The sequence below is a fragment of the Peromyscus maniculatus genome, chromosome 10, assembly GCF_049852395.1.
Source record: "Peromyscus maniculatus bairdii isolate BWxNUB_F1_BW_parent chromosome 10, HU_Pman_BW_mat_3.1, whole genome shotgun sequence".
Taxonomy (NCBI): Eukaryota; Metazoa; Chordata; class Mammalia; order Rodentia; family Cricetidae; genus Peromyscus; species Peromyscus maniculatus.
Window position 1 is genome coordinate 52946564 of NC_134861.1, and position 72089 is coordinate 53018652.

The 72089-nt window shown below is 36.2% G+C and overlaps 1 long non-coding RNA gene across 1 annotated transcript; it reads right to left on the reverse strand.

Moving 5' to 3' along the window:
• Positions 1-22750: 22750 nt before the first annotated feature.
• LOC143267520 (uncharacterized) lies at positions 22751-51853 on the reverse strand. The gene is made up of 3 exons (XR_013042657.1): positions 51773-51853; positions 25851-25916; positions 22751-22868 (listed from the first exon to the last, which is right to left on the reverse strand). It is a non-coding gene; the product is annotated as an uncharacterized LOC143267520 (long non-coding RNA).
• Positions 51854-72089: the final 20236 nt, after the last annotated feature.

Consider the following 72089-nt stretch of genomic DNA (forward strand, 5'->3'; position numbering starts at 1 on the left):
TCTTGGGGTCCCATTTTCCATGTAGTCTCACTAGTGATGTGAGTAGCAGTCCAGTCATCCTTGTTCCACATCTAGCATCTTCCTATGAGTGAGTCACACTTACCCTGCCAACTCTGGGGTCCATGCTGCCATCAGGTAGTGTGCAGCTGGCCCATAAATTCTTTTTGTCTGTATGAGTAAAGGCTAAATCCACCACGCAGCATGCTGTGCAGTTTGGAGAAACCTCTGTTTACCAAGGTAGGAATTCACTATGCCGTGCTCAAGCCTAAATGCTGTGGTGTCTCTGTACCTTGTCATCTCTATACCCTGGCCCTCATGAGAAATGAAGTCGGAAGCTGCTCTTAGCTTAATTTTAGAATTTCTTTTTAAGCTCTCAGGTTTTAGGTGGACACTTGAGCCAACATGTTGGGCATCCAAATGTGGGCATAAGTTTTCTATGGTCCTTATTTTAATTATAACTGCTTGGCCATTTGCTCAAGCTTATTTCTGAATAGCTCTTATGCCGTGAATATTGCTCTGTATAAATAAAATATTGATTGCCCAGTAGCCAGGCAGGAAGTACAGGCAGGATAAGCAGAGAAGAGATTTCTGGGAACAGGAAGGCTGAGTCAGGAGACACAGCCAGCCACAGACATGAGTACCAACATATAAGATATCGGTAAGCCACAAGCCATGTGGCAAGGTATCTTTTCTCAGTTCTGCCTTGTCATCTTGCTGCCTCTGGGTCTGGCTGGCAACTCCAGACTCTGTCTTTCTCTTTCCTATCTTTCTCATTGGATCTCCCACCTACCTCAAAGTGGCCTTGCCATAGGCCAAAGCAGCCTATTTATTAACCAACCATAGTAACACATATTCACAGCATACAGAAAGATATCCCATAGCATATGTACACAGTTTACATTACAGAGACTGAATATGTTACACGTTCACATAGATATATACATAATGTTATATGCATATATACATGCACATATATATGCATGTGTATATACCTTTTGATTATATTGTGTGTGCATCTATACCTATAATATATATGGATGTGTATATATAAACATATATACACATCTAACAACAACTAGTGGAAAGTAAGGCCATGGATATGAGAGCAAACAAGGAAGCATATATAGGATGATCTAGAGGGAGGAAAGAGAACAGATAAATTATATAATTATATTATAGTTTCAAAAATAAAAGAAATAATCAAAGCATTAAAAAATTATTCTTCTCTCTGTGGAAGAAAATCCTTTCCATGTGGAGGTTGTCATATCAAAACATATGAATAATTTGAGAAAGACATGGAGAGAGATGGGATAAAAAAGGAACTAAAAAAGCATTTAAAACATTATATTTACTGTAATAGACATTTGCATAAAATTTCTTCCAAATATTTGAAGGACTTTGAAAGGAGAAACTAGATTTTATTTTATCTACAATATGAACATAGCTTTGAATTTGAAATATATTGCAGAGGAAGGAACAAAATCAATACAAACCTGGGTTTCCAAATACATTTAAACCTTAAAGAGAAAGTCTTGCTTGAGTATTACATGCTAAACACTAAAGATGAATCTATTTATATGCTTTCTTCATGACAAAGTTATTATATATAGATAACAATTAAGCCTATTAATTTAAGCTATATTTAATATCCACACTTGATAAATTTGAGATGAATGACATCTTAGCAACTACAAAGAAGAAATAAAGCCTTTAAAATCATAGCAAGTATATGTCTTATTTAATTAGTTTGATTCATGAGAACATCAGCAAACCATCCCACTACTATTATTTCAGTACTACCATTTAAAGCAAGGATTTTATTGAAGTTGTTTGTCTTAGTTACTGTTTGGTTGCTAAGAAGAGGCACCATGATAAAAGCAGCTTTTATAAAATAAAGCATTTAGTTAGGGGCTTAATCACAGTTTCAGAAGGTAAGTCCAGGATCATTATGGAAAGAAATATAGTAGAAGGGAAGCATGCAGGCATGCAAAGGCTGTAGAACTTACATCACAGGCCCAGGCTGTGAGTCAGAGAGTAGAAACAGGGCCTGACACGTACTTTTGAAAGGCTTGAAGCCTACCTGCAGTGATACACGTACTCCAAATGTGTCACATATGCTTCAACAAGGCCACACCTCCTAGTCTTTCCTAAACAGTTCCAATAACTGGGGACAAAGCATTCAAAATTATTGTGCAACCTTGTCAATATTTTTATCTAATTTGGAAAATTAAAATCTAGTACAAATAATACACAAATTAAAACCAAAGTGCCTATGTTGTTGTATGTTCAAATGACTTAAGATCATGACTAACTCTTTCTTTCTTTACACTATTTTCATGGTTTAATTTATATATGTGGGTTTTTGTTTATCTGCATAGGCTATTTTATAATTACTAAAATTATAATTATTCAAAGGTATATTTATGTTTAGAAATATGATTGATCTGAGTAGATGAATGCTTGCCTGGACAATAGCAAGAAAATATGCATTGCTCATAAATTCATGGGTAAAAGTCCCTAAATGCAAAGCACATAAACTGTAGAAAGTACAGTAAAGTAAGTTCGCCTTAGAGGTTTCCAGTGAATGACAAGGGATGATGTAACATGAAACAGTTGAATGAACATATTCACTAGAAATGGATACAGCAAATGATTTATGACAACACTGTGTATGTAAATAAAATAAACAAAAATTTTATGTCAGGGTGTAACTGTCATAATCCCTGATCACTGTCCTGTAGGCTGTTATTACTAAGCATATATGTATGACTTCTAACAGTGAGGGATAGTATATTTAACCAGGGTTGTTTGTGACAGAGCATTGGGTACTTGATTCATTTCTGGAATGCTCCATTACCACCTCTGACAGTCTTATAGCTCTCTTAGGAAATGAAGTAAAGCATCAGGTTACTAGGCAGTTCTGCAGCACTTTAAAAGCATGTCTGGGAACTCACTTTGTTTCTCCTAATTGATTCCATCCACATCATTTTTGAGTGTAAATAGGACATCATGTTTAGAAATGTGCTGGAGTGTTACTTTCAACTAGCAAGTCTTGCTATGCCTGCATCTCTAAATCAAATGCTGTCATATAAATGTCATATTGTAAGCATATATATATATATATATATATATATATATATATATATATATATATATTTGAATATATATGTGTGTATGAAAAAATATGCATATACTTTTGGCAGTTCAGACTACTATCTGAATTTGTCAGCATACTGTCAAAAAAAAGCATTAAAGAGTGAAGAGGGATTTTTTTTTTATTCTACCATATATATACTAAACCTTAATCAGCCTCCTAAAATTACCTCACATTTTATCCCAACAATATAATATATCAAAATTAATATCAAATCTATCTCACAGCTCTGTAGCCAAGTTGACATGTTCACAGTAACTAAACCATTGAACAAGATAGTATCACATCCTATCTTGAAATATTAGTAAAAAGTGCATCTATACATCATGTTTTATAAGGAATAAAGAAGGTGTTTTATCTAATTTGGCAACCTTGTACATTATAACAGAAGTGAATAGTAAACAATAAAATGTTGTGCATGTTTTGTATTTAGGACACATTCTCCAGGAACTTTTTGTTCTTTACTCTACATTTTACAATAGAGTGTTATGCACTTCCTTACTCTGTATATAGAGAATATATTTTCCAATATGATGAGGGTCAAAGTTATAGGAGAGACTGGTAATTTTGGTAATATATATTTGGATATATATATATATATATATATATATATATATATATATATGCTCAAGATTTGATTTAGGATTATTGAATTACTTTTTATTTTTACTTATGACTTGGCCAGAACAGAAACTCCCACAGCCAGACACTTTTAATCATCTGATGATTTTAAAGCAAGCAAACAAACAAAACAACAAAACAAAACCACTTTGTTTCTGGTAAATCAGCAACAGTGATAGGCTATCCTTTTCAAATGTGTGAATATCATTATTACCTACTTGTAAATTTTGTTATAAAATTTAACTGCCTCCAAAATAAAACAAAAAATTCAGCCAAAATCAGTCTGTTCATGTACTCTTCTACCCTCTTGAGATACATGAGAAATCACATTGGCAGCAAAAACTGCAAACAAAGCAAAAAATCACTTTCAAGTCTCAGTAGTGATTAGCCAATTAGCTGAATATATAATGCTGTTCCGGAACTAACCATCACAGTAAAGGTAAATCTGAATTAGTACTCCAGAAAGCTTTGGTGTTGTCCAATATTTCATAGTGTGAATAGTAAGAAGAGAGAATTTAGATTTAGAGTTATGGAGAAGAGGGTGTAAGGAAGATGCCTAACACATAATAGTACTCTTATTACAAAGTGTTGTAGAAACAAGTATTAGATGATCCATGACTGATGTGTAATTTACAAAAAAAAAATTATATTATACACTTTAATTAAGATATGAAAGAACGTGTATTTTTCCATAAATAACTCTGTACAATAATGGGTAAAATTGGCAGAAGTCAATGATAATCCTGTTATAAATGAAGGAATATTAAACCACTCAGTAAAGAAAGTGATTTAGTCAATAATTTATTCTTAGTGAAAAATAGCCCACTTGTGGTTGGAACTGTTCATTTTGGGGGTTGGTTAAGGGAACTTCACAAATATATCAGGACATTTGGCTTAATTTTCTGAGAAACTGATGAAAATTAAACTTCAAAACTATTACCAAAAGATTACAAAATGAGAACTTCTTCTATCAGTGCCATCACAAGTGACAAGTCCAAACAGACTTTTATATTTTCTTTGAGCAGGATAAAACAAATAAAAAAACTCCTGAAAAATGCATCTTACAATCTGAAATAAGCAAAGCTTTCTTGCAATGTGATTATTCCCAACACATATGGCTGCCTGGAGTGTCCAATATCTTAATGGAAGTCAAGTCCCTTGAAAGATAGGAGACTACTATATCAAGACTGCAGCATAGACTGGGGCAGTTTGAGAAGAGTTCTAATTCTGATTGGTTCATTGAGGAAAACCTTATATTCACAAGTTAGACAGAAAAAAAATGAATTTTCAGCATATTCATGATCAATTAATGTTGAGAAAGTAATTTTCAAAGTATATATTTGAAGAAAGTAATTCTAAATGATGATATATAATACACCATGAAAAGTAAGCAGGCATAGAAAACAAAGTACATGTTTTAAAGTATAGTATTATTAAGGAATTAAAGTTGTTAGTTAATAGAAATATCTATTTTTCAAAGATATAATATTAATGATATTATTTTGAGACTCTGTTTTGACCCTTAAGACTTGTGTATTTCTGTGAGTTAGTCTAGCCACATCTACACAGTGAATTAGAGAACAGGCAGGAATACATAGAGAGACATAGTCTCAAAAAATATTTTTCTTGAGTATCCCTGTTACCCCAGACTCAATACTTAGGGGTGTTCCTAAACAGAACAGCAGCTTCAGACTCCCCTCCCTATGTCCACATCTCTTGTGGATCTTACAGACCATTCTCTGGCCTCTCATCACATTTCTGTTCCCCAGCACCCAGCTCAGGTGGATACCCCCTGCTCAACCACAGGTCATGTCTGCCACAATGAGGTAGGCAGCCCACAGACCTTCTCCACACTCTCTCTTCCACCAAACCCAATCTCCAGGGTCATTCCTAGCAGTGCAACAGAACACCAGCTGCAGCCTCCTGTCCCCTTTGTTCACTGCCCCCTGGGGATCCCACAGATCATACCTCCTGGCCTCTCCTTCCTCCAGCCTTCAACACAAGCAAATACTACAGTTGAACACACCTGATGAGCAGGTCAGGAAAACAGCCAACTCACTCTCAGAAAATCCAGAGAGGAAAGAGAAACAAAGGAACAACCACCCACCCAACAAAGACAAACTCAGAAATAAACACCTAGACGCATAATCACTTTAAATCCAAATGCCAAACATCAGTGTCAGAACCCAGTCAATAACAGCCAGGGCAATATGTCTCAACCCGAGCCCAGCTACCCTATCTCTGAATCAGGCTCTAAATATCCTAACCTAGCTGGAACACAAGTAAAAGACCTAAAAACAAACTATATGAAGATGATGGAGATCCTTAAAAAGGAAACGAATTCATCCTTTAAATAATCCAGGAGAACATAAACAACTGGAGTAAACTCAAAGAAAGCCAAGAAAACACAAACAATTAGAGGGGGGAAAACAGATAAAAGAAACAAATAAAACTGTTCAAGATCCAAAAATGGAAATAGAAGCAATAATGAAAACAAAATTGATGGAATTCTGAACATGAATGAAAAACTTAGGAATTTGAACAGAAATTACAGGGGCAAGTTTCAACAACAGAGTATAAAAGATGTAAGAAATAATCTCAGCATTGAAGGTATGATGGAATAAATGGATACATGTGTCAAGGAAAATGTTAAATCTAAAAAAGCCCTTTATGAAATATCCAGGAAATTTGGGACAATATGAAAAGACCAAACCTAAGAATATTAGGAAAAGAGAACAGAGAAGAATCCCACTTCTAAGGCCTGGAAAATACTTGCAACAAAATAGGTCCTCAGTGTATGCATTGTGGTTGTGTAACTAGGTGTTATTTTGGGACAACAAACAGTAGAAATGGGAAGTGTCTCTGACACTGCCTGCTTTGGGGAACCTTTTCTCCTTACTGGATTGACTTGTCTAGCCTTGATAAAAGGGTTGGTTCCAACATTTAATGTAACTTGTTATGACATGTTCAATTGATATCCCTGGGAGACCCGCTCTTTTTATAAATGGAAACAGAGTAGGAGTAGATGTAGGGGAAAGAGGATGTGGGAGGGACTGGGTGAAATGGGGGGAGGGGAAACAGGTTGGAATGTAATGTATGAGAGAAGAATAAAAATAAAATGAATGAATCATAGAAGAAACTGTTCCTAACCTAAAGAAGGAAATGCCTCTAAAGGTAAAAGAAGCATATAAAACACCAAAGAGATTATACTAGAAAAGGTAATCCCCTTCCACATAATATGAGAACACTAAAGACAAAGAATACTGAACAGAATACCAAAAGCTACAAGATTAAAATAAAAAAAGAAAGAAAATAACATATAAAGGTAGAACTGTCAGAATTACACCTGACTTCCTAATGGAGACTCTAAAAGTCGGAAGGGCCTGGACAGATATCCTGCATGCTCTAAAAGATCACAGATGACAGCCTAGACTACTATACCCAGCAAACTTTCAATCACCATAGATGGAAAAAATAAGTCATTCCATGAGAAACTCAAATGTAAACAATATCATTCTCCAAATACAGTCCTAGAGAAGGTGCTAGGATGAAAACTCCAACATTAGGTCATGAACTACACCCATGATAAGCCGGGCGGTGGTGGCATGCACCTTTAATCCCAGCACTCGGGAGGCAGAGCCAGGCAGATCTCTGTGAGTTTGAGGCCAGCCTGGGCTACCAAGTGAGTTCCAGGAAAGGCGCAAAGCTACACAGAGAAACCCTGTCTCAAAAAAAAAAAAAAACAAAAAAACAAAAAAAAAAACAAACAAAAAAAAAAACATTGCATAGGACAACATCCACGTAGCTCATGGAATGTAGAGATCAAGCTAATGCTGCAGAGAGCATTCACCCCTATGTTTTTGTCTCTTTGGTAAGGGAAGGTATTGTGAAGGCTACCAGGAAAGGAACCTGGACAACAACACAGCCAGAAAACTCTCAACCTATAGTCTGCCCTGTATTGGTGAAATTATTAAGGCCCCTCCATGTAGTTAAAAGGGAGATTTATTTAGTGGTGTAACTTACAAATGAAGGGATGGGTATGTTGCAGGGCCTGGGAATGATGCAGCACAGTCCGGCAGTGTTCTCTGGAGAACTCTGCTCCGTCTACCTCCAGTGACCAGGGTCCAAGAACCAAGATCGACTGCACATCTGGATCTCAGGTCTTTAAGTTCCTCTCCTGGCCCTGCCTTGTAGGTGTGACAGTTACCAAAGCCTCAATGGGACTTGGAACTTCCAGATCAAGGTGGGGATGGCTACCCACTGCAGCCCTGACTGCAAGATCTGCTGGGAGAACCAAAATTCCTAACAACACTCATTTCCCAGCAAATGCAGACTTCTGTGAACTTCAGCCAAGAAGAAATGCTGCAACAAATATAATCAAAGTTGATGGCACCTATGAAACACCATGCAATGTTTTCCACTATCCTTCACATGCATGTGCACACATGTACACAGGTGTATACAAACATTCTACATATAAAGTTTGAAAAATATACATTTAGGGATCTAAATTTATTGAAAATTGTTTATCCTCTCATACAATATATCCAAACCAGAGATCCCTTTCCCCCAGCTCCACTTAGTCCCAGCTCCCTTGCACATGCCCTTTTTGTCGTATCCACACCCCTCTGTTTCTCTTCAGAAGGGAGAAGGCTTCCAAGAGACAGCAAGTAAACATAGCAAAACCAGATACAATAAGACAAGAAAAAAAAAAAAAGCCCTCATATCAAGGTTTTACAGGGCAACCCCACGACAGGAGAAGAGTCTCAACAACAGGCAAAAGAGTCAGAGACACACTCAGTTCCACAGTTCCACTGTTAGGAGTCTCACCAAAACACCAAGCTAACAACTGTAACACATATGCAGAGGACTTTGTGCAGACCCACGCAGGCCCTGTGCTTGCTGCTTCAGTCTCTGTGCACCCACACGAAGCCTGCTTCTCTGATTCCGTGGGCTGTGTTATCCCCTCTGACTCATGCTATACTCCCCTCTTCTGGGGTTCACCAATCTCCAATTTACACTTTCTGTGGGTCTCTGCACCTGCTCCCATCTGCTTCTGGAGGAAGCCTTATTCTTACTCTGTGGTTTATTTTGTAGATGGGTGGCTGTCCCCTGGTTTCTCCTCCTTCTCTGGCTACTTCTCTTTTTTTCTTCCCACATGTCTCCTTCTATATATTCTCTCTGCTCACCAGCTACACCTATCTTTTCTCTTGCCTTGCCATTAGGCATTCCGCTCTTTATTAGACCATTAGGTGTTTTAGACAAGCACAGTAACACAGCTTCACAGAGTTAAACAAATGCAAAATAAACATACCTTAAAATAATATTCCACAACAAATGAGTCCCAGGGATCTTACTATTTCTGTTTCCCAAAAGTCAAATAAACAATGTTGAGCCTTTGGTACTCATCTCATTCTATGTTTTGATATATTTACCATTTCAATTGCTCTAAACAGGCATAGATACAACACTTTATTGTGCTGATGATGTTTAATATTATTATAATTATTTTATCTTTTTAACAAAAGATTTCATTTGGTTTCCCATGCTTAATTCAAAACTAAGACATAGTTCAGTCTATATTATATCTGATAATACTTTAACTTCTCTCTACTGAATGCTCTAATAAATGGACCAATTTCAGTATCATTTTTTAATTAATAGCTAAATGAATATAATTTCCTAAGCTATTACACTTTACTGAAGCATAATATTAAGTATCACTTTTACCAGATTAAAAGTGATGCATTTACTCCATTGCATGAATTTGATCTTAAATAATTTCTAGTTGTTCATTTAGTGAGGAAACTATTTCACTGGGTATTTTTATATACCCTGAGTTTATAAAAACATTAAAAATTCCTAGAATTTCTCTGTTTATTCTGCACTACATGATCTTGAACCTTAGCCAGATAAAAGTATCTTTGGCACAAAACCATTTTAGAAATAAATCCTGAATCAGAAATCCAAAGAGGACAAGAAGAAACAGTTTACATCTGCTTGTCAGAATAGTTAATAGGAAAAGCAACTTCATGAAAAATTTACAAGTTGAAGCATCAATCTTGCAAAGAAATAGAATGAAGTTCAAGAAGAAAAGTACAAGATGGGATGATGGCTCAGTTGTTAAGAATACTTACTGTATAAGTATATAGGTCTGGGGTTGAATCCCTATCACCCACATATAATTTGAGCATGGTTACACATGCCTGTGACTCTGAATCTGGGAGAGTGGAGACAGGTGAATGATAGGGCTCTGATGAGCCAGTACAGCCAAAAAGTGAACTTCTAGTAAGGAGGGGTATTGTAAAAGAAAGTATCTAATGTTCTCTTCTTCCATTTTCATTAATAGGCAAATGCACACACACACACACACACATTAAACTGAACCTAAAATATGAAAATGCTATACAAATATACAGACACATGCATGCACTCATAAAACAAAAGAGGAATACTAAGGTTAATATATTTTAAATGTATAACATAATATCGGTACCTTTTATTGAATTATTATTACATAATAATCATAATAAGACAATCAATTTTCAGAGAAATCCAACACAAATTTGATTTCATTGATAATGTGGTATTGGGAATCAAAATAAATGAAAAATAAAACTTTATGGGTAAAATGTAAATATAGTGTAAGAAGTTTAATGGGTATGAAGTGGCATCAAAAAGCAGATGTGGAAAGCTTTGAAATAAAAATAGTACAAAATTGATGGTGAGAAATGTTGATTTTGGATGGCACTTAGATCTAATACTTTGAGTGAAGTGGACCTCATTGTGTATCATAATTATACTTTGTTCCAGCCATCACAATGAAATATTTTTCTTCATAGAAATTATAGGATGTCTGTAGAGAACAAAAATTAAAAATGAAAATGTTTGAAACATGATTAGGAAGGCATTAAGAAACTCCATAAGAAAAGTGATATCCTTTCCTTAGCAATCTATTTGCAAAAATGCTCACATAATAAAGCATCAGGTTCTTATATAAAGTTTATTCCCTTAATAAAAGATTCTGAGGGAGAGAAAATTCATGAAGCTTCATTTATTATATCTATTGAAAGGGATGTTAACAGAAGTTCTAGAAATTCAGTGATAATTAATCAGCAAGAGAAACAAGCACAGAAGTTTGCTTCCTTAACTTTTTTTTGAAGTTTTCTTGTAAATAGTAAAAGTAGTGGATACAAGTCATGTCCTCTGGATTACAGCATAATCCAGTTTTAGTTAATAAAGGCTTTGGGGTCTTAAGCCTCTGAATGTTGAAAGAGGGCAGTGATGCTATGATTAATCATCAGTATGGTGATAAAGAAAGGCAAATGCTCCTTGTTATGTGGTAGTATAAATGTTGCAGTCACTAATAACTTGATATATCAGATTTACCTATTATACCCTTACATTCACATTAAACACCTTATAATTGATCTAATAATAATATAACACCCATAATTTTATTTAAGCATAAGCATGACAAGAACCCCAGAAGCATTGTCTTACCCTGTGCACTAACATCTGGAAAGCTGCAAAGATTCCATAACTCATAGGAAATGATAATAAGTACAAGCATATAAATCCAGAAGTGTGTGCTCTTTGTAATCAGGCCTGCAATATTCATTTATGTATAATTCTGAGGTCTTTTGAGTACTAGTTCCTGGATGTTTCCATGCCATTAGGAAAGCAATGAGTTAAAGACTTGCACTTTCTTTTTAACCCTCACAATAGCTCCAAAGCCAAAATCCCTGTCTGTATTAGGTAAACCTAGAAGTAACTCACAACCACACAGGCATTTTTTTTCTCACATCTGGAGGAAGACTTATTAAGGTTGAGCTGTCAGACTGACAGTATCAGCAGATACCCACAAATCCAACTTTTTTTTTTTTTTAACTCTGTCACTATTGGCCAGCTGCTCTTTCAGTTTATGCTTGAAATTCCCCTAGCTAACTACACTGAGGTGATCTAAACTTCACAGTCTACAGTCTTGTGATGTCATCTGTAAAGAGAGCATCTCAGAGACAGGCACTGAAGACTTCTGAATTGTGTGCTTTCTCAAGGCCCAGTGTCCCTTTCTTAAATTAGCCCGCGTAGCTCTGTAATGTTAGCATGGGTATAAATTTCACACCACTGCTAGTCCTCTGAGTGCAGAACTGTTGCCAGCCTCCACTGTCGTTTTCTTTCTCCCACTGATGCCATCGAGAAAACCTGTCTGCCAGCACTGTGTGAATACATACCCATGAGAGCCTTTAGCACTCTGAGGAAAGGTAGATTTTATTCCATCAAGAGTCTCCACTGACCTGATCCATAATAAGTGTTCTATTTGCTTTGCTCAAGGGGTCCTACCTTAAGGGTTCTTTACAGAATAATAAAGCAACTCTTGGCTAATTCCCCACAGTGGCAGATAGAGTTTTTAAAAATTTGAAAATTCAAGCTGGGTGCACACCTTTAATCCCAGTACTTGGGAGGCAGAGCAGGCAGATCTCTGTGAGTTTGAGGCCAGCCTGGTCAACAGAGTGAGATCCAGGACAGACACCAAAACTACACAGAGAAACCCTGTCCCAAAAAAACAAAATAAAAAAAAAATTGAAAATTCTGTGATTCATATGTTTTAAGTCAGAAGATTTAAAAATAAAATATCTTCTTTATTGTTTAGAAGTATATTCCATACTTACACTGTTTATGATAACATACTATGATATTTAGTGAAGAAAATAATTAATAATAAGGTAAATAAGCAATAGATCATTAAATTTAATAACATAATTATTACTTCAAAACCATAATGAATTGTAGCATATATGCAACTCACAATATAAGATAAAAAAAATCTTTAAACAAAAAAAATGACCTAACAGAAAAGAGACATACACAGGTCTACTATTAAGATTATGGAGAATTCTATTTCCCTCTTTTAATAATTGACATAACTCAATGAAATAATATGTCATAGTACATCTGAAGAATACAAAATTTGATATATTTTCTCTACGATTAGTAACAAATTAAACACATCCTTACTAATTGATTCCATTCAAGGTGATATTGAAAATCCTTGGTAGCTTATTAAAGAAAATAAACAAAACAAATGAGAATGAAAAATCTTTAATGAAAAAGTTTAAAAATTAGCTTATTTAGTTGTTCTCAAGAAATATAATTATCTATTTATACAAAGAACAAGTAATTGAGAGATTCACTTATGTAATAATAGAGAATAGCAGTTTATACATCCAAGGCAAATGTAAGAAATTTCAATATTTTCTATTAAAGGTATAGATTTTTAAAAACTTTCAAAATGCATTGGGGAAAATAATTAAATATACATCTAATAATCAGTATGACTTTCTATAAAACCACAGATCACCCATGAAAATGAAAACAAGTATTCTGATACTGTCAAGTTGCCTCAATGCTTTGTAATTTATTTTTAAAAACGTGCATGGTGTTTTGTATAAAATGGAAATGATTAAAAAATGTAGAAGAGAAGGTGAAAGCCATAGAATATATCATATAATAATAAACAGTGAAATGTTAGAAGACTCACAGATTTACACACACATAATCCAGTTCAAAATAAAACAGGCGAAATATACCGAGAAATGTAATGATATAACATAGGGTAAAATAAATTGCATACTCAGATTTATACTGATTTTCTATAAACACTCCAAAATTGCGTTGATTGGTGATAATTTTTAACAAAAGTGGATTTATAACAGTCTAATATCTATTAGTTAAAATTTAATCTCAGCACAGACTTCTCTCAATAAATTTCCCAAAAATGATTTAAAATTGATCATAGGTAGAAATTTAAAATGTAGATATATAAAAAATTCAGAAGAGACACCATGAGATTGTTCATATGACCTTTTGCTTGTACATTAATTTTTAAATATAAAGCCAAAATCCTGACCCATGAATAACATAATTGAAATGTTGGACTTCATTAAAATTAAAATAATCTTCTTTATGAAAAACATGATTAAGTGACTAAAAGGGCAATATAGAGTCAGAGATAAAATCTTTGCAAAACTCACCTTATAAAGGCTTTCTTTGAAAATTACTAAAGGAAATTACTACTCAAAACAGAAAATCCACATAAAAATAAGCATTAATTTTACCAAACTCATCCTCACAAATAGCAGAAATATGATAAATAAAATAAGGCTATGTGATTAAAATACTTATTATAAAAAGTAAAGTGAAGAGAATAATAATATTACATATAGATGACAAAAATTTAAAATATTGAACATGTCTATTGAAGAAAATGATGTGAAATCACTTCATCATTACTGGTTTAAATGTGTGATATTAATGACTCTTTGGAAGAAATAATGGCAGATCGTTTAAAGTTAGACATATATTTGCTACATATTCCAGGTATTTTCCTAAGTGAATTTGAAAAAGTATGTTTTAAAACCTACATCCAGGAAACCCACTGCAATCTCCCTTTCCAAATTCACCCCTCTCCAAAAGGAACACAAAGATCTTGTTCCCCAATCCTCTTAATTCCAACTCATTGCACTATTCCAGCCTCCAACAACAACAGGTATTCACTGGGAACACACCAGTCCAGCAAAACGAAGAAAAAATCCCCAACTACAGCAGACAATCTCAAGCTAACCCATAGGCCACATCTGCCAGAATACCAGGTAGGCTGCCAGCAGACCATTTCCTTTCTCTCTGTTGCCCCAGTTCAAATTTCCCTGTTTCATCCTCTGCTCTGTAACAGAACACCCTTCCCTGTCTCCCTGCTCCCATCTCCTGTGGACACCACAGATGATCCCTTCTAACCTCCTTACACCTAAATTGGTTGATCTTTCTGAGCCCCACACTCTAGCAGGCAACTCTTGCTAACAGACAAGGAAACCTGCTAGGAAACCAGGTAAGCTGCACACAGACATTCTCCTCTTTCTCTATTCCCCCAGATTCAATCCATGAGTCTCATCCCAAGCTCTGCATCAGAACACCTTTGGCAGTCTTCCCTGCCATTCCCTCCTCTGATTTCTATGAATCCCATAGACCTTCCTCCTTCTAACTTTCCTCCACAGACTCCTTGCTTTGTCTAAGACCCCAACCCCAGCATAGACGCCCTGCTAACCCAGTTTCATCCCAAACTCTGTACCAGGAAATCTGCTGTGGTCTCCTTTTTCCTCCCTAACCCCATTACCAAGGGATATAAAGACCTCTTCCAACTTTCCTTCCCTCAACTCATCCCAGTATCTCAGCTTCCAATATCAGCAGCCATTCCCTGTGAACACACTACCTGAGCTGACCAATAAAACAGACAACACAAAGGCAAAATACTCTCAAAAAATCCAGGGAAGAAACTGAAACCAAGGAACAAAACACTTACCCAACAAGTACAAATCCAGACAGCAGCACGACAAACTGTACTTTTCCCAAGCCCAGACGTCTCGATGTCACCTTAAAAACACAATAACAGCCAGGGCATTATTTCTTCACTAGATCCCAGCTCCCGTACCACAGCAGGCCTTAAGTACTTAAACACAGCTGAAACACATGTAAAAGAGCTTAAAATAAACAATATGAAGATGATAGAGCTCCTTAGAGAGGAAATGAACAAATCCTTTAAAGCAGTGGTTCGCAACCATTCTTAATGCTGTTACCCTCAAATACAGTTTCACATGTTGTGGTGACTCCAAAAAATGAATTATTTTATTGCTACTCCATAATGTAATTTTGCTAATGTTATGAATCATAATGGAAATTATGGTGATATTTTATTTGTACTTAAATGTGATTTTATTTGTATGTTAATAAATAAAGTTGCCTGGGGGTCAGAGCTAATAGCAAGCCACAGCAGAGCCTGGCGTTGGTGGCACATGCCTTTAATCCCAGCTCTTGGGAGACAGAGCTAGGCGGATCTCTGTGTGTTCAAGGATACAGCTAGCATGGAGACACACACCTTTAATCTCAATACCAACCATAGAAGACCTGGAGGTCTGCACAGATGGGCAGTGATGAGGAGGTCATGTGGTTGGGTTCACAACCAATGAGAAGGCAGACTAGAAAGTCAATAAAAAGCACAAACACACAGGAAGTAGGTCTCTTTCAGAGAGGTGGGACAACAGCAACAGTGAAGGGTAAGGTTTTTAGCTCTTAGCTATTGCTCTGACCTCTTGGCTTTCATCTCTGTATTGGCTCTGTGTTTTTTATTTAATAAGATGGTTACATCTACAGGAAATATCTGATATATGTGGGATATCTGAAATGCCACCTCCAAAAGGGCTGGGACACACATGTTGATAACAACTGCCTTAGAGAAATACAAGAAAACAAAAAGAAAAATGTGACAAAAATGAATGAATCCCTTAAAGAAATCCAGCAAAACAAAAACAGAAAAAAGCCATCCTTTAAGCAGACTCCATGGAAACCTCACATTATCCGGCAACCACGTGGATCTGAGCCCCATGGCCCACAGCCTCCATGGCTGCTGGCGATTCCTATGCTCTGAGCTCCAAGCGAGCCCTGAGGAACTGCTGAATCCCTTCTGACAGCATTTGCCCCCAGGCACTTCCAAAGAACAGTCTGTGTTGTGCATTTGCACCATGTGCTGCTACCAGCCAGCCTACATGTAGCCACTCTGCCATCCACCTGAGTGGAGCCCAGCTAGGCTCCACTCTTAGTCCAGGCACTTGCGCATGCCCATATGCCATCTTTTGAAATAGCTGCCCAGTGGCCAGCGCCACTGCCACCATTTCCTGCACAGCTGCTGAGAACTGCTGCAACCTACTGTGAACCGAGCATTGCCAGTCTACAGACAGTGTAAATAATGTGTGCACAATTTCTATAATCTATAATTTAGTATTATATGGATGATACCTTATTAGCTGATCTGAAGCTAGATACTTTAGAAAGCAAGTTTGAAGAAGTAAAGGAAGTTTTCCCTCTCTGGGGATTACACATTGCTCCTGAAAAAAGAAAAAAGATTCTATTAATTACTTAGGTTATAAGATATATCTACAAAAACGACTCCAAAAGGTACACCTCCAAAAGGGATTGACTGTAGACTCTTGGAGACTTTCATAAATTGTTAGGAAACATTTCCAACTTACAGACTACCATTGAAATACCTAAAGATGGACTAGTAAGTTTGGCCAATACCATAAAAGGGAACAAGGACTTAAGTAGCCCAAGAGAATTGCCAGCTGAAGCTGAGAAGGAATTGCCTCTAGTAGAAAAGAAAATTTGAGAGACACATGTGGATCCTGTGAATACAGAACTTATCTATGTTCTGGTCATATTGTTCTCTAGACATTCCCCCACAGGGATTTTGATGCAGAGGGAAAATATTATATTGGAATGAATATTTCTACCATGTAAACCAAGTAAAAAATTAAATACAGATGTGGAAAAGATCTCTGATTTGATTCTAAAAGGAAAATTAAGAATTCATCAATTGAGAGGAATGGACCCAGCAGAAATTGTAGTATCTCTAAATAATAAGGAAATTTCCTCTTTATGGAAAGATACTGAACACTGGCAAAGAGCCTGCAATAATTTTTGGGAGAGATTAACATCTGTTAATTGCCTTGATGGTTGTATTTCTATTTTTGTTTATGTTATTACCTTTCTGCTCTCCTGAACAATACTTGATAATCTTTCCTATTGGATATACTTTTGTATCAGGTTAGAACTTTCTTATTTGGACAAAAGGTGGAGCTGTAGTGAATAGCTGTTCTCTCTATTACCTTGAAACACTGGCCCTAGAGATGTAGCAGGTAACTGTCCTATCTACCTATGACCTTGAAGTACTTGCCCCTGGCACATGGCTTGGGGCTACCCTTAAGGCCTGAGATACACTTAAGTGGCTCTCTTCTCTTGCTTGTGGACTTGATGGTGTGGACTATCTCAGTAGAAAACAGTGTTGGACTGTACCTCTGCATTTTAGGACCCTATGATAAATCTCCCATACTGTAGTGAGTTTTCCTCCCTAAAAAATACTTCACAATTTAAGCAGACTCAGTAGATTTTTCACATTTCCTGTGACCTATAATATGTCCAGCCTGCAAAATATAATAGGGTAATGGTGGCACAGGACTTGTGGGAATAGCTAAACAATGTCTGACTTCACTTAATTACAACTCTATGAGAAGGAACTCATACCCTACACTGCTAGTGTAACCAAGAACCACAAACTAGAAAACACAGAGTTCTAGGGTAAAACCAAACACTATTGATTTAAAAACTGTCATAATCAAATTGACCCCTAATGATAATCTGTTATACACAAATACCAGTGCTTTATGCAATTATCCCCGTCATAATCAGAGAGGCTTCCTTTGGGAGCACATAGGAGCAGATTCAGAGACCTACAGCCATATGTTATGTGGAGAGAGAATCTAAATGGGAGAACTCTATCACATCCTACCCATTAGAGAACAGAGAATCCTACATAGATAGGAAGAGCCAGAAGGACTATAGGACACCAGGAGAATACAGAGTTTTGAATGAACTAAACAAGGTACATATGAACTCACAGAGAGTAAAATAGCAAGGACAAGGCCTACATAAATCTGTACCAAGTCCTTTTTGCATGTATTATAGCTATTATCTTAGTAATTTTAATGAGACACCTAATTATGAGAACAATTGGGTCTCTAGCTTTTTTGCCTGCTCTTGAGATTCTTTTCCTCCTGTTGGGTTTCCATGTTCAACTTCAACATGATACTTTTTGCTTCATCTTATTACATTTTATTTCTTCATGTTCGGTTATTATCTCTTGGAAGCTTTTACTTTTCTAATGAGAGCCAAAAAGAAAGTGCATCTATAAGGGATGGGAGAAGGGGAGGAAATAGAAAGATAAATGGATGGGAAACTGTAATACAGATATATATATATATATATATATATATATTAAATAATCTATTATATATAATAAATAATAAAATAATCTATTTTTCCATAAAAGGAAAATAATATTCATATGGTTCAAAATCAGAACAATATAATGTTATGAACATGTGTATAATTTACTTTCACCTTCGTTCCCATCTACTCTGATTCTAAATTAATAAACTTTTCTGTTAGTTTCTCAAAATATAAATTTTAAAGTCATGAAAAGGAAGGATGGATAGTTAGTGAATATGTAGGATGCCTTTCTCACGATGCTACAAATCGTCTGATTCCATATATAATGACAGACTATCAGAGAAAAGTAAGACATACAGACATAAATAAAAGAGGGACATTTCAGAAGGTGAGTGGCAGGGTTTTATTTTACATCAGAAATTTGTTATGGCAATAAAGGCAAAATGATGCTGTACATTTGTCCAACGAAAGGATATAATTAAAATGAGATTATTTCTGCAGTTACTACTAATCGCTCAGGGAGGATGGGAATGTAGGTTGAAATGTTGTCTTGAAGAAAGCTTTTTTATTCAAATCAAATGGAGACAATCTATGTAGCCTTCAGGAAAATGAGTTAAAGAGAGTATACAATATATTTATATTTATATTTATATTTATATTTATATATTTGGAAAGAAGTGAAGTTCCTTCAGTGGAAGGCAGGAGTTAAGGAAATATGCATGTGATGTAGGCACTTGATATCAATGTTTCTCTTATTGGTTCAGGCTGTCAGCTCTCTAGAAAATAACTGAGGTATAAGTAGTTTGAATATTTTTGTTATTGTCGCTCTTTTTCAAATAGACTGTAAACCTCAACACAAATGGCGTACAAGTAGGGTCCTGTTCCTAGTGAGTAGGGTGGCAGAGAGCAGTAAGATGACGAAGGCTAAACTGGATCAGAGCAATGGCAGAGGAGGGGAGGGGAGGATTTCCTCATTGCAAGTCTCAAGGTTAAGTTCACTGTCAGATTCGCCAGACCTGAGGAAAAGTAGCAAACCTTCCCAGCTACAGCTGAACAAGGCAAGAAAGGCTGATATGTTTAGCTTTTCTTAGGCATGGCAGGGTGAAATGGCACTGTCTTCACCCTGAGTGCATGCAGGGTAATGGGAGATAGGGGTGTGCATGCTGTGTGTGATCACACAAGTAGCAAACGGATGCTTCCACAGGATGGATAGTTGACCCAACATATTCATGTTCGCTGAATTATTCAGTTTGCTCAGTTCTGTGAATGCTGTGGATCATTTGAAATCCTCATCAGGGTAGACACAAAGTGATTGTCCAGATAGCTCATTACACATTCTTTTTCTCTGAGGAAAATCTTCCTTTCACAGATTCTGAATCACTATAATTAAATAGCATTTCCCCATAATGAACCACATTATGGTCTGTTAAGTGACTTTCCACCTTAGAAATGAATTTATGAGAGGAAGCACTTATTTGAAATGTAATAATAATGTCCCTCTGATATTTAATTGGTAATTTATCTTTTTACCTCATAATAAAAGCAGTTGCTTTAAGAAGATCATGTACATTTGAAGATAGATCATTACCTTTTTACCTAAAATTATTCATGTTAAGTCAACAATACTTATATAGTATTTTTACTGGATTGATATTAAATACCTTGTGATATTTAGCTTTTAATTTATACTGTTTGATTTAGAATATATTGCCATATTCCTAGATGATTTCATTCTTAGTTGATATCATTTTATTGGTGTCTTGAATTTGTACTTATATTTTCATTAAAGTGATGGTGACTACTTGCTTCCAGTGTTATTACTCAGAACTGAAAAAACAAAGGTCTGAAATAAAAATTCCACATAAACAAGAGTCAGGTTTAATGCAGAGAAAATGGAAAGGTAATGGTCAACTTTTGAATAAGCAACACTGAAAATTCTCTCTTGATCACACAAATGAAATATTTTCAAAATTCCATTTTCTAAATGTAAAGAGAGCAATGTCATAATTTGCACAACTTGTGGAACAGTCCTGAAGTTCAAACAGTTGGTTGTTCACCTAACAGTCACAGCATAGCTGAGCAATTGGACCTTTTTTTCTGACATCACGGTATATTTTTCCATAGAGTTTATAGCTTCCACCAACTAGACGCAGAACCCTCTGCCATTATGTAATCCAGCAAACAGAGAGGAAGCTTTGGTTTCAGTTTCAGCACCGTTTCTTAATATCTTGGAATCGATGTGTGAGCTATCTTTAAAAAGTCTTATCATCTAATTCTGGTGGTCAGCTAAAAAATAATGGCAGAGGCCTGTATTATTTATTCTTAGGTTTATTTTTCTTTACAGGAAAAAAACTATATTTGTGGTTATCTTGATATTTCCCCCATTATTTGTTTAAGATTATGCTGTGTATGTACTTTTTGAAGGTTTTAGATTATCAGGGTTTCCATCAGGTATTCTGAAATATTTTTAGTGTTAGGTATCCCTTACTACATGCCATACCCTACTATGACCTCCTGTTCCTCAACTAATTGAACTATTTTTCATTATTCACATTTACCCATTCACATAACCTGCCTTCTTTCATACTTCTTTTGAAAGGCATCCTCCCCCACAATGGCCTCTAACTGGTACCTGACTTCTGTGAATATTAAAACTTACGAATGCATGTATAAGGATACAAAGCTGATATTCAAAATATGAGATAGAATATGCAGTGATGGTCATTGTGAGCCTGGACTTCCTCACCCAGAATGGTTGTTTTCACCAGCATCATATATTTACATGTTGATTTCATATTTATTCATACCTGAGTAATTTTCCATTCCATATATGTTCCACATTTCACTATATTCCTAAATTAATAACACATAGGTTGTTTTTTCTTTTGTTGATATTGTACATATAGTAATAATAGACATGGATCAGCAGGTTTTTCTGTAGAAAAATACAGTGTTCTTTAGGAATATCCTCAGATGTGGTATAGCTGATCATAGGAGAGATGTATTTATAGGTTCTTGAGGAATTTCCATGCTGATTTCTAAAATGGCTGCACCAGTTTTCAATTCCATGAACAGTGAAGAACTGCCTTCCTTTACCCAATCCACACCAGTTTTTACAGACATTTAATTGTTTTCATATGAGCTATTAGGACTGGGATAAAATGTATACATATATTTAAAGAAATTTAATAGAGTTACACTACAACAGGCAGAGAATTACCACCCTAGACTCATAAGCTATCAAATGCTTTGTAATGATCATGAATTTTCAAAAAATTCATAGATAATGATTTAAGCTTCTCAGCTATTGTGTCAAATATTCTATATATATATATCTCTTAAATCCATTTTGTCTGTAATATTATTCACATCTGTTTTTCCTTTGTTGTTATAATTGGGTGTCTTGTCCAGTATTAAGAGTGAGATAGGACATTTGCTATCATTGCACTGCTTATTCTGTCTTATTTTAGGTATATTTTTTATGTAAATAGTTGTCCATATATATACATAACTAGTTGTTTATATGTACACATATATATGTATATATATGCTGCAAATAAAAGTATTTATAACTGTTATGTCTTCCTTCTTGATGAATTGGCCTTTATTTTTATATGACATATTCTGTCTAGATTTTTTCTTTTAAATTATAATTTTTCTGGCATAATCACTGTAAATATCATTTTGTTTTGCTTGACATTTCCTTGGGATACAGTTTATTCTTTTTGTATTTGGGCTAATGTGCTCTCAAATTTAACATGGGTTTCCTTTAGACTGTATATACTAGGATCTTGTTGTTTCATACTTAGCCATATACTGTTCTTTGATGAATTTCTTGCAACATGAATATTGATATGTCAAGATTATATTTATTTTGGCATTGTAATATTTCCTTTTGATGATTCCTCTCCCCTACTTTTCTTATTTTGCTGTTTCTTTTTTATTTTATGATAATATTCAGGATACAGCACATTGGGGTATGATGCAAACCATATATTTCACTAACTGTAGGAAGACAGCTTTATTCAAATTCTCTTTCTTAATACTTGTAAGGGATAGGGTTCCTTGAAGATATTATAATGTATCTAAAGCATTGAAGTAGATGTAAAATTACAATAGACAAATCCCCAGGAATATACTTGCCATTTCTCACTCTCTTCTTTATGGAGTATCTAGTGTGCTACTTGCACATTTTTAGGTTACAGGCATTATTCAACACTTTAGGTAACATTTTTGATAGCAGAATTTGAACTGTATACTGAAAACACAGAAAAAAAATCTGAGAACTTGATGCAATAAAAATGAATGATGAAGAAGTCATCTGAGGAGGACTCAGTTGTACTAAGCAACACAGAACTTCTCTGCTGTCGTATATAGGAAGAGGAGTTTATATACAGAATCCTTCCACCCATAAAAATTACATAACTGCTTGCCACCCACTTCATCCTACAATTCCAGGCAAATATTTATGAAACTATATCAATAAAGAGAATGGGAGGTAACAGGGGAAAAACACAGAATTGAACAAGTGAAATTGTTTTGAGCTCACAAAAAAAAAAAGAGGTTAAAGGCGGTACTGGATCAAGTCACTGAAAACATGGGCATGAATGAGACAAGAGGATATGAAAGGAAGCGTTGCATAAGGATGTCTGCTAAGATGCAGGTCACAACCTTGATCTCACATAATAAAGATACTTACTACAAACTATTGATAACTCTTAGATTGCTTTTATGATCTTTGATTTACTTCATATAAAATTGTCTCCATTTTTGGTGTTTTTTAAAATATTTTTATATTTCTGTTATTTTAATTCTACTTAAAGAACTGCAGACAACTTAGCAATGATAAGAGCAGGAGATTATTTTTTAATGAAATGATTAATCAGCCATACTTTGGGTACTAAGTTTTCAAATAATTCTCTAATGAATTTCAGTTAATTACAATGTGTTTTCACTGTGAAGTCCATGTGTAGCCTGTACTGTCAGAAAATCTGATCATAAGTATCATCTTTTCACTGTGTTTATAAAAGTTCACAAGATATAAATAAAAGCTTGGATGACGGTCCAATTGCTCAATGCCTGCTAGCCTAAATACACAAGTCTCTGTGGCTTTCAGTCTACCTTCCAAAATCTTTGTATTTATTTTTTTTGTGTGATTTCAACTAATGTTAACTGTTCTTTGTCTTATTTAAGATTTTTGATAAAAAAATAATTGAATGAAACATCTATTTGTATGACAGGAGAACAATGTCTTTTCATTAGAAATAATTATGAGTAAAACCCTATGATTAATGGTTACTTTTAGAGTTAAAAATTTCTGCAAGTTTAAATTATAAAAAGCTTCATTTCAAAGTTGAAGATTTCACTCTTTGCACCAGCATTTTCACATTGAAATATTTTAGTTTGATGTCAGTAGAAGAATATTTTAGCAAAAATCATCCACTCCATAGCCTTTTATTTCTTTGTTTGTTTTGAGATTGCATTTTAATTACTACATTTCTACCTTTCCGTAACTTCCTTCAAACCTTCCCCTATACCACTAGCCACTCTCAATTATTATTACATGCATATATGTATTTATATATAAATCATTAAATATTCCTAAATATAACCTGTGGAGTCCATGTAGTTACTAATATGTATATTTTCAGGACTGACAAAGCAATTGGTGTGCTCTTCCCTGAGAAGGGTCACCTCCTCTGCTCCCAGCATTACCCAGTTGCCAGTAATGCTTTGTGAAGAGTTGAGACCTTACTGCTTTTTTTCCACCCAGTTTGGCATATCCACTGATATTTTGCTTATATAACTCTGAAATTATATACATAAAAGTAACACCAAAAGACATAATCAGGTTGTATTTATATATTTGTACATGTATATGTTATGTTAATAGTTAACTAAAAAAAAAAAAAAAAAGACCTGATTTTGCGAATAGCAAGGTGTGTATGTTGGGGGCAGGGAGCAGGAATTAGTAGGGAAAAAAGTCAATAGGCTATGTGCTACAGCTGTTTTTCAAAATTGAACAATGAATGTATTGGGAAATATTTGTAATCTTCTAGGCTCAAATTTAGCTAACGTGAAACATGAAAAATTTCTATATTTCCCTTCCCTTTATATGTAAATCAACTTTGCCAGAGATGAAACAAAAGTTTTTCCATAATGGAAGGTCAGGGAGTTGGGAATAAGTTTGTGAATATAGGGAAATTTGGGGGAAAAATGGTGTGAAAGATTTAACAAAACAGTCTGGATATTAAGGTTCCCTGGAACAGTGCTCCACAGAAAATATTCTGATTGCCTCCAATTTCCAAGCTAAATGTTTCCTTACTAGTGTATTGTATACAAATGTGGAATCCTCCTTGAGACTTCTGTTTTCATTTTTGTGCTTCCTAACATTTACAAACTGCATTTCTTTTCTTGAACACCATGCCATGATTTTTAAATAACTAATTACTGACATATTTAACTTCAATTAAACTTAGAAGTAAAAGGTTGTAGTAACTGACACAAATATGGTGGTCTCAGCTCTAAATCCAATTTCTTGCAAATTTTATGAAGTTCCTGAATTTCTTTTTCTAATTTTCCTACATTACCTTGTAGATTAAGTTTTTTTTATCCTTTCAAATTTGCACAGACATATAATAATAGTGCTGTATCTGTAAAATTCCAAACAAGATAACCCAATCTACCCCAACATTTGTATTTTTAAATTCCCTTCTGTGATTCTAGATAATTGGACTATGTTTAGCCTTAGTATTTTCTATGTAATGTTTACTCTTTTATTATGTTTCTCTAATAACATGTTTTAGACATCATGACTGATTTTTTCCTAATTCTCAGTGTTCAACATAATTGACTTCCATATTTTGATAAGACTTGGTTCCATCAACCATGATGTGTTCAAACATGGGATATAGAAAATTGCTAGGGATAAGAATGCTCTTGGAATGATCAGGGTATACTTTGGAATTTCTGACCCAGTAACTTAAAGTATTCATAACTCTGTTTAACACATTAGACATTACAGTTTACCATACCCTTATTTATGTCCTGATATTTTATAGGTAGTAAAGTGAAGCCACATTTTATACACAGGACAGTTTAATATTAGTGAATACTAATGATCATGAGGACTTCATCAGTACAACATTCCACACCCTTCTTGTCTTTCTGAAACTCAAGCATACTATCTTGCCTAAATAATATGGTCATTACCTTGTGAGGACAATTTGCAAGTCCTTACCTGCCGGTTATTCTTGTTAAATTCTCATAAACTGTCAACACTGCTTCATGAATTCTTCATTTTTCCCTTTAGAATAACAAAAATGTTTTATAGTAAGTGTTCGTCATGAATCTATTCACTTATTCAAATACAAATCTAGAGTGAGTGTGGATAATATACCTACTCAATATTACATGGAAAGACATTTTAAATGCCAAGTAGATACTGCCTGGTGTCATATTTATAGTAGTAGCCAGGACAACACATAGCTTTTTCTAGAAAAACAAAAAACAAAAATAGCAGTTTGTACATCAAGACCATGAGCAAATCCTTTATAGACATGTTGTTTAAATGATTTAACAACAAAGTAATGGACAGGTTGCTCGGTAGTTAGGACCATTTGTTGTGGTAATATATTGTGTCCCCCAATTTATTGCGTACCCTGATTTGAGGATCAGAAGGAAAAGCCAGCCACTATATTAAACATAGAAGTATGGCAATGGTAGCACACGCCTTTAATCCTAGCATTCAGATCTCTGTGTTCAAGGCCACATTGGGAACAGAGGCAGATGTGTTGGCACGTGCCTTAAATTTCAACACTAGTTAACCATAAAGGTCTAGAGGTATGTACAGACAAACAGGAAGTGATAGAGCTGGGCTGAAAGAGGAAGTGATGTAGCTGGGCAGAGAGGGGAAGTAAGATGGCAAGGACAGAAAGGCATATAGGCATGGGTATATGGGAGGTAGGTCTCTTTGGAAAATAAGGAGTTGGTGAGGTAAGGTTGGCTGTGGCTTGTCCTGTTCCCTGATCTCTCAGCTTTCACCCCAATATCTGGCTTTTGTTTTTTTATTAATAAGACCGTTTAGCAGTTTGTCTTACAATTTGTTGTCTCACAAAGGACCCAGTTCCAGTTCTCAGCACTTAAATGGTGGCCAGCAATCATCTGCATCACCAGTTCCATTGTATTAAATACCCACTTCTGACCTCCAGAGATTCCAAACTATATGTGGCACACATGTATACATGGAGGAAAAACACTCACACACATTATACAAAAATATATATGATTTTTTAACTGTATAAAAATGTGTATCTGTGAAAAATAGCATTAAATTAAGTAAAGCTGTTTTAACCTTTATTTCTCAGGATTATAATAAGACTTACTAGAGAAACACAATTTAGATGCATTGTTAATATGAAAGTAAAATAATATGAAATATCAGCCAAATATGTTTTCACAAGGTACAATATTTGAGTTATTTTGAAGCTTTTATTCAGAGGCTGAAGAGACATCAAAATATAGTTTTTATTTTCAATTATTCTTGTTTCTAAACCATTGTTCACTTAACAATAAAAATGAATGCAACATAGTTGGGTTTCATTGCACTTTACTTTGTCTAGAATAGATCATACTTGAGTTCTCCAAATAATTTTTTATCCATTTCAATTTCTCAACCACTTTGTGGAAGAAATATTTGAATTCATCAACTTTAGAGAGACATTGAATCATCCTTCAAGTAATATATGATGACATTTTGAGCACAAATATCAAGATTATTATTTTTAATATTAAATATTACCTGAGTGTTTAAAGTGGCTGAGAAGCATATTAATATTAAATATTATTTCTGACATTTTAAAAGGTCAAATATGCTGCGCTTATACAAAAACTATTAGTAGAAACATCAAATTATTATAATTAGCTGAACACTAATTTGGTTCAAAAGTTAGCATTTAGGGAGTTTGGAGTCAATATTTCTTCTCAACAGAGGTCAAGATAATTTCATTGTTCAAGTTTAGCCAATTTTTTTTACCTTTACCTAAAAACACTAATTTAGTATTTAAATGAACTTTCTGGCTAACCAAAATGAGCATTTTAATATTTTCTGGCTTACCACAGTGACCAATGTAAGAATCTACTCTAAATTTCTATCAAAGCCTCCAATAAAAAATTATTATTATTGAGCCAAACTGCACAGAAAAATTCTGTGCGACATTTATTCTTTCTAAGTGAAAGAAAAATTATACTTTGCTGTTCACTGGTGGTGGAATAGACAGAAAGATGCAGAAGTAAGTCCTTGCCTTGGCTTCAAAAATCAGCTGCCTGGTGGCATTTCAAATTTAGTTGACCTATGAGTCTTAGTTGACCTATGAATCTTAACAAATAAAGTATCTTTTATATAAAGCAACAACTGCTAAAATTTTGATGGGCCTTTTATGTGTATTGGTTTTCTTTCAAATATTCCATTTACATTAATATCTTTGTTAGCCCATTTGCCTTTTTTCAATTGTCTTTTTTAAATGTAATCTCTAACTTATCTTTTTTCTCAGTATTGTTCTATGCATGTATGTGGGTTTTTTTGCTGTTTTTGTTTGTTTATTTTTCAGTTGGAGTATAGTGTATTTTCTAGAGGACACCATAAATCTACAAACTTTCAGACTTTAGAAGTGACCAACTACATTCCACCTTAGATGATTCAATGATGGATAAATCTAACATGTAACTGACAATAACATTTTCACCATGTCTTTCTCTTTGTTGTTACTTTTCCATTCTATTTTATATCTTAAATTGGTATCATGGTTCCTCATATTATGTCACATACCAGTCATTTTGAACCTTCCTAAAGTTGTGACCTTCTAATCCAGTTTCTCAGGTTGTGGTGATTCACAACTATAAAGTTATTTTCACTGCATATTTGTAACTATAATTTTGTCACTGCTATAAATTGGGATGTAAAAGTACTGTGTAGCACAAATCTTAAAATAAATAAATCTTAAAATAAATAAAATCTTAAAACCTGGAGCCAGGTATTGGAGTGAATGCTGATAGATCAGAGAAATAGAACATTCCACAGCCAACCTTACCTCGCCAGTTCCTCAGTTGCTCTTGTTTCCTCAAACTGGAAGCCACTTTCTTTTTTTCCGGGCAAATGTTATTTATTAACATGCAATTAAAATATCACCATATTTCAGCACAAATAAAATATCACCACAGCAGTGCTTTCTGATAGTCTTAGGTGACCCCTGTGAAAGAGTCATTTGACCTCCAAAAGGGGTCCTGAACCAGAGTTTGAGGACCACCACCATAGACAACTATAGTTCAGATAGTAATAAGTACAGGAGACTTTTAATTGGTTAACAAACACTGTTTTCTCTTTTTATTTGTGCTGGGATTTTAATTTGCTTTTTACTAGTCAAATCTAAATATGTACTTAAAATAGCAACCATCCAGCTATTCCTATAACTAAAATAAAATATTTGAGCCAATAATAGACATTTAGGCTGCAGATACTGTACTCTTATTTCCCTAGAATAATTCATAAAGTTGTCTTTTATTTACCCAAAGCCATAGATAGGACAGATGCATTGACTTTCTCACTCAAGTGCCTTCATTTTCACATTTATAGAAAGGTCAAACAAAAGAAATAGACTCATTCCATGCTCCTATTCAACTTCTCTCTCTCTGGAAATCCAGGTACCATATTTTTAGGCATATGTTTTATCTATATATACAATATACAATATTTGAATAATTATCAATAGAAAATTATACTTTTAATTATAGATATATTATTGCTTTTAGTTATGTTTATCACTGGTGCACTAAAATATCTGAGAAAAGCAACTTAAGGAAGGATTCATTCTGGCAATTCACACTTAGCCAGAGATCATGACAGGGAATACATTGGCAGCAGTTTGAGACATCTGAACACATTACACTCTCAGTCAGGAAAGAGACGAAAGTCTGTACTCAGTTCACTTTTTCTTTTTCTTCAGTCTACACCCTAGTGCATGTGCTGTTGCTGACCACAGTTAGACTGAGTTTTTCCAACTCAAATACACCCTACACAAACATATCCTCACAGACATGCACACACATGTTTTCTTCTAAGTGACTATACATCTCTTCAAGTTGTCTGTCATGTATAGGGTTTTTATTCACATTTATTTTTTATTTTTTATTTCTTTTATTTTGGGATTTTATTTTTTATTTCCCCTGTCCATTTTTCTCCCTCAAAATCATCCCCTGTAACTCTCCTTGGTCTCTTTTTATTCATAGCATATTTGATTAATTGTTGCTACATGTGTTATATGTCTCTCTGCCTCTCTCTCAATGTCTCTGTCTCTCTCTTTCTCTCATCTGTGTGCGTGTGTATCTCTAAATATAACCTGCTCAGTCTCTCAAATGTCAATTATATCTGTTTTCAGGGCTAATCATTTGATGTTGGGAGCGAATAACCAAGTATTGAGTATACTCTTCCCTGGGAAAGATGATTTATTTCACGCTCATCCTTCTTTAGCTGCCTGTAGCTTTTTGTGTAGGGTTGGGGGCTCATGAGCTCTCCATCTACTATTTTAGCAAGATGGTTGTTGTTGGCCTTGTTCAGCTCTTGTTTAGATAGTCACGCTGTGAAACTTTACATGTGTCACTTGGAACATTAGTAGAAGATACAGTTGTACAGAAAACTCCCTAAGTTTCTGGCTCTGACCACTATTCTGTAGCTGGAAGTTTTCCTATGCCCTGCCTGGCCCACAGCAGCTTATACAATAATCTCTCAGAGGCTTAATATTAATTATGAACTGGTCCATGGCTCAGGCTTCTTGCTAGCTAGCTCTTACCCATTAAATTAACCCATTTCTATTAATCTATGTAACGCCACATGTCTCATTACTTTACCTGTGTTGCATTATATCTTGCTTCCCAGAAGGCTCTCAGCATCTCCTCTGACTGCTTTCTTCTGCTTGTCTCTCTCCTTGGATTCCCCACCTGGCTCTATTCTGCCTTGCCATAGGCCGTAGGAGCTTCTTTATTAACCAGCAACACATATTCGCAGCACACAGAAAGACCATCCCACAGCACTATTCCATCCCCTCTGCTACAATAGTTCTCAGACTTAGGTGCAAAATTTGTCTTACAGATATATACATTGAGTTTGGGCTCCACAACTCTACATTTCTTTTATTATTTGTGGTTATCTGTGATTATCTCCTTCTGTTGCAAAAGAAGTTTCCTTGATGAGGGGTGAAAACTTTATTTTTCTGTGGGTAAAAGTACAAATATATTGAATAATTTGGGGATTATGCTGAAATTCATCAGCAACTTTATGTCCACTTCGAAGATCTGACTTCACTAGCCTGGGATAGTTGTCTAGGTTTCCAAAACCAGGTATGATTTCCTTTTCTTGTTGACCGGGTCTAAAGTCCAACTGCAGAGCTATTGGTTACCACCAAGGCATGCCTGCCCCTACTGTACCCTTCAGGCTATCTGTACCATACTGATTTCTGTCATGGTTCATAGGCTTAAAAGCTAGGTAAGACTGTTTGATTACTTCCTTCCTTTGGAATCTTCCTTTGGTTCCCTGAAAGTCATTCCTGAGCAGAGAGGCATTCAGGTTAGTTCCAGCTCAAGAGCCTCTGGACTCTATGTCTGAAAGTGCTTGGTGTCTACCATAGAGCTTTCATAGTTCCATCTATTTGCCAGCAAAGTTAATGATTTCCTTATTCATTCTCATTTGATAAGCATCTTGTTTAGTTGTCTTGTCACTGAAGGCCAAGATCTTATATCTCCAGGTTTGCTATAGGCTCACAATATTTTCATATGTTCCTTACTAATAGTTTTACCTATTCTCTATACATCTCTTTTGAATATGGCTCACTCTCTGTCTCTAAGCATTATACACTTTATTACTGGTGTTTGGAAATTTGTGTATGCATTTAGAAACCAGGGAAAATAATAACACCTAATAACATTTTCTATATAGTTAATAGTATTGTCATCATTTAGTGTTTCAAATTTGGTTGGCTAATTTTAGCTCAACCTGACACAAGCTAGAGTTATTTGACACGAGGGAATTTCAATAGAGAAAATGTCACCATTTGATTGGCCTATGGGCAAGTCTGTGTGCATTTTTTGTTACTGTCTTTCCTTCTTGTTTTCCTTTCTTTGTTTTTATAAATAAATAAGAATTCAGATACCCATCTTCCTTCCTCCCTCCCTCCCTGCCTTCCTTCCTTTGCCCCCTCCCTTTCTCTTTCTGTCTGTCTTTCTTTCTGATTTATTTTTGTTTTAATGTCCATTCGTGTTTTACCTATGTGTGTGTTTGTTGCGAGTGTCGGATATCATAGACAGCTGTGAGTGGCCGTGTGGGTACTGAGCATTGAACCCCTGTCCTCTGGAAGAGTAGCCAGTATTCTTGACCACCTCTGAGCCAGATGGTTCATCTGTGAGCTCCCAGCTCATTGTGAGCATAAGCCCTGAACTAGTGTTTCTGGATGCTTCTGAGTAAGCCATGAAAAAAAAAAAATCTGAGTAAGCTATAAGCAACACTCCACATGATCTCTGGATCAATTTCTGCCTCCAGGTCCATGCTTGAAATCCTGCTCTGAGTTTCCTGGACAAAAGTAATTCTATCCTCCCCAAGTTGCTTTAGGGTGTGGTGTTTTATCAAAGCAGTAACTAAGACATGTTTTTTAAAAAAATTGGTTTAAAATAACCTTATTGTATGTTCTCCTGTTTTTAAAGCCTCAAATTTTCACTTTACAGTTTCTACTATTTCACTTCTCCAAAGGCTTAATCTAAATGAAAAGTAAAGAATGGCAAAAAGAATATGATTTTATTGCCAGGCATAGTAGACTCCGTCACCCTGTGCTCTGCAAATATTTGGAGACTATTTTTTGTTTAGCTTTGTTTCAGCATATTGTTCTTAAAACACCCTTATTATTTTAAAATAAAATCATGTATTTATAGATACTCTAATCCACACTTATATTTCTCCATGTCCCTCTCCATAATACTGAGCCTATAAAAAAGAAGTACTTTTGGTTTCCTGAGTATGCCTTCAGGAGCCCTCTTTGCAGAATGGACAGTATATTCAAGTTTCTTGCTGTTTCAATTCACCGAGGATTAAAAAGATTTTACCTGGTTACAATAAACGGAATGAATATGGGATATTTAATCGAGAGCAGTCCTCAGGCCTTATAGTTTCCTCTTTTTGTTGAAATTTAATCTCATTTAACCAGTGGGAATGGAACACAGATTTTTCCCAGAAAGACTAGGTTGCTCTAATTTATAGGGATTTTTTATTTAAATGAAATGAAACTACAAGGCACATTTTTACTTGATTTGTCTCAAAATGTTAGCATTTTTATATCTCTTGTTTTCCCCAGGGTTCCACAGAATGAGCAACTTTTTAAAACAATACTAGAATATATATTTCTATATTCAGTATCAGTGTTAGGAGCCTGTCTCACATAGCATCTCTGAAAAACTCATTTAATAAAAGTGAAGTATTTACAGGGTACTAATATTTGTTATACTATAGACATGTGCCTCACACCTTATATCATCCTTATTATAATAAACTATGGCCCTATACAGTGTCTAGAGCATAAAAGAGCTAAGAGTAAAGCTGACATAGTTTATGTCCTTGTCGTTATGATTGCCTTTAACATCATTTTCAATCATTAAGTAATTAATCGGGGAATCTATAAGGAAATATGTAATTATAGGAGGAATTTGAGATGGAAAGAAAGGAGAGGAACAAAAAAACCTAAGGTTCTTCATTAAAAAATAAATTATTTACATAAAAAACCTCACTGAGTCTACTTAATAAACCTCCCAAATAATTTTACAATGTTGTTGAAGTAAAGAACAGTGTATAACGTTGCCTTTTATGTGTTTAAAAATGTAGTATGAGTAATCAGTTTTTATAATTAAAATGTACACAATAGGTACAGCGTAAGAAAAAGGAGTTTTGATTTCTGCATAAATAATAAATACAGGTATCATTGAGATCATCCAATAAAGTGAATGAATGTAAATATGGATGATGCCACAAAATATATACTAGTGTGGATTACAGATCACATAAAAATGAAAGCTAAGTTCAATGTAAACCAAAAATTCGAATAAGTATTTGGACACTTAAAATCCACAAACTTAATGCAAGACATCAAATTTTATGATCCCTACCTTCTTAATCTAAAAGAAATTGGCACATTCATTTTAATTTAAGAACTCCTAAAATCATTATGGCAGTAAGGTTGAATTCACGTTTAATTAATTTGTGCTTTCTATAAATCTATGATGGAAGTTTATGAACTTGACTTAGCTATGGACCAATCATACCATGCCCTTAAGGAGATGGGTGTTATTACTGGGTGACCAAATATGAAAATGGACAATGACCACAATATAAATAAAGAAATGGTTTGCTCTATATGCTCACTGTTCATTCTCCACAGAAAACTCTCCAGAAAGCCAAACCATAACCTGTACTTTAGAAGACCAGTTGAAGAAGCACAACCAGTTAGGAAGTCAGGTATGTGCAGGAACTAATCATAAAATATCTTTTCTACCCTACTTCCAGCTTCCCATTCCAGGAATACCCAAAGTTTGTTGAAAGACATTTTTTTTTCTGTAAAGCCTTCACACTCTCTTTTCTACCTTGGTGTCTCCACTAAATATTCACAATCATGGCTTCCTCCCATTCAAAACCAAACTGGAAAAAAAATCCCTCTGCTTGTAACTTCATGGTCCCTCTTCTGACCATTAACAGCTCTTTAGTTTATAAACATTTGTAAAGTAAGATTTAGTCTGTTAAGACACAATGTTTGTTCTGAAGTCTAGTGGAGGCTTTTCACTTCTTTTGGCAACAAGGGACACTAAAGGAAATCATGGCTTCTGGTGCCCGCTCCAACATAGGAATAGGTTGACCTTTGTAATCTTAATCTACAATGAAGGGAGCTATCACAGAGGAAGGGAGTGAAGGAGGGAGAAACATGGAAAAGTGAAAATGAAAATACCCTCTAAAATTAATCAAAAACTGCTGTGTGATATTCTGTGTGTCCTGTGGGAGTCCGTGCTTGGGTTCCTTGTGGCTTTACCCAGCAGGTCCTCATAGTGGATGATTAGGACCATGGGTCTGAGTTCAGGTGTCTGAGATGGTCTGCACTTGGCTGTGCTAGGGGATGGTCTGTATGTCAAGTTGCTCTGATTGGTCAATAAATAAAACACTGATTGGCCCAAGGCTAGGTAGGAAGTATAGGTGGGACTAACAGAGAGGAGAAATAAAAGAACAGGAAGGCAGAAGGAGTCACTGCCAGCCGCCACCCTGACAAGCAGCATGAAAAGATGCCAGTAAGCCATGAGCTACCTGGCAGGGTATAGATTTGTGGAAATGGATTAATTTAAGCTATAAGAACAGTTAGAAAGAAGCCTGCCACGGCCATACAGTTTGTAAGCAATATAAGTCTCTGTGTTTACTTGTTTGGGTCTGAGCAGCTGTGGGACTGGAGGGTGACAGAGATTTGTACTGACTGTGGGCAAGGCAGGAAAACTTTAGCTACAAAAAAACCCAATGCTGTAGAGAAAACCATTAGCCTAAATTTAAAGGGACTGGCCCATTCAACATCATTTACCACATAGATTTTCTTCGCTGAGCTGAAGCAGTGAGCAGTGTGTACACTTAAACGATGACATCAGTACTGTCTTTTTGATGTTTAGAGTTATAAAATCTTGAGAACGTCCAGCCTTACCTTCTGACAGGTTAACAAGGTACAGATTCTCTTATGACCCTAAGAGATTAAGGGAAAGCATGTAAATAGGTTCAGAGTCTTTTTAAGAACAAATGTCCATTCTCTAGTGCAAATAACTTTACCAGAGCACAAAAGAAATAGAAACACTATCCAGCTGATAGGGAATTCTAACCCTTCAGGTTCGCCAAACTTCCTGTCCAACTAAGGGAAGAAAAGTATTCTGCTGAGGCATGTCCAAGCCGCTCTCCCCGACATCAAGGATGTGTAAGGTGTCCCACCATAGGTAATGGACTCCAAAAAGTCAGTTCTTGCACCAAGGATAGATCCTATCACCACAGTCAGGGGCCTCTCAAACAGACCAAGCTGCACAACCATCTCACCCAAGCAGAGGGCCTAGTCCAGTCTCATGCAGGCTCCACAGCTGTCGTCCAAATTTCATGAGTTCCCACTAGCTTGGTTTCTGTTATATCTGTAAGTTTCCCCAACATGGTCTTGATGCCCCTTTCTCATAGAATTCCTCTTCTCTCTCTTCCACTGGACTTCCAGAGCTTGGCCTGGTGCTGGGTTGTGGATCTCTGCATCTATTTCTGTCAGTTACTGGATGAAGGCTCTATGATGACGGTTAGGGTATTTACCAATTTGATCACCGGGGCCAGTTCAGGAACCCTCTCTGCCACTGCTAGTAGTCTAAGTTAGGGTCCTTCATATGGACTCCTGGGAACTTCCTTTGCACAAGGTTTAGGTGGGTTGGGGGGAGGGGAGGCTGGAAGGGGAGTGGAAGGAGGGATGAGGGAGGGATCTGTGGTTGGCATGTGGAATGAATAATATTTCTTAATGAAAAGAAAAAATAAGACAAGTGTTCCAAAAGAAAACCTTTGCCACCTCAAAGCTGGCCATAAAAATAGCAGGAATCCAATGCACTAATAATTGAGTATCATTACAAAAACAGGAAGTGAGATTGAACAAATTGTTCTTCCTGGAGAACTGTCCATAGGGAAGTCAACTAACTTCATGAAAGGCAGCCAAGAACAGCAGAAAACTGGGAGTTCTTTGGTTCTTACAACAGCAACAGATATTAAAGTTGTACCATTTCTCTTCACTAGCATAAAGTTTCATTCTAAGGTCCTACTTATCTGACCTAGATTCCTATCCAAAAAAAAAAAAAAGACAAATTATGACAAAAGGTAGACCAACACAGACTATAGGAAAATAGCAATCATGAAAACCAGACTGGAATATGGCAGGATTATGATTACAGACAGAGAACTTAAAATAGCTATGATTAATATATTGAAGTTTATAATGTACATGCAGATAATATGTAAAACATATGGTAATATAGGCAGAAAGAAATTCTAAAAAAAATGAATGAAAGGAAATGTTAGAAACTAAACGCAGAGTAAGAGGATGAAGAATGCCTTTGATAGGCTTTTTTTTTTCAGTAGAATGCAGCAGTGAACATCAGTATAGAGCAACATAATCAAGTATAATTGAAATTTAAGAAGGATACCAAAATAAACAAAAATCTAAAAACAATAAGATAACATGAGCAAAGACAATAGTACAATATAATACTGAAAATGTGTAAAAAGCAAGCTTTCTGTTTCATCCTTAAAATATATGTAAGATGACCAGACAACTGATAGAGTATACCAGGGGTAATTGTTCTGTTGAATTGGCAGGGTGTTTGGAAGCTATGTGGTATATATAGAGAGAACTTTGAAGATTAATAGGACTGAAGCACAGCTTGTATAGAAATAGTAGAAAATGAAGCTTAGAGGAATATGGAGTTTAATTGCACTGAAGCACAGCTTGTGTAGGAAAAATAGAAGATGAAGCTAAGAATGAGCATTTAATGGTTCCATTAACAACATGAGTGAGACATAAATTTGAGGCATTGAGAAGCAGGTATGCTTTTGATCACAGAGCAGTAATTAATTAGCTGAAGTTCTTTAAAATGAACTTTGGAGGCAGATAGGAAAGAAAAATGATCACAGTGAGTGATGTATTTATATCATTTTCATATTTCCTTTTCTGCCTTCCAACTTCTCCTGTTTCATCCCCCATTCCTGCTCAAATCCATCACCTTTTCTTAACATTTTTTCTGCTAGGTTCCTAAGTTTCCATTGAGAATTTTTTCCCTGTGCCTATATGTTGAAACATATTCCCTGCTTTTTCCTCTAAATGTGTCAGGGTATCAAATCTTAGATTGAAGTCCTTGACCTAACTGGAGTGTTTTTGTTTGTTTGTTTGTGTTTTTGGATTTTGTGTGTGTGTGTGTGTGTGTGTGTGTGTGTGTGTGTGTGTGTGTGTGTGTACCAGGGAAAGCCTGTTAAGGATATAGTTTCTCTCTTCTTGAAATAGTCTTTGCGATTGGAATAACCCAGATAAAGAAAGACAAGAGACAAGGGCCACTTTTTCTCTCTCAAATGTATAAGGTTTCTCTGGATATATAATGTGTACTTTGCCTAGTTGTGGTAATTTGCTTAATTATAACCTGTTAGATATTTAATATTATTGAGTAATTTAAGAGGTACTGAAAATCAGTGAAAGTACCAGATTGATAAATATGGATACAAATAATGAAGAAAAAGGACTAAGGTAGAAGATGAATCACCCTCTGTAAGTAATTGCTTTTTAAAAATTATGTCCTATATTTTTTAGATTATAATATGATTCTTCTCCCTTTTCCTATCCTCCCACCATACTCTTACAAATACATTTCCATACTCTCTTTAAATTAGTGGTCTCTTTTTTCATTAATTGTTGTAACATGCACATAAGTATGTGTGTATAAACATGTATTCCTAAATATAATCTTCTCAGTCTGTATAGTGTTATTTGTATGCACATGTTTTCAAGAGTGAACATTTGGTATTGGATAACTAATTTGTATGCTTTTCCCTGTAGAAGATGATTTCTCCTGCTCTCACCATGAGCTAGCTGTCTGTAGTTCTTAGGATTGAGACCTTCTGGTCTTTTTCTCATTCTCCTTGGCATGTCTATTGTTTGGGATTCAGCTCATGTTTAGGCAGTCATGTCAGTGAGACTTTCTGCATGTACCTTCTGACAATTTTATGAGACACACTATCACAGGCAACCCCCTGCTTCTGGTTCTTACAGCCATTCTACCACTGTTCTGCATTGTTCTCTTGACCTTAATTCCGGGATTATTTGTAACTGTAGTCATCTGGACTGGGGTCTTCAATTCTCCATTTTGATTGGTTATAGTTTTCTGTAATGGTCTCCTTCTATTGCAAAAAGAAGTCTCCCTGATGACGGGTGATGACTCCACTTATCTCTAAGGGCAAATATTTAACATATAGTAGGGGTTGTGTTGGTTTAGTAAAGTGGTGATTGCATGTTCTCCTCTAAGATTCCTGAGTTCACCAGCCTTGGGTAGTTATCCACGTTTTCAGTATCAGGTATTATTTCCTTCTTGTTGAGTGGGTCTTAAGTCCAATTTGAGAAATATTGGTTACAACCAAAGTATGCATGGCACCATTGCACCCGTAGGGTTATTTGGTGCCATGCTCAATGTTATTAATTGTTTGTAGCTGGTTAGGACGGTTGGTTGCTACTTTCATTTGGAACCCTGAATGCCACTTTCGGGTATGCTCACAAGCAGTCTGCAGGAAGAAAGCAATCAGGTTAGTACCAGCTCAGGAGCCCCTGGGTGCTCTTGCATGAACTACATAATGTCCTAAACAAATAGAGACACATGCAGTTCACTTCTGGGGGGAAACTGGGTATTCATGATCAGTTGTATTAGATTTTAACATAAAAATACATGATTTTCATTTGTCCCTCAGAGTTCTTGGGTGCAGATATAAAGCTGCAATTCACCAAGTGTGGAGAAGTGGGACTGTCAGAGGCACTGCTGTCACAAATAACATAGATTATTGTTATTCTCCCTGGAGAGCAGCTTTCTTTAAAAGGGAATCTGGAGTTTCTTCCCTCTGCTTCTGCCTCTTCCTCTCTGTCTCCTCTGTCTGTCTCTTTATTTCTCTTGATGTCTCTCTCTTTCCACTATTTCTTACACACACACACACACACACACACACACACACACACACACACACACACAGCTTAGCTTTTTGCCCTTCTGGAACACAGCAAGAAAGGCCTTGAATTTCTGAGTCTAAGGAACTATGAGAAAACTTTCTTCTATTTTAATCTCCTAATCAGACATAAGCTGTTTTACAAAATGGACAGTGCAAAGGGGAAGCAGCATATCTATTGTTTTTGTGATTTGTAATATCTATCAGCACATAAAAGTCAAAAGACTTCATCTGATGTGACATAGTATATATTGTTATATAATATATATAATGAATACATAACATATATAATATACACTATATACTGTCTCCATTGTTCTGTTTGTTCTTTATCATAATCTTGTACTCTAAACATGTCAGAATGAAATGAAAGTACTGCATTTTTTATAGGAATGGTGCCATTTATTATTTAGTTTATATCACTAACATCAAGTTGCCTAAGAAAGTTAGGAATTTAATTTTTGTGGTAACAAATTAATTACATGCTTGTAAAGCTAATCTTGACACATGAACTTATTCTTCATGAATGTTGGCATATTAGAAATATTTCTGTTCTATATTAAAACTGTATTATAAATAGAATTAATAAATAAGGTATATTTGTTTTTTGTAAGACATGATTATTACTGGCTCTGAAATTCATAAGATTATTATAACTAATAAATATAATCCACAATGACATATTTGATATGGCATGATTATTAAACACTTATCATTATAATTGATTGATATTGAGAATGCATAGACTTTATGCAGTAGCTTTCTATGCTCTACTTCAAGAAAAGGGGAATAGCTAGCATACATTGTGTAAGAGCATTGTCCTCCATATGGCTTCTGTATTCAAGCTCTTGGTGTGCAGCTGCTGTTTCTGTGTGGAAAGGCTGTGGGATCATCAAAAGATGCAGCCTCTAAAGATGATTGAAGTCATAGTAATTAAGTCTTGCAACTTTATTGTTTGGCCTTCTATCTAATTTCCCCTCTTCCTTACTGAAGCCACTCTGTGACTGGCCTCTTCACATTATTGCAGCCCCATCTTACCACAGTGTTAGGCTATATTTCTCTTAAGCTCGTCTTTCTATATGTTGCTCTTGTCAGTAACTTTTGTCACAGCAATAAAAATATGTATTATAATATGGTGTTTTCTTCTCAATTTACCCATGAACAAATCAAAAGCTAGAGAATTGTATAACAATCTATTCAATACAGAGGCAGCATTGACAAGTAGAAAATTAGAGACCCTAAATTGTCTTGCTTGAGTTCTGGGGCCCATGGCTATTATAATTAGTCTCTGAATTCCTCTTCAATCCTGTGTTTCTTATGAAATGAATTAGTATCTATGAAATTTTTATTAACAACTATGATAGCATTATATTTTTATTTGTCTGTTAAGTTAATGTTGTAGAATAACTATGACTTTGAACCCCATGTTACTGAATACCACATTTCACTCCTTGTCTGTATATACTTCTTTCACTTGTTCCTTCAAGAAACAAGTGTAATGAGCTTGCCTAGTATCAAGTAAGGATCGTTTTTTTTGTTTGTTTGTTTTTCATCTTGAAACCACAGTGCATTGATTTTATTCAAACCCCAGATATATGGCTTCATATTAGTAAATCAAGACACACTTTAGCCAGGTGGAGTGACCATCTCTTTAGGTGACCATATGCATGTCTTCTGAGCTATTCCTGTGCTACATATTTTTTAATGCACCATCTCTTGGTAGAAAATGAAGTTGATCCTTATTCATGTTTATTGGTGTTGATTGTCAACATGATAGAATCTAGAATCCCCTAAAAGTCAAGCCCCTTGGTGGACCTTTGAGAAGTTATTTTTATTGTCTTAGCCTATGGGAAAGTCTGTCAGGGATCCTGTTAACTATGTTGAAATAGAATGACTCATTTTCAATGTACATAGCATCACTGCCTAAACTGTAATCCTGGACAGAATAAAAAAGAAAAATGCATATGAGCACTAATGTTCATCTACTTATAATTCCTTATTATAGAAACAATGTGAGCAAAGCCTCAAAATCATACTGTTGTGACTTTCCATGGCATGTTGGACTCCACTCTCAAACTGTGATCAAAATAAACCCTTCCTTAAACTACTTTTTCAGAGTATGTTATTATCACAGCAACAGAAAAAATAACTAATAAGCTATTTAGTAGACTACCAAGTAGATTTCACAGGCAAATAGTTTTCTTATTTTGGAATATTTTGTATTATGTCACTGTAGTCTTCATCTGATTCTTACTTAACAGAACCACTATGGATCAGAGAAACACCATCCAAATGTATCTCCACTATAATTTCACCAAATCATCTCCATCTCTGAATCATATAAGTAATAGTCTTTGAATAGGAAAAGTCATTAAAACCCCACAAACTTGTATTACTCATATCTTAAAAGAATATTAGAGTAGAATAGTGTTATTAATCGACATAATAGTCATTAATAGATATAATTTTGTTGAATAAATTCCCATCAAGTTATTCAGTTAGAGTAAACTTTGGATCAGGAAAATCATCTGTAATATTTCTCAGGTGATAGGAGATAAGTATAAGAGATGGATCAGAGATCAATTATTCTGATAATGTAGCAAAAGAGGTGCATACAAGTTTTGGTATATCTACTCAATGCTGTTAACATCATTCTGAATAGTGTTAGTTCCAAGTAGTTCTATTAATTTTAACAAAACAATATTTTTTATAATAAAGACATATTTTTAATATTGCCTACATGTCAGTGTCTATTTGTAAAAGGTTTCCACAAGTTCACTAAATGTTATAAAGGAGCATTACTTCACTATAGACCAAAAAACCCTATTAATTTCAGATTCTTAATTTCAAAAAAGTTATCCAGGACAATTAAATAAATCCAGAAAGGACAATTAAAGGCACTAGTAAAGCTATAAAGAAAATGTGCTTATATTGATATTTGTACATTATCAGAGGCAATTTGTATGATTTTGATGACACAATAAAAATTGGTTTGGAGATTGGTAAAGTTCACTCAAGCTTATTGGATAGGTGCTAAATAGATAATTACATTCTTTGTTCTTCTATCTCTATCACAGCTTTTTAAAAACAGTATTATAACTCATCTCTTTTTTTCTATTTTTTTTTCATATAGCATTCAAATGCAAGACAAACATGTTCATCTTTAGCTCATCTTCTTGGCTTCTTTGTGAACAGTCATGGAAGTAGCAGGTCAAATGGGACTTATATTCAGTAATGCTATTTATTAAATGTCTCTATTAGTCTAGGATATCGCATGTTTACAAAAGGTGAGCAAGGGAATAAAGAACTATTTTGATGATGAAGTCAATACCAAAATCTGTTACTCTGTGTGTGTGTGTGTGTGTGTGTGTGTGTGTGTGTGTGTGTGTGTGTGTGTGTGTGAATGGTAGAGACGAGATTAGCATGTTCTTCTTTATAATACTGGACATGGGAAGATATTTTTATCAAACAATAACCAAGTTTACAATTCAGGATCAACAACTCAAGCTCTATAATTGGTTGTCAGATATGTCAGGCAACAAACTCCACTAGCATTCCAAGTAAGTCCCTCAGCTTATCTTTGTTATTTGTGCAATGATAGCAAGGAGGAAATTGTCAGTAGTGACTTCTGCATATATTATTACGGCTTCTGTGAAGAATAGCCACCTTTTTCTTTGACTGGTGCTTCACAGCTTCAGCAGTGCCCACTGTAATCACCTTGACACTCATCACCTTTGGTTTCTTATTCTTGTGTAATACAGTAGGATGTAAAAACTGAGCCACCTGATGAGCTAATTAGAGTTCCGAGGAGCTCAAATAACACTTGAGTTTTGTTTGTCTCTGATCCCCACTGGTTTTTGGCCCCAAAGTGGTTGAAGAGTCACAGATTATAATAGTGTATGCATCCAATCTCCTGTCTCCTATTTCTATAGCAGAGTTCAACTTGTTTTGCATCATCTACAAAGTGTTTCACTTTGCATGGAAATGTAAAATTGCAAATAAAAATAGAAAATCAATACTATCTATTATATTCTGTGCTATTTCACCTTTTGATAAAATATGGCTAGTGTGTTTAACATGACTTCTTTACAGAAATAATCACTCTTAAACCAGGCAACTACAAAAGATTTGTCAGTTAAATCTTATCTTCAATGTTAGAGCTTCTAACATTGCTTTGTAAAATATGGGTCACTTCTAAGTACAACTAATGCTCGTAAAAGGCCCTTAAGAAGTAGTCTGATTCTGAAACATTAAATGAGTAAGGGATAGCCCCAAAGGTCAGTAAAGAAAGATAAATTGGTTTCCATGTTTTCCTGTGTGTCAGTAACTTACTTAGGACATCCTTTTTTCTTCTGCATATTATTGAAAGCATAGGCTGTGAGTTTGTCTATTCAGTGCCCTATTGTGTCCCGAAGATACTGTTTGCCTCAAGTCCTCCTTGATAATCAGCTCTTACATCTTTCTACCCCTGATTTTGCAATGGTCCCTGTATATGGGAGATAGGTGTGATATAGACGTCACATTTCCATCGTCACATACTCTACACTTTACCAGTTGTGTTTCTCTGTTAACTACCATCCTCTGCACAGAGAAACTTCTCTGAGATCAAAAAGTTGCGCTATCTACATGTAGTGAGATGCAAATTTAGAGGGAAATTTGATACTGTATTCATTTAGCAAAATAATAGTAGTTTGCCTCCTGAGGCCAATAGGTTCTCCAGCAAATAGGTTACATCAGGCATATGTTTTATCTTGTGACATGGATGTTAAATATTACCACAAAGCAGTTGCTGACCCTCATAAGAGTTGTCCCCCCTCTGTCACCAAGGGCACATCATGCCATATTGGTCATTATTGAAGTTCACAAGTTTCACAGCCAAGCAAGACTGTCACTCATTGTCCCACCATCAGGCTGATAGTATTTCCTAATACTGTGAAAGCTAGCTAGGGGAGAAATCACTTCCTCATCACAACCAACTTAATTTTCCCATGTAATATAATCAATGTGTTTTGTACTCATAGTGTCGAGTATTTGGAGTAGCTGTAAATCCAGGGATCTAGAACTGAACCATTCCATTGGTGGAGAGGGGAAAGAAACATCTTACAAGAAGGGAAAGAGCCAAATACTCATATTTGAAGGGGAAAGGATGGATAAGGTGGAGGGAGGTGTGGTGAGGTGGATGGGAAGGTAAGACAGAGGAGGGGGTGAGGGAAGGATAACTGACCCTAAAGATGTTAGTGAAAGGCATAAATCTCTCTCTCTCTCTCTCTCTCTCTCTCTCTCTCTCTCTCTCTCTCTCTCTCTCTCTCTCTTTCTCTGTGTATGTGTGTGTGAGAGAGAGAGAGAGAGTTTAAAATGTTTAATTGTAGTGAGCCTACACATGGAATTTTACTCATCTTAGAAGCAATAATTTGCCAAATAAAGAGCTCAGAGCTAGATTGGGATTATTTCCCAGCAACACATATTCAGAAACGAACCAGAGAGCTCCCAAACCAATATTGGTTATTACCCTGACTCTTGAACTTTTAGTAATATTTTTAAAATGCAACTTAAAGGGAATCCTGTAACAAGGATAGTTAACCAAACTGTCTGAAGATATAAGTCTCACTGTTTATGGAACTGTGGGCTTAGTCTAATGTCTAGTCATGTGAAGATACCAATTTGAAAAGTAACCTAAAACCTATTTTCAAGAAATAATTAATGAACTTTTTCGATGTATTGGTCCTCATAATTTGACACAAAATGGTGCCTGTAAGCCGAGCGGTGGTGGCGCACGCCTTTAATCCCAGCACTCCAGCACTCGGGAGACAGAGCCAGGCGGATCTCTGTGAGTTCGAGGCCAGCCTGGACTACCAAGTGAGTTCCAGGAAAGGCGCAAAGCTACACAGAGAACCCCTATCACGAAAAACCAAAAAAAAAAAAAAAAAATGGTGCCTGTAATGCTTTATAAGGTAGTAGATGAAATAGCCTATTATTATTTTTTTCTCCTTCTTAGAGAAAGGGACACAGGGGGCATTATTAACCAGTCACTGGGAGGTAAAAAAGTTTGAAATTCTCAGTCTTTCTCCTCTTAGGCTAATTCAGGATGACAACCAGAAAGACTACTCCAAGTTCATTATCTTTCTATGGACCTTCTTGAAAGTCCATGTGCTACTTCATAATAAAGTGAATGTAATATTGTACAGTCATTTACCTTATGTTCAGATGTGTTCACAAAGCTGAGGAGTCATTTCTGGAACAGTTCCAGGGAGGTCACAAAACAAATATGGATTAAGTAGATGTTTTAGTTGCCACTTTCTCCTAGATCACAAAGATCTGAAGATAAATGTGACTCCTGGCCTTAGCAGAAGGAAAGAACTTATTGTTCAGCCCAAATTTAATCACTACACACTAAGTGAAGAATGACTGAATTTTGGAGAGTTGTCATGATACAAAAATAAGCGTCACAAACAATAATTCAGCTTCAAACAATGGGGCAGATATGTTTGCCAGTAAAATTTGCCAATGGAATAAGAAATACAAAATAAAGTCATGGAAAATATTTGACTCATGTCTACACATGGGTCCAGGGTTCTAATAATTGAATGACAGCAATTTACTGCTTAAATGGATTTTGAAAATGATAATAGCACAGCTTTTTTTTAGTATAAATATGGAGTAACTGGAAGATACTTGGAATTTTAAGCCAAATGACTGGATAGAAACCTCTGCTTCACCTTTAGTGTTCAATAGGGAATCAACCCCCCCCTTCATGTACCTGAAAAAATGAGGTGTCGGGGAAGTGAGACATAACTGATATACTTTAAGTGCATATTTTCAAATTATGAAATTCATCCAGTAAGACCCAAAAATGTGTTTTATTTCATGTACCTTTACTTTTTAATTAATAGTAATTAATTAAATTACATTTCCTTTGAATTATGATTTCCATTAAGCAGTAACTTTGCTGTTTTTCTGTTTTTCCTATGTGTATGAAAGTACCTGCCACGCAGTAGGTGGTCAGTGACAGAAATTGAGTATACAAATAATGAACAGATAGCAATAAAAGATGAGATATTTCATTATTTAAGCCCACCTTTCTATGTTTTTTTTTAATGTTTAAAAGTTAATGATTGTGAAATAACAGGAAAAAAACAGTAAGTTACACTAGGATGATTATCAGGATGAATATTATGTTTTCTTCCATGTTATGTTTTGATTTGTCTGATATACTTGACCTTATAGTGTGAATCTCTTGAAACTCCTCTAACATAGACAAATTAGTTTCTTTATCTTCACAAGTTTCAGTTCCAGTAGAAACTCCTTAATATGATTTCTTTTTTAAAAATCTTAGCTTTTGTTGGGCACTTAGACACATTGGCAAGCTAACTTCTTAAAATCTATTGCTTTGTGTGCACTTGTTATGCTAGAAGTTAAACCCTGCGCGTTTGAGTATGATTAGAATTCCTCCACCACTGAACTATCTCCCCAGCCCATGTAAAATCGATTAGAAAATGAAAATGAAACCAGGCATGGTTGGTTCACGCCTGTAATATAATCAGTTGAGACTGAGCCAGGAGAAAGGGCAGCTTTCAGACCAGCATGGGCTGTAGTATCAGTAAAGCAGAGACAGAAGATGGGGGGGAGAGCAGAGGGCAAAAGTTTGGGGGAGAAATTTAGGGAGAAAATGAATGTGTACCTGAAATGAGACACCCAACATACCAAACAAATTCAAAACCATATATAATTTAGAGATGCATTTTAGAAAGAAAATTTAAATGCCTTTTCACTGGCATTGAAAGGCAATGTCTCTTTCCTTCCTTCACTCTCCCATTTCCCAATTATCTAACTAGTATCTTGATTAAGTGTTCTGCATTGTTTTAGCAACTTTTTTCCTAAGATCAGATTTATATAGTTTCCTCCAAACATGCTTCATTCTTTTCCTCTATTAGATCCCCTTTCTAAAGTATGCCTGATAATTTCTCATTCCAATTAAACCACCCATATTTCTGAAGTCTCAAGGAGTGATAAGAGCAGAAGTCTAATGGGAAAAATAGAACATGAGATTCAAAAACTTCCTTATGTGTAACAAGAAAAAGAACTTCCTGTTCTCTGCAGTCATTAGAATGAACTGACAGTATCCCGTAGATTCACAATGCAATGGTAACCATGGGCATCTCCCAGAGGTCTGTGTGGGGATAGCAAAGAACTCTGAGAGTGTGAGATCACTTCCCATATGTTTTTTAACTTCTATATTTCTCTTTAATAAATTAATCATTCATGTAAAAGAATGAAGGGAAATTTTCATTTTTCATGCTTTTATCCTACCATAGTGTCCTCAAGGGAGTACTTTGTGGGAATCCGGGCTCCAGAGTACCTTTAAATTTTCTAGAAAGTATGATTAGCACACTCCATAAAAGACATACCACATTCTATTGTAACATAGGTTAGGCTGCAGGCAAAGAGCCATTTGCTTAACAGGCTGGGAGAAAAGAAAATAATTCAATTCATGGCATTTGGTATTCTCAAGTAGTGTTTTTCTGCTCTCTGTCTTCACTTGGAAGGCACTATTGCATCCCTATCTTGAATTCTGAATAGTAGAATGTTATACACTTTTGACTAAATTAGATTGAGTCAGTAGTCTATTTCTAGATACAATTCAATAACTGTTTTCTGACCATAACAACACATCTTAAAGCATCACAATGTGAGTTTATCACTTTTGTTATATAGTTTTAATCAGTGTCACAAGCCAACTGTTATGCTAGAATAAATTTAGATCTATAGAATAAACAACACCAAAACATAGAGATAAGATTGACATGAATAAGAAAGTTGTAATAACATACACAGAAGTGTAAGAGAAAAATATATTATGTATACTTTATTTAGCACAGAAGACAGGAGGAAATTGTTACCATTTTTTTTATTTAATGCATCTACAGAATAAGTATCCTTGAAAATATATGTATTTTATTTTTTGTAACTAATCCGTATCATCAAGGCCATAACAGCATTTTAATTAACCATTTAAGATAATACTCTACTGAGTTCAGAGAAGTGAGTTTCATTCCAATAAGTCACTGCATGCTAATTTCTTTTTGTGATGGAAAAAAATGGCCTTTTACTTAACTGAATTACCTGTGAATAAAAAAGCCAGTAACATGTTAGCCTAGAGAGGAAATGGGAGGTCAGTGAAAAGTCAGAGAAAGTATCTTGTTTATATAAGAATCCTAGAACTTCAAAGTATGATTTAAAAAAAGAAATGGCTGTGATACTTTGGAGTAAAAGCCTACAAATTTTCATAGAAGAGAGATCACATGACAGTGATCATTTAGGAAGTAAATAAAAAGAGACTAGACAAAAAAGGAAATGTGGGATTTTTAGTCCTATGTGTAGACTGAAAACATTGATTAAAAAATTGTGCTCACGTCTTCAAAGAGAGATGCTAAAAGTGTATGTGATCTTTAATTTTTCTTTTGATCATTGATATGCTTCTTATATTGGATTCATGAATATTAAAATATATAAACCTGAGAATGGATGTGATGGGATAAAATATGAATGTGGATCCAAGCAACAGAGATTGATATGTGAAGTATATACCAGAATATATTCTTTTCTCAACTTAGTTTTAAATTTCATGTGAACATTTAAGAATCCTTTAACTGTAGCTAAAAGAAAATCAGAAGTGGTGTGATGATTAGTGGAAGCTTGTGAATTCATAGAATATTTGACTGATTAATAAGAATATTTGGAGTTAGGCTCTGTGAACAAAGAGAAAAATAGATAATGAAATGATATGGAAATGTTATTAGAAGTGAGAATAAGAGATGCATAAGGATATTCTAACTTCGATAATTTACTACACGAAAATAACCTAAAGCATATGAAGGATGAATCAGAGTATCACAAAATTTGGATTCAAAACTATTTTTTTGAAATATATATAAGTATTAGAATTTGCATCTTTTTTTTTTTTTTTGGTTTTTCAAGACAGGGTTTCTCTGTGTAGCTTTGCACCTTTCCTGGGACTCACTTGGTAGTCCAGGCTGGCCTCGAACTCACAGAGATCCGCCTGCCTCTGCCTCTCGAGTGCTGGGATTAAAGGGGTGCGCCACCACTGCCTGGCTAGAATTTGCATCTTGATGACGCAACAAATTCGGGCTTGATTGTATTATAATCCATACTTCTTGGTCAAATTGTTTTGCACATGTAAACACAGGCTTGCATGCACATGTTCATGGTGGAAAAGTTGTGTACATTTAGTATCAAATACATGATATGGGCTAAGAAAGAAATAATGCTTTTTTTCAGGATTCTTAATATAATATGCAGCAAAGTGTGATATTTTAAAATATTTAGTGTATTTTAAAGTCTGCCAAAAAATCTTGAAATGCTCTATTATGAAACAAACAAACAAATTATTAAAATAACTAGGTCTGGAAGAAGATATTGTTTCCCTAATGGTAGCAGGGCAGTGCTAGGTCACAGGCAAGATCATATCTTTAATTCTACTGCTAAACTTATAACTTATGGTGCAGTACATTTAAAAAGTTGAAACTGAGGAGTCAAGGCTCATCTTGGTATTGGAAAAAGAAGTATATGACTAAACATATATAGTAAGTTAAGGAGTAAATAGTGATGGTGTAGTGGCTAGTTTTATGTCACCTTACCACAACTGGAGTCATTTGAGAGAAGGGACCATCAATTAAGAAAATCCCTCCAAGAAGGTCAGGTTGTAGGCAAACCTATAGGGCAGTTTCTTAATTAGTGATTGAAAGAGTAGGGCCCAGTCGTTTGTGGATAAACCCATCGCTGAGCTGGTGAACCTGGGTTCTATGAGAAAGCAAATTGGAGGCCAGGTCAGTAAGTAGCACTCCTCTATGGCCCTGACTTCACCCAGTGATGAACAGTGATGTGCAAGTGTAAGCCAAATACAAATACAAATTCCTCACCAAGTTGCTTTGGTTATGGTGTTTCATCACAACAATAGTGACCCTAACTAAGTCGGGTGGGGAAATGTTACAAATACTGTAGAGCTAACTGATGTTTGGCCTACCTTCAACACATCCCTATATGAAATATACTCAGGCATGTAATAATTTTAAAACATACCTGTGTTTTAAAACACATAGCAAAGTAATAATATTTCTTATTTTTAGTAGATAAAGTGAGGTTTATTTAATGAATAAATAATAAATCTAGTGTATTGTGACTCAGGGAATGCTACAGAAAATGATATCTTTACCTCCTCTACCATTTGTCTCCCTTTTCTACCTCTATTATTTTAACAATATGTTATTAATTCTTGGCAATTTAACTCGATATGTTTTCAAGAAATTGACTCACCTCCACCAATTCCTCCCATAATCACCACTCCTTCCCATCCAATTTTAATCTCTCCTTCCTCCCTCTCTCCCTCTCTCCCTCTCTCCCTCCCTCCCTCCCTCCCTCCTTCCCTCCCTTCCTCCCTCCCTCCCCCCCCCCTCTCCTTTTCCTCTATCAAGTACATTTATGTTGCCCAGCTAGTCTTGGGTTTGATGTCTGCCTGATTGATGTACCAGGGATAACATGATTAAAGAAACCTGAAGCTATTAAATGCCTATGGCTCCTTAACTCCTAGTGGGATTTTGTCCTCATGCCCTATTCTTGTCTCCATCCTGAGAGTAGTTTGGCTGGAAGTTATACAGGTCTTTTGCATGGTGTCATTATTGTTATAATTTTAAACGTGCAACTGCTAGTTTCTGGAAAACAATTTATCTTTGATGTTGTGGACCACTTCTGGATCTTAGAAACTTTCCAACCCCTCTTTGAGAAAATCCTTTAGACATGGAGTAGAAATGTGATTTAGAGTTGCACACTCTATAGTCTCCAAGTTCTTTTATCCTCTGAACACTGACCAGTTTGAGGATTCTCAGTTTGCAGTCACATAGTGTAAGGAGACTCTTCTGTGAGATTTGAGATATGCTCTGCCTACTGGTACAACTGCAAATCATTAGGAGTCATTATAAAACTGTGTCCATTAAGCATAATGAAAGTATTGAGTTCTCTCCACTGGCCTATGACCTGTATAGTATAGGTTCTTAATTCCTTTATTGATGCTAGGTATGGGCTCCATTTTTGTCTAACTCAGATAACAAGGGTACACACATACAACCAGGAACAGAATTGGATGAAAAATGAAGCACTCTGCTTGGAAATGAAATTTGCTAGAGATTAATTAAAATAATGACTTATGGCTTTCCAGAAGCACAATGACCTTAAAAATAAAGAGTCAGAAATCAAAGAGAAGTATACAAGGTTGACACCACTCAGAAAAGAAGGAGGCCAGTGACTGAAATACAGCTGGAAACACAGACCTTCAATGTTCCAAGTAAACACTTGCACAGTTATTGACCCAGTGTTTGCTTTCTTCTGCCAGCCCAACTCAACAATTTTCTAAAAGAGAGACAAAATAAAACAGTTGGCATGGGAACTTGGCCTAGCATTCAAGTAGGATGCTATACGAGCAAACAACCACCTATCTGAAAGGAAATTAACTGGCAGCTCACTGAATCATTCCACACACTTAAGTATTATACATTTTATATTTAATGCCTATGATTCTTCTGAGAATTGTCTTTGGAAATGGGGTAAAGGCATCATTTAGCTGAACAACATATCCCAGAAATAGGAAGGCCATGGGTTATGTATTCAACTGCAGCAGTTTATTTAAAATAAATGCCAAGAATGGAAATTTTCAGGTTGAGAACTGTAGAGTATTAGTATTTGCTGGATATAATGCAGTGCCATCATCTTCCACTGAGCAGCCTGGAGTGTGTCCTATTGTATCCCTGTGGGCCTGCTCATTTCTGAAATTTGAGGAACGCCTTTGTGTACTGAAGCACCAAAGGGCAGATGCACTTTTCTAACAAGTGGTGTGTACTTCAGATGCTCTGCAGGAAACAGGTTTTTCAATAAATACCATTCCTGAAGAGCCTACCTCATTAGTGATTTTTTTTTTTTTTGAGTAGTGGAAATATGCCTCATCTTTCATGGAATTCAATTGCATTTTGAGAATGAGAAACACAACACATGGAAACACTGAAATCTTACATAAAATAAAATAAGCCCTTTTCCAACTTTGTTATCCATTCCTCCGAGGGAATTTAGAATACAGGACCTTAATATCCAAATACACAGGGATTGAGAGCAGGTGACATGCAATTGTTGGGCGATGGAAAATGTTCTAAACACACACACACAAACATGTAGGCTTACAGTCTCTGAACTTCATCTCTTGTTCTATTAAACAAACATCTAAATCATTTTAAATAGTTGGTACTCTCCTTGAAGAAAAGCAGTTTATTGGGTCCTAGGCTACCCATAAACAGCTTCAACAAAACTGTAAATATACAACATAAATTCAACAGAATTCATTTCCAGACATTGAATATGAAATTTAAGGATCCCTGTAGAGAAAAAAAAAATTACTAAGTTTTACCATTATAGTACTCTACTTTTTTCTTTATAGTTTACAAGCATTTAAGTACAGTAACTGTATATATAATTGATTTTGTCTTTACAAAAATGTTAGAAGTTTTGAGTAAATATCAAATGACAATAAGAAAAGCTCAGAAGCAAAATTCTTAATTGGGAAGTTATACCTTTAAAAATCAATTTTAAAAGAATTTGATGGAAATCAATAAATAATTTCATATGTGTTCAAATGCCATATTTATTACAATAATTTATTTATTATGCTTATTATAAAAATATAAACTGATCCTAAAAATTTGATTATGGACCCAGTTCTGAATGACAATTGCAATTCTATATTAGATACAGTTCTTACAAAATAGGTAATAAAAAGCTCATCCAGTTATTTCTGTCATTAGAACAGAGACATACAGGGTGAAGATAAATATAGTATCTATACTGATTTATCAGATACATGTGACTCACACAAATTTTGAAAATGTTTTTATTTGAATAGATGCACATATAAAGGTGTGTTAATTCCATCATATATACTTGATCACAAAACTAAAATCTTTAGTAACATCAACCCCTAACTATGTGACTGATAAATTAACTTAATAATTTACAATAGAGCTGTGATGTTCAAAATAAAGTACAATAAAATACAAATTACAGATGATGATAGTAGTGATGAGATCTTGTAAAACATTTCTTTAAAACAACAAAGGAAATATCCCTATACACTGGAAAGGAGAAGAAGGGTAATGAGATGCCAATTGTGACCAGGCTCTTAAAAGGATCACATTTGAGCCATCATCCAGTTGTTTTAAAAATGTTCTGTTGGGTCTTAGAAATCCATATGTCTAGGAATGAGCTCAAGCTTGACGATAGAAGGATTTCTGGCAATTAGTCAAAAGCTAGTATTCCTCGGGTACCAGGGAGAAGGGAGCCTCAATTGACAACATGCCTCTGTAAGATCCTACTGTAAACCATTTTCTATTAGTGATCAATGGGGGAGGGACCAGCCTATAATGGATGGTGCCATACTTGGGCTGGTGGTCCTGGGTTCTATAAGAAAGCATGCTAAGAAAACCATGGAGAGCAAGCCAGTAAATTACTGACTACTATTATAGACACTGGCTATAAATTGTAAGTTTTCTTGTTTCTGTTGTTTATTATTATTATTTGGGGTTTTGAGAGGGTTGTTGTTGTTATTGTTGTACTGAGACAGGGTTTCTCCGTGTAACACTCCCTTTTCCTGCTGGAACTAACTCTGTAGTGCAGGCTGTCCTTATACTCACAAAGCTCTGCCTGTCTCTGCTGGGATTAAAGGTGTGCGCCACCGCTCTAGTTTCTCTTTAGCTCCCATAAATCTTTCTCCTTTTTTAAAAAAAAATATAAATTAAAAAGTGCTTCCTCTTGTGCTATGACCATCTCTATTATATTTTGCTATGGCTCAAAGTTGTGAGTCTACTGCAGCTGTTTACTGATGCTTGTTAACTGCTTCTCTCTGCACTGAGGTTCTCCGTGCAGACTGTATGGTAATCATGCTAATGCCTCCTGTCTCTGCTTTATCTCTGTCCTAGCAGATTTCCATTCAGCTGACAGGGATCATGCAGGAATCCACTGTGGCACTGCAAACTGCCCCCAAACAGCCTGAACCTGTGGTGATATATTGTTTACTCTACCTAATAAAGCTTGCCTGCGGATCAGAGGACAGAGCCAGGCACTAGATTAGATATCAAGGCTAGACAGTGGTGGCACACACCCTTAATCCTACCATTGCGAGGCAGAGATCCATCTGGATCTCTGAGTTGTAGCTTGATTTTTCCGCCTTGCCCACAGTCAGGACAAATCTTTGTCACCCGCCAGTCCCACAGCCTCTCAGACCCAACCAAGTAAACACAGAGACTTATTTTGTTTACAAACTGCATGGCCATGGCAGGCTTCCTGCTAACTGTCCTTATCTTGCTAACTGTGCTTTTATCTTAAATTGATCCATTTCCATACATCTATACCTTGCCATGTGGCTGGTGGCTTACTGGCGTCTTCACATGCTGCTTGTCATGGTGGCGGCTGCAGCGTCTCTGGTCATGGTGGCGGCTCCTTCTGCCTTTCTGTCCTTTTATTTCTCCTCTCTGTTAGTCCCGCCTATCTTTCCTGCCTAGGTTTTATTTATTAACTAATCAGAGCAACTTGACATACAGACCATCCCCCAGCACAGCCAAGTGCAGACCATCTCAAACACCTGCACTCAGGCCCATGGTCCTAATCATCCTCTATACGGACCTGCTGGGTAACACCACAAAGAACCCAAGAAGGGCTCCCACAGGACAAACAGAACATCCCACAGCACCTCCCCTTTTCTTTTTTTTAAAAAGGAAGGTTTTAACTTTTACACATCTCCAAAGTCAGCTTGGTATATTTGGGAATTTGGGCGTAGCTTCTCTTAACTACTTCCTGCTGGAGGGGGGCGCTGTATCTTATGGGGATGCAAAGAAAAATTTAGGATCATGGAGTAGTCCGTGAGACCGTATCGTCTGAGCCAGTTGCCTTGAAACGATTCTGGATGTTGGATCATCTGGGCCATGGTGTCATCGGAGACCTTTCAGGTGGTCTTGGCTGGTCAAACCTGATGTATCTTAATCTGGAACAAATCCATAGCCTCTGGCTTTCTGTAGAGACAAAAGCAGAGTCTCCTTTCCAAAGTAACACATCCTTATATCCAAATTTTAAAGTCAAGATATCTTTAATATATACATATTGGTTTAACTCAACATCTTTTACGATCAAATGTTTTTCTGCAGTTAAAAATCCCAAAGACAATATAATCCAAACTCTCTGTGTGATATCCATCTTTACATGGCTTATTTTTTATATTACTTTTACTTTCTCTTTAAAGACTTTATTTTTTTAAACTTTCTATTTCTTTATATAACTGTCTATGTTCCTTTTCCTCTCTCTTCCAAGCCTATGTACATTTTTACACACATTGTAAAGCATTTAAAGTCTTGTTCCATCTGAATCTTATTGCAAACTTATTGCTTTAAACTGTAGCCTTCTAAGCCCGAAACAGCTCTGTGGCTGCTGGCTCCGCCCCCTTCAGCTTCCCAACATGGCGGTGGTACGTTTTCCACCAGCTCTGGGAGCCATCATGGGTCTGTGCTTTTATCCAAGCAGCGTGTAGCCCAGAAACCTTTTTTGTTTTGTACTAGCAAAGGCTAAATCCACCACGCAGCTTAATGTGCCACTTGCAGAGGCCTCATTCCCGCCATACTGCAGGTCAAGCACACATGCCAGGAACCCGCCAGTAACTCAAACCGGCAGCTGCCGCTCATTTGAGAGAGAGAATTAGGAACTGTGGGGCGTTTACCGACATCACCGTTCCTGGAGAACTTACCGACGTCACCGCTCCGTGTGTTGAGTTCTGAATCCTCTTTACCACCACTCGAGGATTCTTCTCTCTTCTCAGATCACACTTTATTGGAGCGCCTCTTGGTTAAGGGACTTTGTCTTTAGTATTTTTTTTTAACACCGGCCTTTATCCCTGTTCATTTGTCCTTTTTCTTTAGTCCCTCTTTTTGTTTTTTTTTTCTTCCCTTTTTTTCTTTAGCCCCACGTTCGGGCGCCAAATGTAGCTTGATTTTTCCGCCTTGCCCACAGTCAGGACAAATCTTTGTCACCCGCCAGTGCCACAGCCTCTCAGACCCAACCAAGTAAACACAGAGACTTATTTTGCTTACAAACTGCATGGCCATGGCAGGCTTCCTGCTAACTGTCCTTATCTTGCTAACTGTGCTTTTATCTTAAATTGATCCATTTCCATACATCTATACCTTGCCATGTGGCTGGTGGCTTACTGGCGTCTTCACATGCTGCTGGTCTTGGCGGCGGCTGCAGTGTCTCTGGTCATGGCGGTGGCTGCAGCGCTGAGTTCAAGGACACACTGGAAACAGAGCCAGGCTATGGTGGCAAACACCTTTTATCCCAGTACTGGGAAGCACACACACCTTTAATCACAGGGAGTGACACAGCAGGACATAGAAAGGTATATATATATATGTGTGTGTGTGTGTGTGTGTGTGTGTGTGTGTGTGTGTGTGTGTGTGTTTGTATTTTGAAGAAACAGGAACTAAAGCAGTTCAGCTGAGACACTTTCAGGTAAAGACTCAGAGGATTTCAGTCAGTCAGAAGATTCATGGAGTTGGTGGTTGTTGTGGCTTGCTCTGCTTTTCTGATCTTTCAGCTTTTACCCCAATATCTGGCTCTGGGTTTTTTTTTTTTAAATTAAAAGTCCATCTAAGATTCAAACAACATCTGGCCTGCAACAGTACCTCATTATCCCTAGGTGGTCCTGTAGAAAATGCTGAGTCTTGAACTTGCTGAAAGCCAACGTGAAGCAATTTATGATATCAACCAGTCAGGCCAATGTAATTTGTCCCTGCGTCTTCCAGTCAGCAAACCATATTCCCCTGATGGAACTTCCTTAGGTTCTTAGCTTCTGTCCTGCTTTTCATCAGTACTCCAGACTTCCCTCTTTTCAAACTCCAATAAACAGGAAGCAGCAACAAAAGAGACTTTCATCTCTTAGTATTACTCACTGCCTGGTAGGGCTCAGGTAGACCATATATCTGGAAATGAACTCAAGCTGGACTGTAGGAAGATTTCTGGTGAATTAAAAAAAAAAAAGCAGTATCCCTTGGGACCTTATGAAACAGGTATTCTGTCCCCAGTAGGAGTCATTTCCGGGCCTCAGGCAGAAGGTGCCTGGCTCTCCATTGACATGTACATGTGGTTACCTATCAATGATCAGGCTGGCCTCTTAGAGTAGGGGACATGGGAGGGTGTTGAGTGAAGATAGCTAGGAGGGGCTGGAGGGAGGAAAGGAGATGAAGTGATGTAATTCTATTTCATTTCAACTAAAAATAAAAACCCCCAATTTGTATGTATGGTTTCAGAGATGGTCAGAGTTGGTATTAGATAATAAATTACAGGACTCATCCCTTCTCTTATTCTTGGCATTCCTTAGTTGCTTGTAGTTCTTTGTTTATAGGTGGGGCCCCAAGAGATTTTTCTCTTTCAAATTTAACTTGTTTGCTGGTGGTGTGCTTATTCTGGTCTTCTTTGGGCACCCATATATTCACAGTAAGCCTCCCTTTCCTTTCTAGGAGACACAATATTACAGCTGATTTCCTGATCTTCTGGCTCCTAATATCTTTCTGCCTCCCCTTCTGAGATGTTTGCTTAGCATTAGGTACAGGAGCTGAGTTGTAGGTGTGTGTATTTGGGCTAGGCACCATAAGATCCATCGTTTTGCATTTTGACCAATTGTGGTTTTCTGTAGTGATATCTCTTGGTAGCAAATAGAAACTTCTTTGATGATATATGAGATCTATACTTGGGTATAAAGACACATATTTAGATTTAAGTTGGAATTCTGCTTGTTTAGTAAAGTATCAATAGAAGGTTCTCCTCTAATATCCATAACCTCAGTATGTAGGCTTCCAGTACTCAAAATGATTTCCTTCCTGTTGAGCAAATTTTAAATCCAATTAGACAGTTGTTGATTACAGCAAAGATACGATTACCACTATTGCATACTTTAGGATATTTTGTCATGGGCTCATTACTGTGAACCACAAACACAACAGCTGGGTAGGGTTATTCCTTGTTTCCCTCTCTTGGAAGTTTGCATAACACCTTCTGGTATAATGATAGCTAGACAGTTATGCCATTGGCAGTACCCTTCAATAAAAGCCACTGATTATATAACAAAAAATCCAGTGCCAGGTTTAATGAACCTACTTTTGAGTTGTTGGTCAGAGAAATCCAAGAGATACCCAAAAAATACAGGTTATTGCCCTTGCTCTTGATTTCCTCCCAGAGTTTGAAATTAAATCCCTATTACTAAGGAAACCATGTACTTCAGACACAGAACTTGGAGAATCTGAGATAGATGTGTGCTGTGGGAGGTCTTTCTGTATGCTGTGAATATGTGTTGCTATAATTGAAGCTGCTCTGGCCTATGGCAAGTCAGGTTATAGCCAGGCAGGAAATCCAAGTAGAGGACAGAAAAAAGAAAGTCAGGGAGAGACGCCATCTTGCCATCCAGAGAGCAGCATGTAATGGCACACAGGTAATGCCACAGAATATGTGGCAACTTATAGATTGATAGAAATGGGTTGAGTTTAGTCATAAGAGCTAGCTAGCAAGAAGCCTGCCATAGGCTATACAGTTTGGAAATGATATAAGCCTCTGTGTGTTTACTTAGATCAAAGTGGCTACAAAACCATGGGGCTGAGCAGGACTGGAGAAAACTTCCGACTAAAGATCTATCCTGAAATGCTTCCGTATTTTTAGTAGACAATTTAAAAGAAAAATTGTAATGGAGTTGTTTTCTTCCAACATATTTACAATTTAGGGAGACTTTTAAATTTAGAAATTTTGATGTTTGATCTTATTATTATTCTCGATCTCACATTTCATTTTTCTTCCAATCCCCCTCTCATTTTCTCTGTTTTCTTCCCTTTTACCTACTTTCATTTATTACCTGTTTCACTTATTTCCCACTTTGCATTCCATGTTTCAGATGAAAACATGGGTTGATGTAGTAATGCAAAAATACAGCATTCATAAGAAATCTTGTGTATCTCATTGGCATCTCAGAGGTAGACAATCACAGTATTGTCCAAAGAATGGTTGAAAAATGTTTCTTATTATAGGAAACTCATTTTTTCCTAGGTACCCCTCTTGTATGGTCTACAAGTATAGATGAGTCACTCCTGTTGTTGGGTTATGTCTTTGCTGATAACCCACATTTTACTATAGAACTTCAATAATGTCAATATTTTAGCAATCATTAAATGTAAAAATCAATATCTGAGTGGCAAGGTAATTTAGGCAATAGTTAATGTGAACTGGAGTTGAATACATCCTATAATATTTCTCAGGATATGACCAATATTTCATTCTTTTAAAGAAGAAGCCCTCAAGATTGCTTATTTAATCCCTAATAATCAGGGAAATGCAAATTAAAACGACTCTGAGATGCCACCTTACACCTGTCAGAATACCTAAGATCTAAAACACTGAAGACACCTTATGCTGGAGAGGATGTGGAGCTAGGGGAACTCTGCTCCACTGCTGGTGGGAATGCAAACTTGTCCAACAATTTTGGAAATCAATATGGTACTTTCTTAGAAAATAGGGAATCAATCTCCCCCAAGATCCAGCTATACCACTCTTGGGAATATACCCAAGGAATGCTCCATCATACCACAGGAGCACTTCCTCAGCTATGTTCATATCAGCATTGTTTGTAATAGCCAAAACCTGGAAACAACCTAGATGCCCTTCAACTAAAGAATGGATAAATAAAATGTGGTACATATACACAATAGAATACTACTCAGCAGAGAAAAATAATGAAATCATGAGGTTTGCAGTCAAATGGATAGATCTAGAAAAAAATCATCCTGAGTGAGTTAACCCAGAATCAGAAAGACAAACATGGTATATACTGACTCATAGGAGGATACTAGATGTGGAACAAGGATGACTGGACTGCTATTCACATCACCAGGGAGGCTACCTCAAAAACAGGACCCCAAGAAAGACATGGGAATCGCCCAATGACGGAGAAATGGATGAGATCTACATGAACAGCCTGGACATGAGTGGGGGTAATGAAGGACTGAGGGATCTGGATGCAGAGATCCACAGTTAGGCCCTGGGTGGAGCTCCGGGAGTCTAATTAGCGAGAAAGAGGAGGGTTTATATGAGCAAGAATTGTTGAAACCAAGGTTGGATAAAGCACAGGGACAAATAGCCAAACGAATGGAAACACATGAACTATGAACCAATGGCTGAGGGGCCCCCAACTGGATCAGGCCCTCTGAATGGGTGAGACAGTTGATTGGCTTGATCTGTTTGGGAGGCATCCAGGCTGTGGGACCAGGTCCTGTGCTCATTGTATGAGTTAACTGTTTGAAACCTGGGGCTTATGCAGGGTCGCTAGGCTAGGCCTGGGAGGAGTGGACTGGACCTGCTTGGACTGATTCTACCAGGTCGATCTCAGTCCTCAGGGGAGGCTTTGCCTTGGAGGAGGTGGGAATGGGGGGTGTTCTGGGGGGAAGGGGAGGGGAGCAGGAGGGTGGAGAACAAGGGAATCCATGGCTGAACTGAATTGTATTAAAAAAAATAAAATAAAAACAACAACAAAAAAGATTGCTTATTTATACCTAATAACATTAGAAACAACTTACTAAAATTTCTACAATTTTCCATTTTTTCTGATCTGTCTTCAGTCCCTCTCATTTTACTTTTACAATAAAATTCCTCCTAATACAAAAATTGACAAAATTTTGTTGTTGTGTGTTTTATTTTGTTTTCCCTGACCTTTTCTGAAGGAGCCCATGGAGATGATGGGGAAACTGGGGAGGGTAACTGATTTTTCTAGAATGTTTCCTTGAATTTTATTTCTTAAGTGGACCATAGTACCAATGTGAGAAGCCAGGGTTTTGAGGATAAAATACTGAGGAAGCAACCCAAGGAATTGAGAAATCTGACAATTTTATTGCAATTGATCTAAGTGCTTGGAGGTTCTCAAATCTATCACTTCACTAAAGCAATTCACATTAGAATCTTAGAGGCCCATGCCTAAGGTGGGTGTGATATCTTCCTCAGTGTTTGTCTTAAGGTCCTCTGAACATTGATTCTGTATGAAGTGCTAAATGGTCTTAAAAAAAAAACAACAACCCGGAGCCAAGTATTTGGGTGAAAGCTGAAAGATCAGAAGAGCAGAGGGTTCTTACCAGCCCTCAGCCTCCAAAGAAACCTACTTCCTATACACGCACACCTATATGCCTTTCTATTCTGTCACCTCATTTCCTTTCTCTACCCAGCTACATCACTTCCTGTTTGTCTGTACAGACCTCCAGACCTCTATGGTTAGTCCTGGGATTAAAGACATGTGTCACCACACTGGGCTCTGTTCCCCAGTATGGCCTTGAACTCAAAGAGATATGGGTGGATCTCTACCTCCCGAATGCTAGGATAAAAGGTGTATGCTACCATTTCCTGACTTCAATGTTTAATATAGTGGCTGGCTTTTGACTCTGATCTTCAGATAAGCTTTATTGGAATGCACAAATAAAATATCACCACATGATTCAATATGGAAAAGTCCAACCATATAGATGGTAGCCTAAAAAGGAAATGAGAGGGGCGGGGAGAGATAGGGAGAGAGAGAGAGAGAGAGAGAGAGAGAGAGAGAGAGAGAGAGAGAGAGAGAGAGAGAGAGAGAGGAAGAAAACATCTCATTGTAATTATGGAACACTGTTCTTTGAGGATATATAGCTAATGGATCAAAGTAGGATTAAAATACACTAAGATAAAGTTTAATTAAGAAGTTCAAAGTCTATGATATACTATAACCTGTAAGATAGTTTATATTGTCAAGACACTTCAAAGACACAGAACTAATTGTTACAGCCATTATCTGTTCATCTCATGGAGGGACTCTAACTCTAGCCCTTATATGTCCCAATGTCAAGACAATTACCCCTATTTTCCATAAGGACTGGTGGAAATTCCCTGAGGAAATCAGACATTAGAAATGTACCTAACCAGAGATATGTTGACAATATGATATATGGAGAAATACCTACATTTCATAAGTCAGAATATTTGATAGTATATATTTAACCCCCATTATCCCATCTCTCAAATTGCCACCTTGATTTGACATTTTCCTTACTTGTTACTGTTTGGAGTACTTTTCGTTTTTCCTCTTTCCTACAAAATTCACATAATATTGCCTTTGCTCTATGTCATTCTCTTTTGTGGTACTGAGTTTTACACTACAGGACAGGTAGGATTAAATCTTTACCTGATACTTTTCTGATGAGGTGTTCTTTGTAGTTTTGTGTCAACTTGACACAAGCTAGAGTTATCTGAAAGGAGAGAACTTCAATAGAGAAAATTCTTCCATATGACACAGCTGTAGAATATTTTCTTCATTACTGACTGATGAGGAAGGGCCTTGGCTATTCATGCCTCAGCTGCCGGTTCTAGTTTTTATAAGAAAGCAAGCTTACAGAGGCTTTTCATTTTCAGTACGTTCCATTTAGTAATTGTTGATATCCATGTCTGTGCTACTGGTTTTATGGTCAGGAAGTTATCTCCTTTGCCAAGTGTTTCAAGACTACTTCCTACTTTCTCTTCTATCAGGTTCACTGTAACTGGATTTATATTGAGGTTTTTAATCCATTTGGACTTGAGTTTTGTAAAGGGCAGTAAATATAGATCTACTTGCATTTTTTTGCATGCCAATATCTGGTTATACCAGCACCATTTGCTGAAGATGCTTTCTTTTTTCAATTCTGTAATTTTGGCTTCTTTGTCAAAAGTGTTCACAGGTGTGTGGATTTGAGTCAGCATCTTAGATTAGATTCTATTGATTTATCTGTCTGTTTTTATGCTAATAACATGCTATTTTTATTACTCTAGCTAGGCAAAGGATACCATCAATAAGACAAAATGGCAGACTACAGAATGGGAAAAGATCTTGACTAACCTCACACCTGACAAAAGGCTGATCTCTAAAATATATGAAGAAAACAGACATCAAAATACCAAATAATCCAATTTAAAAAATGGGGTACAGATTTAAACAGAGAATTCTCAATAGAAGAATCCCAAATGGCCAAGGCCAAGATACACTTAAAGAATTGGTCAACATCCTTAGCCATCAGGGATACACAAATCAAAACAACTCTGAGATACCATCTTACACCTGTCAGAATGGCTAAGATCCAAAACACTAATGGCAGCCTATGTTAGAGAGGATGTGTAGTAAAGGGAATATTCCTCCACTGCTGGTGCGATTGTGAACTTGTACAGCCATTCTGCATATTGGTATGGTGATTTCTAAAAAAAAAAAAAAAATGGGAATCAATCTTCCTCAAGACCCAGCTATGTCAAAAGTGGACATAAACCCAAAGTATGCTCAATTATACCACAAGGACACTTGCTCAGCTATTTTCATACCAGCATTATTCATACTAGCCAGAACCTGGAAACAACCTGGATGCCCCTCAACCGAAGAACGGATAAAGAAAACGTGGTATATATATATACATAATGGAGTATTACTCATTAATAAAAAACAATGACATCATGAAATTTGCAGGTAAATGAATGGAACTAGAAAAAAAATCATCCCGAGTAAGGTAACCCAGACCCAAGGAAGACAAGCATGGTATGTACTCACTCATAGGTGTGTGGCTGGAGGGCTTCTCTCCAGGTTCCACCAAGCCCCACAGTCCCACAATCCACATAAAAAATAATCACTCAGACACTTATATTACTTACAAACTGTATGGCCATGGCATGTTTCTTGCTAACTGTTCTTTTATTTTAAATTAACCCATTTCTATAAATCTATACCTTGCCACGTGGCTGGTGGCTTACCAGCGTCTTTACATGCTGCTTGTCCTGGCGGTGGCTGCAGTGTCTCTCCTCCTTCTTCCGGTTTCCCCAATTCTCCTCTCTCTTTGTCCCACCTATACTTCCTGCCTAGTCACTGGCCGTCAGTGTTTTATTTATATAGAGTGATATCCACAGCATAAGTGGATATTAGTTGTTAAGTAAAGGATAACCAGGCTACGGTCCACAGCCCCAGAGAAGGCAGGTAACAGGAGTGTCCAAAGAGAGAGGCAGGGATGGCCCTGGGAAGAAGAAATAGAAGAAATCTTCTGGGGTAAATTGGGGGTTGGGTGGTGGTGGTGGTGGGGATATGGAAATAAGAGAACAAAAGGGATCCAGTTTAGTGAGTTGAGGATATAATTTTGGATGGGGAGAATAATGAAAGACATATCTTGATAGGGAGCCATTTTGGGGTTAGGGAGAAACCTGGTGCCAGAGAAACTCCCAGGAATCCACAAGGATGACCCCAGCTAAGACTCCTAGCAATAGTGGAGAAGGTGCCTGAACTGGCCTTCCCCTGTAATCAGATTGATGACTATCCTAATTATCATAGGAGAGCATGCATCAGTAACTGATGGAAGCAGATGGAGAGATCCACAGCCAAACACCTGGCCTAGCTCTGGGCATCCTGTCGAAGAGACAGAGGAAGGAATGCAGGAGCCATGGGGGGGTCAAGGTCATGACAGGGGATCCCACAGAGACAGCTGACCTGAGCTCATGGGAGCTCGCTCACTCTGGTCCCACCGCTAGGGCGTCTGCATTAGACAAACCTAGGCCCTCTGCATGTATGTGACAGTTGTGTAGCTAAGTCTGTTTGTGGGGCTCCTCGCAGTGCATTCAGGACATGTACCTGGCACTTGAGCTAGCTTTTGGGAACCCAACCTCCAAGCTGGGTTGACTTGCCAATCCTTGATACAGGCGGAGGAGCTTGGTCCTACCTCAACGTGATTTGCCATGCAGTGTGGATTCCTATGAGAGGCTTGCCCCTTTCTGAATGGAGACAGAGGAGGAGTGGGGGGGGGGCAGGAGAGGGTAGAAGAGAGGTGAGGGGAGGGCATTGGAGGAGAGGAGGGCGGGGAAATTGTGGTCTGTATTAAAATAAATGAAAAAAGAATTAATAAAAAAAAAAAAAAAGGAAAGGAGGCTGTGGAACCTACAGGAGCAAGCCAGTAAGCAGCACTGTTCCATGGCCTCTGTATCAAGTCCTGCTTCTAGGTTCCTGCCCTGCTTGCATTTCTACCCCCACTGCTTTTGATGATGAATTGTTACATGAAACGGTGACTGAAATAAACCCTTACCTCCCCAAGCTGCTTTGGTTATGATTTTTCATCACAACAGTAGTAACCCTGACTAAGATGCTGGGTTATAGGAAGGTTGATCTTGTGGAATTTTTTTCTGTTTTAAAAAGTTGCTTATCGGAAAATTATTTTTTCTTTAGTTAAATTAACACCATAGTTTCTTTTTGATTATGCCTGCTAGCTTTTGAAGTAATTTCTTGTAGATAAACATGTGGGCATGTGAGCCTGGTGGTGGTGGCGCACGCCTTTAATCCCAGCACTCCAGCACTCGGGAGGCAGAGCCAGGCGGATCTCTGTGAGTTCGAGGCCAGCCTGGGCTACCAAGTGAGGTCCAGGAGAGGCACAAAACTACACAGAGAAACCCTGTCTCGAAAAACCAAAAAAAAAAAAAAAAATGTGGGTATGTGTTAACTGTTGTTTTCTTGGATTATTAGGTATAAGAAAGGAAAAAGAAAGACCCTGCCTATGATATAGTACAAATATTCTACATTTATTAAAAAGCAGCCTTGCTGGATTCAAGTGTTTGCAAAGAAAGTGATTTACAGTTATGTAAAATATATGTTCATGTAAAACAGATGGTGAACAACATTATTTACATAAAACTCATGTGGAAATCTTTCCGGCTTGAGCAGCTAAAGGAAGAGGCAACAATAAAACTTGCAAAGTAAAATTAAAACACTGTGAAAAATAGTCAAAGACCAGTTACCTAAACAAAGAGCCTAGAAAAGTTCTACTTAAAACTGTGGATGACTTTAAGTACAGGCAGCCCCAGAACGCACAGTGTGCATCACAGTTAAGAATAATAGGACAGCCATGGGATTTGAACTGCCACCTGATATGTCCAGCTAAGTTAATTGCCTGTTTATACTAATACGGGACCAAAACAACACATTTGAAGAAGAAAATAGAGACTCCACAAGCAAATGCTTCTAACGAAAAATTAAATTGGCAACAATCCAGGATATAAATGAGAGAATAAGATGGGCACTCTTCCTTAAATACTTATTGTTGGGATCCTGGCTCAATAGCAAGTTGTTTGTTTGTTTGTTTCTCCTGGGACCAAAGCAACTTTCATTTCCAGTGAACTGTTCCCTGTCTGCAGCAAGGATGGACATGAAATTCACCCTTCCCTGGTCCCTGAGTGCCTAACAGGGAATCCTATATAGCCTCCTTCTCCAGAGCCACTTCATTCCCACAATTTAATTTAAATTATATACAGTGAAATAATTGGAAACTGCAGGGGAGGCAACACAGTTGGTACATATGCATACCTGTGAAAGAAAAATGGCAGAATTGTGAAAGTCAAGTCCCACCAACCCAAATGAGTGTTGCTCTATAGATTGTTTGATTCAGATTGCAGGTATCAACACCAGGCTAAGAAATTATATATTTATAACTGCTATTGAGAACACCAAATTTTTATATGACCATCAAAGTAGAGAAAAGAAAGAATGATATGTTACTTTCTTTATAGAGTAATCATGCATATACCCATACATGTTGACACATTCATATGACCTTGTAGATTCATTTCAAATTTGTTCTTAGATATAGAACATGATTTTCATACTCTTCTTTTTCCTTCTGAGAATAGCGGATGATGTATATTTCATAGAAATATTTCTTTGTAGAACTTCTAGTGTGATAAATAGAGAGAGATAAAATTACCGCTGAAGTTGAATTTTAAGGAGGTTGACCTCCAGGAAAATTGTCACCCCACATAAAAAGATTAAGAAGGAACATAAGTGTTAGAAACTCTACCAGCAAAAACGACAGACAAGATTAGAAATGTTACCCAACATGATGAGCTGAAGTCATCATTTAGTGTTTCTGGGTCTACTTTGCCATGTCTGCTTCAGAGTTTTAAAAAAGCCTGGATAATTTCAAAACAGATGTCATCTAAAGAAAGTAAGGACTCAACCCAATTTCTTTAAGAGAAGGTCATTTTCTTGGCTTTGGATGCATTTGACATACAAAAGATAAAATAGTCTTTTCTTCTCAAACCCTGCCAAATTTATTTGGCTTTATGCTCTGTTGAAGAGAAACTGGAATTATAAAAACAAAGAATGAATAAGTTAACTTAGAGTGAGGAATGACTATGAATAATAAATAGGAAGCAATCACTGAGATTCCTGTTTTAACCAAGGAAATTCCAAACATTAGTGATTGGCATTATATCTATAAGAGGTTTTTTTTCTTTGTCTCATGATTCAGTGGGGTTATAACAAAGTTATACTTGCCAAGAGAGACACTGAAATATAGTAGCAGTTAATGAAGTCTTACATACTATTTAATGCCTCACTCTACCATCACTGTGCTTTTACTCGTATCATGTCTCTGTTACTAGCAAATAAACTCCCTTGCATGTAATAGGTATTACTTGGTTATCACAGAAATAATATTTTGAAAAGTGAACTTTTAAATCCATAGTATCGTTGAGGGTAAGTTTATCCACTTTTCTTAAATAATTGTACTTTTTCTGATCTGAATGACATGTAGGTGAAAAAATTGTCACAGACTGGGGGCACAACAGGGTGGATGCTAGAAATTCCCCCCTTTTTTTCTCTTTTTGTTTTCTTTTTCTTTTTTGGTCTTCTTCTGAAATCACACAGTAGGAAATTAATTCCCCTTGTTCTTTTCCACATACTGTATTGCTTGAGTACTTCTGACAAACAGAATAATGAAGGGTTTAGTCCCTAGTAATGAATGTCAGCATCCTAACAATAAGATTCAACAAACAATTTTAAGTGTTGTAGTGAATGCTGAGTTTCTGTAGAGCACACACCGAGTCTGACTGGTCTAAATAATTATTGGGGTTTGACAGAGATTCAGGATGCATGGTGCACTGTGATGGTGCCTGCTGGGTCTTAGCATTATTTAGAAAAATCATAGTTTCTTACAAAGGAATGAAAGCTTTATATTACAGTAATTGAATGCTCACATCAATGAACTGGTTTGCTTTGTGTTCTTGAGAATCTCTTTATTTTAGTGTTCTGTTTTGTCATCCATGTTATGTTTTCGGGGTACCCATTAATCTCTGTACTGTTCTTTTAAAATACCATCAAAGAAGAAACAGTGATAGTCATATTAGAAGGTATAGTTTCAAAACATGCACTATAAATTCCCAAGAACTAAAACTATGCATTTGTTACTTATTTTTTAAAATGTTACATATATGTCCATATTACATATGTGGGCAAATAGGACAAAACACATTGCATACAACTTGTCAAGGGTTAAAATATTCTAATGATAGATTTATCTTTACTTTGTATGCATACGTGTTTGTAAGAATGTGTATTCATAATGTACATGCCTGGTGCACATAGTAGCAGGAGAAGGCCATAAGATCCCTAGGAACTGGAGTTACAGAGCTTGTAAGAAGCCATGTGGATTCTGGGAACTAAACCCTGGTCCTCTGTAAGAGCAGCAAGTCCTCTTGACTGTTGATCCAATTTTCTTTTTCTATAACTTTGATTATTTATTTTTAAAGCTAATTTTTTTTTCAGTCTAAGTTGGACCTAATTTCATTTTTTAAAAGAGTTGATATAGTTCGAAAGAAAAGATTTCCAGAGTAACCTTACTTAAATTTCTGAAAGAAACTATGTGTATTTAATTTCTTTGTTGTATTCAAGGACTAATATGGCCAAGGGAAAAGAGTTTCCAAGGCTTTCTCCTGGAATTCCAAGACTGTGGTTTGAGAGAGAGAAAAACATTATGAGTGGACCCTAGGTACTGTCCCTGGTGAGTTGTTGTTGGACATTTTGGATATATTTCACCACTAGAATTTTCCATAAATAGCACTCTGCCTGAATTTCAAGTAAAGGTGTCTTCCTATGGTTCCCAAAGTGTGACTCACTTTTAATTACATCGCCAGATCTGAAAACAGAAGACATAAAGTTGGCTTGAGTTACTGTTTAGATGGTGAAAATGAGGTCAAGTCTAGGTCTTTCAGAAAGTCTTAGGAAACTTTTCCTAAGTTGGATGCTCTTATCAGGCAAGATGGAATGGATAAGACTATCAGGTTGTATTCTTATTCAAAAGATAGGGAACAGTGCTTATTTTTGCAGATTACCTTTTGTTTAAACACTTTATTATCATTTTCCTTTGTTCATTGTTCCTTCTGTTTTCCACAGTGTGCAAATTTGGAGCATTCTGCTTTATGGACTCTGTTTTCTAGGCAGCTGGAACTAGTTGTGGAAGGTAGAGGTGCCAAGTTTTCATAGGTAATTGTCCCCTTTTATTGAGTATGAAATTGTGAAAATTCTCCTCTGCAACACTGTCATTATTTACACTATCATCTGGAAATGTCCTCTAATGTCACTATTGTGCATTTTTTTTGAGTGGATATTCAATCTAAAGGCTCCAAGACAGAGAAGACTGGGTTTTAATTAACTGCCTTATACTTGGTGAGATCCCTGAAGAAATGAATGGATGCTTCATGAGATTCAGACCAAGCCAAATAATTTAGTAATAAATCTAGTGTTTTATTTAATCACAGTAATTAATTACTCACCACCGTGTGTGAAACTCCTTTAGTCAAACAGGTTTATTTCAAAGCAAATTTGTATATTCATATGAACTTCCAGAGCATTAAGGTTGGATTGTAAAGCTTCATAAATGAATACATGCTGTGTTCAGAAGCATCTAATAACAGATTGTAGTTTGTTGAAGAGGCAAAAGATAGATAGGAAAGACAGCAAGAGATAATCAATATGTTTATTTATTGGAATTATTATAAGAAAAAAGTTCAAATGGATATGGGCAATATAACTAATTCTTAGAAACTTACAATAACCACATTTGTATAAGCACTACTATATGCCACATACTATTTTTGAAATTAGTTAACTGATGACATATAATCTTTAGTTTTTTTTAAGAATGCTTTAGATAAATTTAAGCACATGTCTATTAAATAACAATATCAAGTTCATATTTCAATTTGAAGAGCAATTCTGCTATTTAAACAAATATGCTATAGTGCCATTGTTAAGGCTGTATACACTATGTTTGCCAAAGCACATCTCAGGAGACATAAACAATTTTTATGAGAATATAAAAATAATAAGTCTTCTGATTTTGTCAATATGCATAATATTCTGTTTTAATGAAATAATAATGTTCCCTTGACAAATTTATATTTTTAATAGTAATGTCCAGTGATAACAAATACATAAGAAAAATGGGTATTTTTAAAGCTGTCAGATAGATCTAATTTGGACTAATTTTATTGATTTAGAAATGATCAATATACAGAAAGATCCTTTACATATATTTTCCTTTGAATGAATCATGGTTAAATCTAATACAACTTTGCAAAAATAGTCAAAAATGCTTTTCCCTGTCGTGGATATGTTTTCTTAAAAAGGATATAATTTACACATTGATGAATGACATGCTTTTTTAAGAATTTATATTGATTGTGCATTTTTTAATAACTGTTATTACTGGTAATTCACATGAATCAAATTGAGAACATTTTAAAAAATACATCTTATCATATATATATCATATACATATATACTTCATATGTATAGTTGATAGAGGGTAGAAGGAAACAGATACACAAGAATGAAAATGGAATAATTTACCTAGCTATATTAAACATCATTAAAATTATTATGCATTTGAAATTGTCTAAGATTGTATTTGTGAGATACATAGATGGCACTTGTGTATTTTATGTTTGTATTATATAGATTTTGTGTTATACATTTTTCTGACATATATAAGCATATAAATATTTTCTATGGATCTTATGTTAGCTTATCAACAAAATATTAATGGATGCATTAAAGCACTCTATTCTATTGATATTCAGTTTTCTTATCACCTGCTTTATTTGATGAACAAACAAAAGAGTTAATAATACAATTAATATATCCTTGAGTCAAATGAAAAACTATGATGTTATCACTGTTCATATTTTTTAAGCTCTAGTATACAGATATAACTCAATAATGTACAGCTTTTTAATAGAGGAATTTCTCCCTACAATCATATGAATAATATTAGACATGGAAAGAGAACCAGTGCATTTAACTTATCTACATTTCTTTTATAGCTCTGAAGAATTGTACTTGAACATAAAGGGCATGTAATGGACCTGAGTAGTAAAACTGAGTGTGTTATAATATTTCTTTTTAACTAAATGGAAACCATACTACATGTGATAGTACATGCCCAACAGAGAAATTATGTGAAGTCAGGCATTACTGGAAGAAATAGTCAAGACCAGCCTGGGCCTCCTACAGAAAATCTATCTGAAATGAACTGCCTTCATTTACATAAGCATGTGTCTCTGAATATTCAATACAGTCTCACACAGCTCACTTTGAAACTTAGAGATGGATATCTGAGTGTGTATGTATATATGCATGTATGTTGTTAATATTTCCAGAATTAAAAACAAGTCTATTTATGCACA